The 72,089-nt window shown below is 40.1% G+C and overlaps 3 protein-coding genes across 3 annotated transcripts; all 3 read right to left on the bottom strand.

Annotated features, from left to right (window-relative positions):
• Positions 1–8,335: 8,335 nt before the first annotated feature.
• On the bottom strand, positions 8,336–14,823 carry LOC139324687 (vomeronasal type-2 receptor 26-like). Its single transcript, XM_070954420.1, has 5 exons — positions 14,533–14,823; positions 13,117–13,968; positions 11,681–11,908; positions 10,810–10,936; positions 8,336–9,240 (listed from the first exon to the last, which is right to left on the bottom strand). Exons 1-5 carry the CDS (start codon positions 14,821–14,823, stop codon positions 8,336–8,338), a joined length of 2,403 nt encoding a protein of 800 aa, XP_070810521.1.
• A 13,207-nt stretch (positions 14,824–28,030) lies between these two features.
• Positions 28,031–35,613, bottom strand: LOC139324685 (vomeronasal type-2 receptor 26-like). The gene is made up of 6 exons (XM_070954418.1): positions 35,564–35,613; positions 33,831–34,122; positions 31,663–32,514; positions 30,704–30,931; positions 29,618–29,744; positions 28,031–28,941 (listed from the first exon to the last, which is right to left on the bottom strand). The coding sequence occupies exons 1-6, from the start codon at positions 35,611–35,613 to the stop codon at positions 28,031–28,033; spliced, it is 2,460 nt and encodes an 819-aa protein (XP_070810519.1).
• Positions 35,614–39,955: 4,342 nt separating this feature from the next.
• Positions 39,956–51,226, bottom strand: LOC139324686 (vomeronasal type-2 receptor 26-like). Its single transcript, XM_070954419.1, has 6 exons — positions 51,177–51,226; positions 48,753–49,044; positions 47,512–48,363; positions 45,497–45,724; positions 41,575–41,701; positions 39,956–40,866 (listed from the first exon to the last, which is right to left on the bottom strand). Exons 1-6 carry the CDS (start codon positions 51,224–51,226, stop codon positions 39,956–39,958), a joined length of 2,460 nt encoding a protein of 819 aa, XP_070810520.1.
• Between the last annotated feature and the right edge of the window lie 20,863 nt (positions 51,227–72,089).

Below are 72,089 nucleotides of genomic sequence, written 5' to 3'. Positions count from 1 at the left end.
ACACAGCAGTCTACTACTGCACAGCTTACACAGTGAGAGGAAGTGAATCTGGAAACTGGCAAAAACCTCCCTCTTATCAGTTACTTGTCAGGTTCCAAACAGAAGGAAATAAAAGGAGACAAACCTGGATGGCTGCTACCTTAGTTTAATCACTTCTTGGCACTCACTGACAATCACAGATGAAAATCTTGTTAGGGCTACTGCCCTGTGCTTCCCACCATCATTTATCCATTAGTCATCACCACCCAACCAATCACACACGCTGCTCCCTCCCGTGTGACCGGGAAGTTGGTTTATGTTTAATTCTTGAGTATTTACAACCAGCATCTAAACAGTTAATTCATTTGAGTATTTATAACCAACATCTAAACAGTTAATCCTCTTGTTATTTCCGGCTGGCCATGATGATGTCATCCCCCAGCTATTCCCTCCTGTCAATCCTGTCAGTTCCTGGGAGGCTCCACAAAGCAGATGCTGGACTGAAACGAGGTTTGTACGTTCCTCCCTCCATGAATGGCAGCTCCATGCCGACAGCACACTGGAGCTGACATGCGGCCCCTCTACCATGGAGACGGCTTCTGAAACGGAAATGCACATTAAATGATATGTCGTGCATCCCCGGGTCCACCCGGCTTCCCTGGGTATTTCCTGGGAAACCTATCAATCAATCGGGGAGCTTGTATATCATATTCGGGTATCCAGGAGGCCTCTGACAGAGGATATCCCTTCCATAAGAGAAGGTATTGTAGCTGTGAAATTTTCTGTTTTCAGGGTAGCTATTTCTCCTTCTACTTACTTGTGCTCTACTGGAGAAAGAATGCCGGGTTATTAGAATGGCACTTGTCTTCAAGTTCTCAAACATTTCCTCCATATCTACTTTCTATAACAAATGGAATGGTTTAGGCTCTGCAGCATAGCAATAGCATTTAGACTTATATACCACTTCACAGTGCTTTACAGCCCTCTCTGAGCAGCCTATCACCCCCAACAATCTGGCTTCTCATTTTATCAACCTCGGAAGGATGGAAGGCTGAGTCAACCTTGAGCCAGTGAAAATTGAACTGCAAAATTTCAGGCAGCCGGCAGTTAGCAGAAGTAATCTGCAGTATTGCACTTTAACCACTACACCACTGTGGCTCATACACCAAAGGTGCACAGAACACTGTTACTTTCCCTTGAGCTGGTGAGAATCGAACTGCCAAACTGGTGGCAGCCGGCAGTCAGCAGAAGTAGCCTGCAGTACTGTATTCTAACCACTGTACCACCACGGCTTTTCTAACCATAACGCCACACAGCATGTTCATTTAGTCTTGGCTTTATCATTCTCCAGAACTAATGAGCTTATACAAAGTTGTTTGGTTCCCCTTTGTTCCAAACACAACCCAACAGATAGATCTGTTATGATTTATTTCCCATTACCTTGGAAGGAAGTGTAGGAGTGGAGGGGACTGGGAACAGAGCTGGTATTCAGCCAGTTTGAACTGATTTGCCCAAACCGGTAGCAGAAATCACAGGTGGTCCTGCCCACCTGGCCCGGCTCTATGCCATCCTATTTAGGCACATTTTTGAGGCAGGACACATGCATGGATGGCACATGTGCCAGCAAAGTGCATTTGTGGAAGACCGGGTGCATGCATGGACACGCGCTCACATTTGCGAACCGGTAGGGCAAGTAAGTGAATACCATCCCTGGATCAGAGGCAATTGAAGCAGGAGAGGGATCCACAGTGGGGACACCAACACTGAGCTGGATAACCATCTTGGTGAACATGGAAACTTTAGGGGCTTTATTGACTATCTTGGTAACTTTCACAACTATTGGCTTTAACCCAGGTTTCACCTAGTCTGTACTTATACAGATACAGATTAACAGAATTGGAAGGGACCTTGTAAATCATTTAGTCCAATCCCCCCCTTCTCAAGCAGGAGACCCTACACCATTTCTGACAAATGGCAGTTCAATCTCTTCTTGGAAGCCTCCAGTGATGAAACTCCCACAACTTCCGAAGGCAACTTCTGTTCCATGGGTTGATTGCTCTCCCTGTCAGAAAATTTCTCCTTATTTCCAGGTTGAATCTCGCCTTGATCAGTTTCCATCCATTGTTCCTTGTCTGGCCTTCAGGTTCCTTGGGAAAATAGCTTGACCCCCTCCTCTCTGTGGCAGCCCCTCAAATATTGGAACACTGCTATCCCTGTCCCTCTAGTCCTTCTCTATAGGTTATAACTATAGGCCCATGATGGCGAACCTATGGCACGGTGCCACATGTGGAGCCATATCGGTGGGCACGTGAGCTCAGCTCCGGCACGCATGTGTGCACCGGCCAGCTGATTTTTGGGGCTTCTGGGCCCACCAGAAGTCAGGAAACACACTGTTTCTAGCCTCTGGAGGGCCTCTGGGGGTGGGGAAGGCTGTTTTCACCCTCCCCAGGCTCCTTTAAAGGCTCTGGAGCCTGGAGGGAGCGAAAAACAGGCCTACCGTGTCCACCATGCCATCGCATACCAAAAGTGGGGGGAGCACGGGGGGGCACATAGAATTATGGATGTGGGCACGTGTGCATGTGTCCCCACCATGCTCCCCCCCCCGCTTTTGGCACACGATGGCAAAAAGGTTAGCCATCACTGCTATAGGTTATTAGAGCAAACGGCAAAGGACCTAACTCTAAATCTGATTATTTGCTTTGAAGTTTGAACCAAAGCGACCATTATGATGCTTACTCTCCTCAGTTGTTGAGAACTTACTGCCTGCCACATCATGTTGTCAATCTCTGAGGAGAGACGAAAGAAAGTGTTGCCCCTTTTATTTTGACAAGTATGTAAATGCAGGGACAGCTTCCTGTAGAAATGCAAGGATTGTTCTGTGCCCCTTCATCATGAAGTCCCAACAACGTTCTCTTAGATTAAGACCAATCCCACTGCACTTCCAGCCCCACCACCAAAACCACCCAAATGATGAGGAGAAAATTTGTCCCTTTTCTGCAGTTACTTTTATGTTCAGTCCTTTTCAGAGGTAAGACATGACTTTTCTTCCTCAGGAAAAGAAGACGACTCAGATTCTCTATACCATTACCGCGTATTAAAATGCACCTTGGTTCCTAGGTATTAAATCTCAAGGTCAGCTGGAAGAATCTGGAGGAGGTGTGAAAAGACCTGGGGAGTCTCTCCGCCTCTCCTGCACAGGCTCAGGGTTTGACTTTGGCAACGCTGGCCTGCGTTGGGTGAGACAGGCCCGGGGAAAAGGACTGGAATGGATCTCAGCTATTTGGTTCAATGCAAGTAAGCAAGTCTACGCAGAATCTGTGAAAGGGCGCTTCACTGTCTCCAGGGATAATGCCAACCGCCAGCTGTATCTGCAAATGAACAGCCTGAAACCTGAGGACACAGCAGTCTATTACTGCACAGCTGGCACAGTGAGAGGAAGTGAATCTGAAGCTAAACACAAACCTCCTTTTAATGGGAACTAAGCTCTATTTTTCTATAGCATTATAGATTCAAAGCCTGGAGTGGTGCAGTGGCCTAGAGGTGGAGCTTTTGCTTCACAATCAGGAGGCTGTGAGTTCAATCCTAGGTAGAGGCAGATATTTCTCTCTCTAGGCACACTGAGAATATATCTGCTGAACAAAACTCCACATTGCCAACAGGAAGGGCATCTGGCCAGTAAACATTCTATTAGCTCCATTCAGTTGCCCAAACTCCACTCCACAAGGGATTATGGGCTTGTTAAAAGATGAAGAAGACCTTTCACTTCTCATCCAAGAGGCTTCATCAGTTCTGAATGATGAAGAATTATCAGAACTACATATTTTACCCAAGTGGACTTTTTTTTTACTGAAATTTGTATTACGTTCCCATGGTCTTCAACCATGAGAATTATCTTCCTATTAACTTCCCCCAAATTGCAGCCATAGAAGTAAAATCCACTCATCACATAATTTTATTCAATTTCTATTGTGTACAAATAACAGTGTACACAATATTGTACCCAATATTGTGTACATACAACAATGTTAATAAAGTGATACTGCTTTGAATATCATCATTTAGAATAACAGAGTTGGAAGGGACCTTGGAGGTCTTCTAGTCCAACCCCCTGCTCAGGCAGGAAACCCTACACCACTTCAGACAAATGGTTATCCAATCTCTTCTTAAAAACTTCTATTGCTAGAGCATTCACAACTTCTAGAGGCAAGTTGTTCCACTGATTAATTGTTCTAACTGTCAGGAAATTTCTCCTTAGTTCTAAGTTGCTTCTCTCCTTGATTAGTTTCCATCCGTTGCTTCTTATCCTACCCTCAGGTGCTTTGGAGAATAGTTTGACTCCCTCTTCTTTGTGGCAGCCCCTGAGATATTGGAACACTGCTATCATGTCTCCCCTAGTCCTTCTTTTCATTAAACTAGCCATGCCCAGTTCCTGCAACCGTTCTTCATATGTTTTAGTCTCCAGTTCCCTAATCTTCTTTGTAGCTGTTCTCTGCACTTTTTCTAGAGTATCAACATCTTTTTTACATCATGGCGACCAAAACTGCATGCAATATTCATCATCCTTATCATCATTATCAACATCAAAAAATGAGAACAAAAAAAAAAAAAAGAGAAAGAAATGAAAAGAGAAAGAAATAGAGTCAAAAATTGTCTTCCAGGCAAAAGAAATCTAAAAATAGTAACCATATTGATAGATTGCAAGTTTATTCCAAAACCAATAACAAGTCATATTCAAACAGCAACATTAAAAAAAAAGCATCCTCTATTGTTTCAAGACTCAACTCCATTGTTTCAATAGTTACTGAATGTAGTTACAAGGGAACGTCCATAATAATAATAATAACTTTATTGTCATTGTACGTATATACACAATATACCCATACAATGAAATTCAGTTAACACTCAAAGACCAGGTCCAACAGACATAACAATCCTCAAACACACTCTCACCCACCACAAATTCCCTGCCCCTAAACCATCCAAACATCCACACAACAGACCAAGTAATGCTGTCCAACAGCTCACCGATGCTGGCCCTTTAGTTCATTGTTGAGTGGAATTATAGCTCTGGGATAAAAACTATTCAGAAAATGTGTGGTCTGAGTTTTAATTGTTCTGTATCTTCTGAAAGAAGGCAACAGTCCCAAAAGATTGTAAGCAGGATGGGAAGAGTCTCTGAGAATGTTGTGCAACATTCGAAGATGTCGTCCAGGGCTGGTAGCTGGAGTCTGAAGATATTCTGGGCAGTTTTAATGATTCTCTGTAGAGCTTTTTTGTCCGCTACAGAGCTGCTTCCATACCATGCAAGAATGCCATATGTCAGGACACTTTCAATGGTGCTGTGATAGTAGGACAGAAGTAGATGCTGAGATAGATTTATTTTCCTGAGCTGAGATAGATTTATTTTCCTGAGCATTCTCAGGAAGTACAGCCTCTTCTGTGCCTTCTTCACAAGCATGTTAACATTTATAGTCCATGAGAGGTCCTTCGAGATATAAATGCCCAGAAATATAAAACTATCCACCTCTCCACCTCCTCATCATTTATGTACAATGGTAAATGTACATCTCTCTTCCTCCTGAAGTCAATTATAAGTTCTTTAGTTTTTTTGGTGTTAAGTGTAAGAGTGTTTTCTTTACACCGCAATGTCAGCTCTTGTACTTTCTTTCTGTAAGCAGACTCATTGTTTTTACTAATGAGCCCCACCACTGTTGTGTCAACCGCAAATTTAATAATTGCATTGGTGTTATACAATTGGGTGCAGTCATGTGTGTACAAGGAATAAAGAAAAGGTCTTAGCAGACAATCCTGGGATTGTGCTTAATATCAATATTTTTATTCTACAGATGTAGAATAATGTTTTATTCTACAAAGGTTATTTCTTTGAAGAACCTCTGTGCCTCAGAATCCACAGTTATTTTGTGAAACTTGCTTACTACATTGTATTGTTTTGACACTGCATTATTTACACAATGATGTTTTAAATGATTAAGACACCGGTGTCTGGACAACTTAGGACATTGAGGGTAAAAGAAAGACAAAAAATATTATATCTACCTAAATTATATGTCTAATGTCAGTGTTAATAAATGTAAATTATTTTGATTTTCCACCCAGAAGTGAATATAACTTAAAAAAAAAAAAAAAACTACTGCAGACTACATTGTAGTATTTGTTGCACAATAAAGATTTTTGTCTTTGAAGTCTGTATTGTCACTTAATGTTCTTTGTAAATATTGAAAAAGGAGAAAAGAAGATAAAGCAAATTTAACTACAATTGAAGTATTGGAAAATAAAGAGGTAAAAAAAGGGACAAAGAAGAAGGGAAAGAAAAAAAAGAGAAAATAATAGTTTCTAACATCCCTTTTGTAGTTAATTTATATTATTTATAAATTTAGGCCTCTTTACAAGCCAGGCTGTAAATGTTTATATTTGCCATGCTGTGTGATGCATAGGAACTCTGCGTAAAACTCAAGTTCTTGATCTCTCTCTCTCTCTCTCTCTCTCTCTCTCTCTCTCTCTCTCTCTCTCCCTCCCCCCCACTCTCTCTCTCTCTTAAAATAATGTTTATTGAATTTTCCAACATTTAAAACACAAAACACAAAAATTTACACTTATAACAGCTTTTCCATGTCAGTATCTCTAGCTTTTGTAACAGTCATATTTACATAAATCCTACTTCTATATATCAGTACCCTAAATTATAACCGTATTTAAGTTATAATTACATTGTCTCACAAATTGATATCATATATTTCTTATAAATTTTACAATTATTTTTTATTTTTTTTATTAAGTTTTTCTTATTTGGAATGACCACACCACAATATACCTTAAGTTTTATGTTTACTCTCAAGCCAGGAATACCATCGATTCCAAATTTTTGGTAGTACTCGGTTTCTTCCCTCTCCTTCATTTCCACAGACAGTCTATCCATCTCTGCACATTCATAGATTTTCCTTATTGTAATTTGGTCTGGAGGTGTATCTGCTTGTTTCCAATTCTGTGCTAGGATGATTCTACTTGCAGTTAAAATATGTAATATTAAATATTGTAATTCTTACCCCATTTTCCCATCAAAAATACCCAGGAGAAACAATTCCGGCCTCAACTCTATCCTCTATTCGGTTATCCCTTCCAGCTACTTTTTTATCTTACACCAATATTTTTTAATCTTGGAGCAGGTCCACCACATGTGGTAGAATGTTCCCTGCTTATAGCCACATTTCCAGCACTCTGGTGGTTGGTTTGAAAACATCTTGGCCAATCTGGCTGGTGGTAAATGCCACTGATAAAACATTTTATAGAGGTTCTCCTTATAAGTTCTTGATATCTCATGCATCTTAAACAGTGGTGGGATTCAAAATTTTTTTACTAATGGTTCTGTGGGCATAGCTTGGTGGGCATGGCAGGGGAATTATACTGAAAAATCTCCATTCCCTCCCCACTTCAGGGTAAGGTTACTGCAAAATCCCCATTTCCTCCCAATCAGCTGGGACTCAGAAGCAGAGAATAGATGGGGGCGGGGCCAGTCAGAGGTGGTATTTACCGGTTCTCCGAACTACTCAAAATTTCTGCTACTGGTTCTCCAGAACTGGTCAGAACCTGCTGAATACCACCTCTCATCTTAAACATATTTCACTTCAATCAAAGTTATCATAAAAACACTGTTGATCTCCATCAAAACCAAACAAGGATCATTCATCCATATGAATTAAAATATAGTTCATTGCTTTCCTACAGAGAAGACCATGTTCATCCACAGTTTAGTTCATTGCATGTATTTCATAAAGAATAAGAAATTGAAATTCATGACTGCAGTTGAATGCACACATCAAATCCAGCAATGAAAGGGGACTCTTTAATTCTTCCTCTTAAATGACTTCCCTGTAAGCAAGATTTGAAACATAGAATAGAATATAATAGAACAGAACAGAACAGAACAGAACAGAACAGAACAGAATAGAATTCTTTATTGGCCAAGTGTGATTGGACACACAAGGAATTTGTCTTTGGTGTATATGCTCTCAGTGTGCATAAGAAGAATCAAATACATTCATCACGAATAAAAAGATACAACACTTAGTGATAGTCAAGGTTACTAATAAGCTATCAAATCATACTAGGAAACAAATAAAAACAATATAAATTGTTGGTTATAGTAATAGGTGGGAAGAGATAGATACTAGTAAGGAAGAGACGAATAATAGTAATACAATCTTAGTAAGTTATTTGACAGTGTTGTGGGAATTAGTTGTTAAGCAGAGTGATGGCATTCAGGAAAAAACTGTCCTTGTGTCTAGTTATTCTGGTGTGTAGTGCCCTATAGCATCGTTTTGAGGGTAGAAGAAGAATATCAGATCTTCCTCCTCTTTATCAGCTGTACTTTGGTGTTCAGCTCAGGATGCAGTATGATTATATAGCATTTGGGGAAAAAGATGCAGCCAAGTAATCCAGCCGTGGAGACTAGAATAGAGAAGATCTCCACAGCTACCATGTATTTTCCCTTAGTGCTCAGATAGGTTGGCACAAAGCTCAGCCAAACACTGCAAAACATTAGCATGCTAAATGTAATGAACTTTGCTTCATTGAAAGTGTCTGGCAACTTTCTGGCGAGGAAAGCTACAGTGAAGCTGATGAGGGATAGAAATCCCATATACCCCAGGACAAAATAAAACATGACAATAGAACCTTCGTTACACTTTGCTATGATCTCTTTGGCTAGTGACTGCATATCGAAATCTGGATACGGGGGAGAAGTTGCCATCCACACCACGCAAATGCCTGCTTGGATAAGGGAGCTTACAACAACAGTGAAGCTAGAAATTTTTCTTCCAAGCCACCTTCTCACAGTGGACCCTGGTTTGGTAGCCATGAAAGCTACAACCACCATGATGGTTTTGGCCAACACACAAGAAATAGCAACTGAGAAGATAATGCCAAAAGCAGCTTGCCGGAGAAAGCAGGTTACCTTGTTAGGTTCTCCAAGGAATATCAAAGAAGAAAGGAAGCAGAGGAGGAGGGAAAGGAGGAGAATGTAGGTGAGATCCCGGTTGTTGGCTTTGACAATGGGAGTATTTTGGTGTGCAATAAATATTCCAAGTACCAAAACTGTGGTAAAAGAAAAACAAAAGGCTGCTGAGGAAAGAATGATCCCCAAAGGTTCCTTGTAGGAAAGGAAAGTTATTACTTTAGGAAAACACCTGTCTCTTGTTCTGCTTGCATAGTGATCTTCTGGACAGTGGAAACAACTGTCCATATCTAAAAAAAAAAAAAAGATAAACAGACTTGAATTAATAAATAATTGCATGAGTATATTTTCAGTGGAAACCTCTATCATACTGACTGGGCCTCCTTTCTGACAGTGAGAACAATTAACCAGTGGAACGATCTGCCTTCAGAAGTTTTGGGTGATCCATCACTGGGGGCTTTTAAAAAGAGACTGGACAGCCACTTGTTTGAAATAGTATAGGGCAGTGATGGCGAACCTTTTAGACACCGAGTGCCCAAACTGTGTGCATGCACATGCATACGCGGACATGTGCATGCATAGACATGCATGTGCATGCACAGCAGAGACTCGAAGACCAGCTGGCTGGCAGGAGGCAGGGCATCCCAACACCGGTAGCACGGCAAGACGTAAGAACTTTTTCTTTCATGAGCTTCTGTTTCGTCGTTTGCAGGGAAATAGAAGCTTACAAAATAAATGCCATGGAGTTTGACTTGGGGCAACGGGGCACAGGCCAGCAGAGAGGGGTCAGCATGCCACCTATGGCACACGTTCCATAGGTTCGCCATCACGGGTATAGGGTCTTCTGCTTGAGCAAGAAGCCCTATAGGGTCCATTACAATTCTATTATTCTGTTGCTATCCATTATAAAGTTGGCCTTCTAAAACATTCTTGTACTATTATTTAAGTATGCTTCTTCTGATTTTCCTTGGCCTTAAAATGGCCGGCAAATTACTTTCAACTAAACATGTTGGAAAACATTTTGAGAAAGAGTATATTAGGAGAATGTTGCTATTAAAGTGTTTGTAATATGAACCTCTAGAGCCATGATGGTGAATTTAAGGCACATGTGCCACAGGTGGCACACGTAGTCATATTGGTGGGCATGCGAGCTCAGCTCTGGCGTGCATATGCGTGCTGGCCAGCTGATTTTTGGGCCTTCTGGGCCCACCAGAAGTAGGAAAACAGGTTGTTTCCTGCCTCTGGAGGGCCTTGGGGTGATGGTGGGGAAGGACTGTTTTTTGCTGTCCCTAGCCTCCAGAGCCTTTCTAGGAGTCTGGGGAGGGCAAAAATGGCCTTCCCTACCCCCCCGCAGAGACCCTCCGGAGGCCAGAAATGGTCCACTTGCCAACTTCCGGTGGGACAGCAAAATACCGCCCCCCCCGGTCCCACCGGAAGTTGGCAAACAGGCCATTTCTGGCCTCCGGAGGGCCTCTGGGGGCATGGGGAAGGCCGTTTTTTGCCCTCCCCAGATGCCTAGAGAGGCTCTGGAGGCTGGTGAGAGAGAAAAACAGGCCTACTGGGCCATCGCGTGCCAGGAGTGCGGGGAGCAGGGGGGTCACATACACATGTGTAGGGGGATGGTGCATAAAATTATGGGTGTGGGCATGCATGCACAAGACCCCCCCACCCCCTCTCCTGGCATGCGATGGCAAAAAGGTTAGCCATCACTGCCTTAGAGTAACCAAAATTAATTAAGAGGAAACAAAAGAGATTCATTCAAGGAAAACTAATCCATTTTTATTTCTTACACTTGCCAAATTATGGTGCAACTTGTATTTTTGCCACAAACTCATGATAAAGATCAATTCAAAACCCACCTTTCCATTTTGAAATCATTCCTTCAGGGCATTGATCACAGCCATAGCAGCAGAATTTCTTCCCATCCTTCTTTTTTTTATGATAACCCGGGTTGCAAGAATTTGTGCACACCGAAAGAGGAATCATCTAACCCGAAAAAGATGATTCATGTTTTAACAATTTTGAAGTGACATTTTGGAATCCAAACAGGAGAAATATATGGTCCCATTTTCCTTGCTATAATTGATCCATTAGGGCAGGTTGTCTCAAAGGTGCTTTTCCAAAAGGAAACTGGACTATGTTTTTCCTCGAGGAAGAAGACTTAGGAGTTGTGTGGTGGCCTAGAGGTGGAGCTCTCATCTCATAATCAGGAGGCTGTGAGTTCAATCCTAGGTAGAGGCAGATATTTCTCTTTCTGGGCACAATGAGAATATATCTGCTGAACAAAACTCAACATTGGCAACAGGAAGGGCATCTGGCCAGTAAACATTCTACTAGCTCCATTCAGTTGCCCAGACTCTATCCCACAAGGGATTATGGGGTCATTAAAAAATGGACTTCTCATCCAAGAAGTTCATTAGTTCTGACTGACAAAGAATTATCAGAACTATCAGAATGGAGGGAAGCTTCATCTTCTTCCTCAAGGAAAGGCATAGTTCAGTTGCCTTTTGAAAAAGCACTTTTGGGACAACCATGACCTAGATGACTGAGAATCTCCATAGATATTAGGGCAGGTCCATCCTAAATTTCTTTCTCTGACAATTGAGCCACTGGAGACTCTTGCCTCCCTTGTCTGATTATTTCCTAGGAAGCATCTCTTCCCCCTGTTCCTCAAGATCATCCACAGCTTCCATTACAAATGAGGACTATCTCTAAGAGCAGAATTCATACCTGATTATAAAACTCTGGCCAGAAAATTTTACTTTCATGGATGGTGATTTTTTGTTCTTCAAAACCATGAGGATTCAGTTCTCCAAGTTTTGTTCTAATAAAAGAATTGTTGGGGAATATGACCAAATTGACAATATCAAATCCAGCAACCAGTTCTCTATTTTCATTAAAGGACACTGTTTCTCCAGCCGAGTTGTTAAACCCAATGCATTGAAGAACTGAGTGGAGCTAGATGAAAGGGGGAAAGAGAAGTGGATGGATTCAATGGTACTTGAAGATATAGAGATATTGGGAAAGAATTGACACTCAGTAGATGAATTCAAGGCTATTTAAAATATAGAGGATTTTTGCTAGGAATTCTCACTCAGTAGTCACAGGCATTGTAAAGTGATGCATGCCACAGAACTGGAGAATGGGGCTTTGAAAAAGTTTAATTCAAAATGGTGCTAACTTTCACTGCTATTTTTTGCAAGTAATTGGCCATCTCCAGTCTGACTTTCTTATGAGATTTGGCAAGGACAGCTTCTGTCTTTCTCCCAAATCATTCTTGTCTGTTGCCAAAAACTGATATACAGCTCATTTCATTATTTCACATCCATTTAGTTTACCTGTGGCTTTGTTACTCCAAGATCTTAGGCAATCACCAAAAGCAGAAACCTTTCAACTTTTCCAGTACGTTACTGGAAAATCACAAATAATTCCTTTGCATATATATCAAACCCTCTTTTGAATTCTCCTAGACCAGGGGTCCTCAAACTTTTTAAACAGGGGGCCAATTCATGGTCCCTCAGACTGTTGGGGGGGGGGCAGACCAACTGGGTGAGGCTAGGTGGTCATGTGGCTGGGTGAGCATGGCCGATTTAACAGTCCAAACAATATGCACAAATTAAAATGTAATTTGTTTTGCTCCTGGGAGTGGAAAGCAGGTTAGTGAAGGGATGTGGCTGCCTTGGGGTATATATGAGGGACTTCTGTTTGTGTAGGTATATGTCTTTCTCTTTCCTCCCTCCCTCCCTCTCTCTCTCTCTGGAGGCTGGGGAGGCCAAAAACATCCGTTTTTGGCCTCCAGAGGCTTCTGTGTGTCCCGTTTTTGGGCTCCCCGGCCTCCAGTACTTCTCTGCTGCCCCAAAAAGGGGCCTGTTTTTGGCCTCCAGAGGCCTCCATGTGTCCTGTTTTTGAACTCCCCAGCCTCCAGAAGGTTGGTAGGTAGGGCAATGTGGGCGGGGCAGCCTCGTGGTCCCGCATGGGCAAGATTAATGGCTTTGGTGGGCCATATTCGGTCCACGGACTGTAGTTTGAGGACTCCTGTCCTAGACCTTGGAGTGATGTGATATCTCAATGAGTAAAATCACTATGCTTCACTTTGACAAAATGAATTGCTTCAGTTCTGTGGGAGCAAGCTATAGCTTTACAAAGGATCGTAGCTGAAATGTTACCTGCCAAGGCTGGATTTCTTGAAGACTTTGTCTTCTCATTATTTCTCCAAATGGAGATCTAGATGATAACATAGCATGTAGAGCATGTGCTATGGAATAGACTGCATTGTACACACTGTAACTGTGACCAGTCATGCACATGTCAAAAACAGGGCTAGGGAGATCTCTTAACTTCTCATTGCCGTTGCATATACCATCGACGTCATCAGATTCTTGAAAATTTGGAAGTGAACACCCAAAGGCTTGCTCCCAGAATTTCTTGAGAAAGCCATTTCCTTCTGTCTCAAAAGGCTTTATATTCTGAAGATAGGCTTGGAACCCCAGAAGCTTATTTGAGTGAATAGAGAAGGAAATAGTCCCTTGGAAAATTTTAAAAAAAGTACGAGTAATGAAGGATGTCACTGTAAAATCAATCTGGACAGTTGTAATCCATATCTTTCCAAGGGATATTTTTGCTCCATATTGATGATCTGCTAGAGGCACTAAAGTGCTCAGCCACAGAAGGGTCATACTTTCACCATAAATGATGCATGCTCTAGCTTGCCTATCCATGAAGGTCTGATAGACAATTGATGCCATCTCTCCAAGTTCATCAAGTGGAAGAAAGAGACCTTGCTTAGGGAGCATTCTTCTGAAAGCAGAACAAATTCCATTTTTGTGGAACATCTTCTCCAGGTTGTCCAAGAAATGTTCCCCTGTATCATCATCCACAGCAAGTAGCCCAACCCATGTCCAACTGAAATGTAGAAGCAATTGGACCATGCCTTTATACAGGTGACTTTCATTTGGGACCATGTGATAAAAGGAACGTGGACGTGTTTTGTCTTCTGAGGCAAATGAACCATAACTAAGCTAAAAAGGAATGTAAGATTTTTTAAACAATAGATTGGGTGATTGGGCTATCAGTGTATCTACTTTAGTTAGAAACTACTTTTGGAAAATCAAGCCATGAATTAGAAACCATCAAGACTCTGTTTTCTTCATTCTTTCTTCCTGTTCTCTCTCTCTGTCTCTGTGTCTCTCTCTCTGACTCTCTCTCTCTGTCTCTTTCTGTGTCTCTCTCTGTCTCTGTCTCTGTGTCTCTGTCTCTGTCTTTGTCTCTCTCTGTCTCTCTGTCTCTCTCTCTGTCTCTCTCTGTGTGTGTCTCTCTCTGTCTCTGTCTCTCTGTCTCTTTGTCTGTGTGTCTCTGTCTCTCTGTCTCTTTCTCTCTGCGTGTTTCTCTCTCTCTGTCTCTCTCTGTCTCTGTGTCTCTGTCTCTTTCTCTCTCTGTGTTTCTCTCCCTCCCTCCCTCCCTCCCTCTCTCTCTCTCTCTCTCTCTCCCTCTCTCTCTCTCTCTCTCTCTGAAACAATATAACAGGAGAAGGAATACATTAATGGTACATTAACAAGTTTGATTTCCTCAACATTAGTTTTTACCTGTGGAATCTTGTAGAGATTTAAGAAATCTGCCATGTGGGTTGAGATGTCCAAACTCATTCCCCCAATGACCGCCATAAGATTCCTCTCTGAGTCACAATTGTAATTTGGGAGGAATCTCTGTGATTTGAAAAGCAGGTCCAGGGTGGTCCAGTAGGTCATACGAGCGTCATAATAGCTATCATAAATGTGAAACCCGAGTGTAAGATTTGGCAAGATGTTTGCATTTTCATTGATCTCACTCACAGCAAATGCCAACGTTAGGACATGCTGATAGAATTTTGTCACCATCCTGCAAAGACAAATACATGGCCCAATTATTCGGTGGACACAAAACTGGAAAAAAGTAGAATTCTTAGTCTATTTATTTAGAGAGAGAAAAAATGATTTGAGAGAAGAGGATTGAGATGTATAAAATGGTAAATAGTTGAAGAAAATGGGCAGGGAGATCTTCTTGACTCGTTTTCAAAGCACTAGAACAAGGGCTCATCCAATGAAGGTGGATATAATTGGAATAAAACATATAATTTGAAGGCAATGTAGAACCGATCGAAGAAAACACTCTTTGATACAGCAGGTAATTGAACAGTGAGATTAAAATTATTACATGATCTGGTGATGACCTACCAGAGGTGGGTTTCAGCAGGTTCTGACCAGTTCTGGAGAACCGGTAGTGAAAATTTTGAGTAGTTTGGAGAACCAGTAGTAAAAATTCTGACTTGCCCCATCCTATCTATTCTCTGTCTCCCAAGTCCCAGCTGATTGGGAGAAAATGAGGATTTTTCAGTAACCTTCCCCTGCAGTGGGGTGGGAATGGAGATTTTGCAGTATCCTTCCTCTGCCACACCCACCAAGCCACACCCACAGAACCAGTACTAAAAAATTTTGAAACCCACCACTGATGACTACTAAATGTGGTGGCTTTTCAAATTAAATCCACAGAGGACAGCTCTAAGGGAGACTATTTTCCTTATGAATAATCATGAAGACCTGATAGTATACAAGTACTAGGAGCTGCAGCCTTACAACAACGTCGAAGAAAAATCTGGGCTGGCCAGTCTAAGAAACAAATTGCTGGATAAAAAAATGGACTTGACCAAAGACATCAGGTCTATTTTTGTATTTGAATATGCCATCACTCTGCTAAACAAATAATTCCCTCAACACTATCAAACTATTCACTAAGTCTGCATTACTATTAATCTTCTCATCATTCCTATCAGCCATCTCCTCCCACTTATGACCGTATGACTGTAACCTTGTTGCTGGTATCCTTAAGATTTATATTGACTGTTTCCTAATATGATTTGATTGGTTATTTGTTCCCTATGACTATCATTAAGTGTTGTACCTGATAATTCTTGACGAATGTATCTTTTCTTTTATGTACACCAAGAACGTATGCACCAAGACAAATTCCTTGTGTGTCCAATCACACTTGGCCAATAAAGAATTCTATTCTATCAATTATAGACATCAATTACAATTACTGATCAAATTATTTAATTCCTGCACTAATCCATTCCGACATACTTGATTATAGAAAACATTCCATTTTTTACAACAGCAACTTTATATAACCATTAATGAAGTAAGGAGAGCAAACCTTCAAAGGCTTGCTGATAATTGAATATGCTTTTCTAAAATTGATTTTCTATTAAATACATTTCTTAGTGCTTTATAAACATTGTGTTGTGTGGGTATTTTATTTGCTTAACAATACAAATTACATTCTTAATCTCTATCCCTTTTTTCCAACCATTGGTAAAATAAATTCCATGTTTGATAATATTCTATGTCCTCTTTCTGCTTAATTTTCAATATCAATCTATCCATTTCTGCCCAATCTAGTACCTTCTTAACTATTTCTTCATCTCAATGAAGAATTGAACATGCTTATCCATTTCTGCCCAATCTAGAGCCTTCTTAATTATTTCTTCATCTCAATGAAGAATTGAACATGCTTATCCATTTCTGCACAATCTAGAGCCTTCTTAACTATTTCTTCATCTCAATGAAGAATTAAAATGCTTAAATAGAGTACCAAACACTCTATCTGGCTCTTGGGGAAGGGTGGACTCCATTCATTTATATACTTATTTATTGATGGAATTTATTTGCTGCCCACCTCATGGTTCAGGAGGCTGAAAGCAGTCGTCAGGTATGAAGTGGCAGAATAAATAGAACCAAAATTAAATATAACCTAACTTATATTACAATTTAAATAACATCTAGGTATTTAAATGACATCTAGTTGACCTTCCTAACTCACGATGCTTTTAATTATTTTCTCCATTCTCAAGGATGGTGGTGATAGGGCTTGAATGAAGACCACTTCAGAAGGATCACATTAAAAAAGAAGAATGCAAGAAGAAACAAAGAAGCAACAAAAATGGGAAAACGACAAAGAGGATGTGGTGAAAATGTGAAACCATGGAGAAGAAGGATGAAGAAAATATTGTGTAATGTAAATGGAGAATAGTTCAGATTATCTGTGTGGACCCATCCATGCAGTTCTATATCCATGCATGATATAGAAGCAGATAGACATGACCTTGTAGACAACCCTCACTCTGTCAAGGACATTGGAGTTCTCATCTCTGAAGATCTAAGTGCCAGAGCCCACTGTAACAACATTACTAAAAAAGGCATTGAGAGTTGTTAACCTAATCTTGTGAAGCTTCTTCTCTGGTAACATTGTACTGCAAACTAGGGCATACAAAACCTTTGCTAGACCAATTCTCGAATACAGTTCACCTGCCTGGAACCCGCACTGTATATCAGACATTAATACAATTGAGAGAATCCAGAGATATTTCACAAGAAGAGTCCTCCACTCCTCCGCTCGCAACAGAATATTTTATGCCACCAGACTTAAAATTTTGGGCTTAGCCAATTTAAAACTACGCCACCTTTGGTGTGACCTAAGCGTAGTACTTAAAATTATCTGCTACAATGTCCTACCTGTCAATGACTACTTCAGCTTCAACCACAACAATACATGAGCACACAATAGATACAAACTTAAGGTAAACCGCTCCAAACTCGATTGCAGAAAATACAACTTCAGCGACAGAGTAGTCAATGCCTGGAATGCACTACCTGACTCTGTGGTTTCACCCCCAAGCCCCCATAACTTTAACCTTAGATTGTCTACTGTTGACCTCGCCCCATTCCTAAGAGGTCTGTAAGGGGCGTGCATAAGCATACCAACATGCCTACCATCCCTATTCTAATGTCCCTTTTTCTCCGTATCCATTTCATGTATCCATAATCATGTTTATACATTTCATGTATTCATAATCATGTTTATACTTTTATCTGTAATCTTATGTATGCTTGACAAAAATAAATAAAGAAAAAAATAGAAGCAGACCTGTAGATATTTTCTTTTTACCTTTTACCTTTTGTATTACCTGGCACTCCTCTACCTCCTAACCAAGACTGACCATCTCACCTTTTGTGGTCCTCTATTTTCCCTGGAATGTCTTAAAAAAGGGAAAATCCATGAAGCACATTCTATTCCAGCATTTTACTGGAAGTCCAAGCTGACATGAGTAAGGAAAAGTATATACATACATACAGATATATTTATATATATATATATATAGCCTTACACTGCAACTTCCATATCTAAATCCACATAAGGATGTCGCTCAAAGTTAACTGCAGGGAAAAAGCAAATGATTTGAGAAGCCACGCCACCAACGATGAGATCCCCAGGTTTATGCCATTCATGAGGAACTGGCTGTGCCTCGATCAAGGGGCAGTTCAAGCTGGATTTGGCACATGATATTTGGGGCAACAATAGGAGTAATACTACTAGCATCAGGGCCCACGAGAAGAACTTTTCTCTGGATGTAGCCATTGCTGCCTCATCCCTTGGATCGGTCACTTTCACCCAAGGTGCACAGAAAGCTCGAAGACCTGTTTTGGAAAATGGTCTTAACCTGAACATGAATATCAACATCTTTGAGAACGCATGAGTCCCTGAATGAGTGATTCAGAACAATTTGAAGGGACCATAGTATGTTTTACAGGATTGTGCCTCTCTTTGGTTTCTGGTTATGGCTATGAAAGGTAAAAACCCAGAGGATTTGTTAATCACAGCTTAATCTGAAGGCGAGTTAGTTTGCCTGTTGCTTTCTGCATTATTTTCCAGAACGTTCTTGGCATTGTGCCAAAGAAACTAATGATAGATAATTATAGGGTCATAGTTTGGCCTCTGTGGAATATCCTTGACAGTTAATGATTTTATTTCCCTGCTTTTCTCCTCTCTTTTTTCCCACTTTAGTTTTCAGGCAGACAATTGGGAAATAAGAACTGAAATAATGTGGGCATCTAAAGATGTGTAAGGTAAATCACAGATGTGTAATAAGGTTATCACTCGGTTAGGCCTTTGATATTATAATGCCATAGCAGCCTGCTATAACAATCTTGCCTTTGTGTTGACATTATTATAGTTTGTTATGGATGCTACTGAGGAGCAATTGGTAACATCACTGTAAACAAATCATACAAATGACATAATCCATTCTATCATCTCCCACCTCTCATTGTTAGGATTTCAGATGTCTTTCATCTGCTTGTTTGAAATATTATTCTTGTCAGGATTCTGATGGATGCCCTAATTAAATCACGAGTCTCGATCCAAGCTTCAAAAGAAATCCAGTTATTTATTAGGAGCTTCATGTCGGCACATTCCCAGGTGAAGCCAGCTCTGACCCTACATAATTTACACTCCAATTATGACCCTCTTTCCCCCCTCCCCTCAGGGTGTGTCATCAATTACATTCACCAATGGAGCAATTTTGTGGGTTGTAGAGGTCACTCCCCTCGGCTGCTGTAGGTAACCCTGGGATACAGCCTGAGAGAGATAAGCGTGGAATGTGCATCTGTCTTTGGCTACTGTGCCATTTCGCCAGTTTCCCATCCCCCCGGCCTATGTCTACTCAAGAGCAGGCCAGGGATGCTTTGCGAGTTAACAATTCTACCAATTGAATTTCAGGTTTAGATTCTCTAAATTTAAAATCTTTGAAAAAATAAAGCAACCATGTATCTTTTACTCACAGATCAAAAGGCAGTGCACCATTACTTAGTAACTACTGATTCAGGCATATATTTTTTTTTCCTGATTCTAAAACTAACAACAAAATAACCTTTTGGATCTCATTCAGTGTACACAGTGTGAATTTGATATCAGACAATCAATAAATGTTCATAGAGATATAAATATTATTTTCTCAGAAAAATCATTTTCTTATTCAATTTAACTCAGGATCAAGGATGCCTCTCTAGAGGTGATCAGCAGTATTAAGTATCTGGAAGTGCAGATAATAATAATAATAATAATAATAATAATAATAATAATAATAATAATAATAATAATAATAATATTAGTTCAATTTATATGCCACCTTTCTCCGAAGACTCAGGGCAGCTAACAATCTGAACTGATCTCTCCACACATCATCCTTAGTGAAGCATGCAAACCAACGTCTGCATTTCCTGCGTCGGATAAGGAGAGCACATCTTTCTCCTTCTGTCCTGGCTACTTTTTACAGAGGCACGATTGAGAGCATTTTAACAAACTGCATCACTGTTTGGTTTGGTGGCCACAGTACCTCAGATAGAAAGTCCATACAGAGAGTGGTGAGGACAGCCAAGAAGATTATAGGAAGCTCACTTCCTGTTATTAAGGATACTGCTTAGAAGCACTATGTGCTTACTGCTCAAAGCATTGTTAGAGACCCCACACAACTACTTCACTGTGTGTTTCTATTGCTCCTCTCTGGGAGGAAGTTTCAAAGTATTTCTACCTGGATTACCAGATTCTGTAACAGCTTTGTTCCCTATGTCATCCATCTGGTAAACTTGCAAGATTCGTTTTTCTTGCCATGTACATGTATACATCTGAACTAGACTGTATTGTTTCTCTGTGTTATTTAATATATGTGGGTGTAGGCAGAGTTTTGTATTTATTTATTTTGTCATGTTTATGTAGTGTATATCGGAGGTGGTGATCCTTTGAGAACTCTATCAGGGGTGAAATTCAGCAGGTTCTGGCGAATCGGTAGTGGAAATTTTGAGTAGTTCGGAGAACCAGCAAATACCACCTCTGGCTGGCCCCAGAGTAGGGTGGGAAGGGAGATTTTGCAATATCCTTCCCCCAGAAGTGGGGAGGGAATGGAGATTTTGCAGTATCCTTCCCCTGGAGTGGGATGGGAATGGAGATTTTGCAGTATCCTTCCCCTACCACGCCCACCAAGCCACGCCCACCAAGCCACACCACACACACCAAGCCATGCCCACAGAACCAATACTAAAAAAATTGAATTCCACCACTGAGCTGTATGCAGTATAAAAATATACCATTGACTGAAAGACTCTGCTCATGTGGCTCAGGAGAGGTGGAGACTGTGGGTCACATACATGTTTCTTTTACACAGAGATTAAGAAAAAAGCCATATTCTACCAATAAATGTTAGGTAAGCGGTACGTTCCAACACTGCTTATCTCCAGTGGCTGCTTAAGGATGAACAGTCCATTACTATAGTGCAGGTGGCTAGATTCTGTGCCGTAGCACTGGGCATTCATCGGAAACACGTGTCTTCTCCACCATTGTTGTTGTTAGTTGTGAAGTCATGTCTGACCCATTGCGACTCCATGGACAATGTTCCTTCAGGCCTTCTTGTCCTCTACCACCCTCTGGAGTCCATTTAAGCTCACGCTGACTGCTTCAATGCTTCAGTGAGCATCCAGTCCATCCAACCACCTCATTCTCTGCCGTCCCCTTCTTCTTTTGCCCTCAATCGTTCCCAGCATTAGGGTCTTCTCCAGTGAGTCCTTCCTTCTCATCTTCTCCACCATAGTTATGTTATATAACAAATGCGGCAAACCCTTTGCACTGCTTATTCCTTTCCCTTTTAGTATTAAGCTGACAATGGGCCACTCAGTTTATGGATTGTAATTTTAGTATAGTCAGACCATGTATAATTGACAGACTGGATTTTACCATAGATTGTAGTTGTTATTTATTATATTATACTACAATTTTTAATTGTATATTTACTGTGTGTTTTTATTTGTTCTCGTCTCTGGTCTAAGACTGTAATAAACTGATTGATTTATTGATTGAAAGCTGTATGCAATGAAATTTCATTTTACTGTATGCCAGTTAGTGTACATTCAAAGTGACAATAAAGTTATTCTAAGTCTAAGTCCAACACATTCACACACATGCACATAAATTGTGCATGATTCGGCCGGTTTGACCCCCGGCCGAAATGGTGGACTCTCTCCCCTGGACTTTTCTTTAAACCATCATTAAGAATCCTTGGCCTCTTTCCATCTTCCCCAGACAGACTTTTGGAACCTTAAGATGTATTCATCCGCTGATCTCTTCACACTGCGAGACTCCCCCCTCTTGCAGGCTTGGCCCTCCATGTTATTGAGGGCCTATCTTGATGACGGGTCTTGGAACCCCGAGAGATGGCATGCAGCGAAGAAGGGGTTGAGGGGTTTTCTACGTAAATTTTTAATGAAATTTTTAAGGGGTGGGAATAATGATTTTTTAAGGGGAACCGGGAGGAAGACCAAGGGGTTTGGGGGGACGAACCCACTAGAGCCCAGCACAGGGGGACAGTTTGGAGGGTGCAGGTTGAGGGATTGGGGAGGGGCTGGAGGACTATCCGGAGGAGAAATTTTCCATCAGCACGGTGAATGGGAGGGGCAGAAATGGCGGGAGCAGGGGACCATATCATGTGTCGGGGGCTCGCATTTGCTATTTGAGAGCAATTGCTTGCCCCGGTCCCCAAGGCTCCGCTCGGACACTAGGTGACTTAGATACTCAGGATCTGGGCCTTCAGCTGATGCTGTGCAATGCCAGGTCCGTGGTAAATAAGGCCCCCCTCATTCACGATCTTATTCAAGAGGGAGGAGCAGACCTGGCAGGTATTACGGAGACCTGGTTGGGCCCGGAGGGTGGCGTTCCTCTGGTCGAAATGTGCCCACCAGGCTTCAGAGCATTCCATCAGCCGAGGGCCCAGGGGAGGGGAGAGGGGTGGCAGTTATTATTAACGAGGATCTGGGTCCGAGGGAGACCACTGTGCCTCAGATAGCCGGATGTGAGTCCCTTCTTGTGAGGTGGGGTCATGGGGTTCAGATGGGCTTGTTGCTTACGTACTTGGCTCCCTGCCACGTGGCAACAGCCCTACCTGAGCTACTCAACGTGATAGCCACTGTGGCAGTAGATACACCCAGGCTTTTAGTCATGGGTGATTTCAACTTGCCATCCGTTGGTGAAATGTCTGAGGTGGCTCAGGAGTTCATGGCTTCCATGATGGCCATGGACCTGACCCAGTTAGTTCATGGCCCTACTCACAGGGGAGGTCACACTCTGGACCTGATTTTTGTCTCTGGCCAGTGGTTGAGTGGTCTTGTTATTGGGGATATAGACATGGAACCCTTGTCATGAACAGACCACTCACTCCTTCGCCTAGATCTTTGAACCGCTGCCCCCCACCACAGGGAGGCGGATCCAATTACATGGATCCGCCCCAGGCGCCTGATGGATACTGAGAGGTTCCAGATGGAGCTTGGGCCATTTCCTGAGGTTCTAGCACATGACTCGGCCGAGGACCTGGTAGCTGCCTGGGATCGGGCGGCTGGTGGGGCCTTGGACCGAGTCGTGCCTTTGCGGCCTCTGACCCGGTGCTGATCCCGTGCGGCTCCTTGGTTCACCGAGGAGCTGAGGGAAATGAAGCACCGGAAAAGACGCCTGGAGAGCGGTTGGAGGGCCAGTCTCGCTGAATCTGATCGAACACTGGTAAGGTCGCATATTAAGACCTACCTAGTGGCGATAAAGACGGCAAAGTTTAATTACTTTTCCGCCTCTATTGCGTCATCAGGGAATCATCCGGCTGCCCTGTTTAGGGTGACCCACTCCCTGCTCCATCCGGGAGTGCGGGATGATCCCTTGGAAGGCAGGGCGGAGGATTTTGGACAATACCTGTATGACAAAATCGCTCAGATACGGGGGGATTTGGACTCTGACTGGGTAGATCAGGGCAGAATGACGAGGAATAGTCTTGAGAATGTTATCTGGGAGGAGTTTGATGCTGTGACTCCCGATGATGTGGGCAGGATTTTGGGGAGACTTAGTGCGGCCACATGTTTACTGGACCCGTGTCCCTCCTGGTTGGTACTGGCTTCCCGGGAGGTTACACGAGGCTGGCTCCAGGGTGTTATCAACGCTTTGCTGAGTGAGGGCCACTTCCCCGCTGCCTTGAAAGAGGCGGTGGTGAGGCCTCTCCTCAAGAAGCCGTCCCTGGATCCGGCAATATTGGCCAACTACCATCCTGTCTCCAACCTTGGCTTCATGGCGAAGGTTGTGGAGAGTGTGGTCGCGTGACAGTTCCCACAATTCCTGGAGGAAACATCTTATCTAGATCCGTTCCAGTCAGGTTTCAGGTCTGGGCACAGCACGGAAACGGCATTGGTCGCGTTGGTTGATGATCTCTGGAGGGCTCGGGACAGGGGTTGCTCTCTGTTCTGGTCCTGTTAGATCTCTCAGCAGCTTTTGATACCATCGACCATGGTATCATGCTGCACCGGCTGGAAGAGTTGGGGGTGGGAGGCACCGTGTTGCAGTGGTTCTCCTCCTTTCTCTCCGACCGGTCGCAGTTTGTGTTGGCAGGGGGGCAGAGGTCGACCTCGAGGCCTCTCATCTGTGGAGTGCCTCAAGGATCAGTCCTCTCACCCCTTCTGTTCAACATTTATGTAAAGCTGCTGGGCGAGATCATCCGTGGCTTTGGGGTGAGATACCACCAGTACGCTGATGACACCCAGCTGTACATCTCCACCCCAGGGCACCCCAATGATGACTTTGAAGTGATGTCCCAGTGCCTGGAGGCTGTGCGGATCTGGATGGGGAGGAACAGGCTCAAGCTCAACCCTTCCAAGACTGAGTGGCCGTGGCTCCCGGCATCCTGATATAGTCAGTTGACTCCATCACTGACTATTGGGGGCGAGTCTTTGGCCCCCACAGAAAGGGCTCGCAATCTGGGAGTCCTCCTGGATATGCAGCTGTCCTTGGAGGAACATCTGACAGCTGTAACCAGGGGGACCTTTTGTCAGGTTCGCCTGATTCACCAGTTGCAGCCCTTTCTTGATTGGGATTCCCTGTGCACAGTCACTCATGCCCTCGTCACCTCTCGCCTTGACTACTGCAATGCTCTCTACATGGGGCTCCCCTTGAAGAGCACCCGGAGGCTCCAACTGGTCCAGAATGCAGCAGCGCGGGTAGTGATGGGAGCAGCATGGCACTCCCATGTAACACCGCTCCTGCGCGAGCTGCACTGGCTCCCAGTGGTCTTCCGGGTGCGCTTCAAGGTGTTGGTTATCGCCTTTAAAGCTCTCCATGGCATCGGGCCTAGCTATCTTCAAGACCGCCTGCTGCTACCGACAACCTCCCATCGTCCCATGTGCTCCCAAGAGAGGGCCTCCTCAGGGTGCCATCAGCCAATCAATGTAGGCTGGTGACCCCCAGGGGGAGGGCCTTCTCTGTGGAGGCACCTACCCTCTGGAATCAGTTGCCCCCAGAGATAAGGAGAATCCAAGACCTTAGTGCCTTCCGCCATGCCCTTAAAACCCACTTTTTCCAGCAAGCCGGGCTGGCTTAAGAAGAAATTTTAAATGTTTTAATTGGTTTGTATTTTTAATTTTGGGCCAAATTTATATATATTTTAATTGTTTTTTAATATTTGTATTTTATGTTTTTAATTCTGGCTGTACACCGCCCTGAGTCCTCAGGGAGAAGGGCGGTATATAAATTTAACATAAAATAAAAAATAAAAATAAAAAATACACACACCGAAATGTATACAAGTGCTCCTTTCAATAACATATACCATACTTTTCGAGTATAAGACACACTTTTTCCTCCCCCTAAAAGAAGGTGGAAATGTTGGTGCATTTTATACACCAAATACAACCATTTTGGCCTCCTGAAACCCCACCCCGTGCATCCCATTTTCACCAAAAACAGGCCCATTTTTTGCAAAAACGGGATGCACAGAAGGTTTGGGAGGCATGCAGAGCAGGGGTGAAATGCTCCCGGTTCAGACCGGATCACCCAATCCGGTAGCAAAAATCCCTGCCCCCCCATCATGTCCAGCTGAGCCGCAGGATCATTTTTTTTAAAAAAAAACTTTTAAAAGCATTTTTTTTCTACAACCTCTTCTGATGAAAAAAAAAATGCTTTTAAAAGTAAAAAAAAAAAAAGCCTCTGATGATCGTGCGGCTCAGCTGGGATAATCAGAGGCTTTTCAAAACATTTTTTTCTGCAACCTCTTGGCTGAAAAGGTGGTAAAAAAAATACTCTGAAAAGTCTCTGACAATCCCAGCTGAGTTGCCTGATCGGCAGAGAGATATTTTTTAAAAAGCCTTTCTCATGATCCCAGATGAGTTTCCTGATCAACAGAGAGGTATTTTTAAAAAAACCTTTCTGACGATCCCAGATGAGTTTCCTGATCAGCAGAGGCTTTTCAAAGCATTAGAAAAAATTCTTTGAAAAGTTTTTTTAAAAAAAGTTGGCCACGTCCACCCAGTCACAATACCACCCCTCCCCACCAAGCCATGCCCACAGAACTAGTAGTAACAAATTTTGCATTTCACCCCTGTGCAGAGTGCTCCTGGGGGCTGGGGAGGGTACAAATGTGACTCATGGGGGGTTTGGGAGGCCAAAAACGGGCCCATTTTTTGCAAAAACAGGATGCGCAGAGGGTTTGGGAGGCCTGCAGAGTGTTCCTGGGGGCCGGGGAGGGCAAAAACCAGATGCACGGAAACAAAAACTTTTTTTCTTGTTTTCCTCCCCAAAATCTTGGTGCGTCTTATACTCTGATGTATCCTATAGTCTGAAAAATACGGTACTTGACCATGAGAAAGCTATGTTTGTCTACTGTAACTTTTCTGTATAATCTCTTCTTTAGAAATAAAATATGAGAAATCTATTGACAATATGTAAATCAACTTAGGTTATAATCAAAGATATAAGCAAAGCAATTTAAATTTTGCCAAATAAAAGCAGCACATGAGATCAATAAGATCTCATGTAATATATTGTTCCAGATCTTAAAAAACCAAATTTCAGTTGGTCATCTCACTAGGGCAGAAATATAAATACATGTTCAAAAATATTAAAAATTCATGTGGAAGTTTTGAAAGTTAATCATATTTTTTTTGAACGATGATCGTGAGAAGTTTAAAAGCAATCTTAACAATGAAAAAAATATTTCCTAAAATATTCCATCAGAGAGTACATTGTGACATCCTTGTAAAAGTGAAAAGATCAAATACTTTAATTCTAAGAAGTAGCAACATACCATTAAAATCATCCATCTTTTCAACAAATGAATTTGTTTACACATGAGTATAATTTCTGTCCAAATTTGCTTTTTACCAGTACAAACAAATAAGGTTCAAATAAACATTCCACTGGTTAGTTCAAGTGTAAAGAAAATGCAATTTGGAGTTCCTATCCAACAGTTTAATTCTCTGTGTCATCCCAGTCTATGGGTTCAGTAGGATTTACCAATGAATAATTTTATGAAGAATCTTGCATTAGAAAGTGGCTTTTTTGTTGAAACTTACAATTAAACAAAAGTATTTTATTATGTTTATTTTTTCATATATTTGTTGGATGATGTCAACTAACAAATGATTAGCAGATATACCATATTTTTCTGAGTATAAAACGCTCTGCAGTATAGGATGCACCTTAGTTTTTGGGGAGGAAAATAAGAAAAAAAATTCTGCCTACCATCATCCATTGGTATTCATCTGGCTAGCATCCTGTCAGTGTGTGAGAGAATTGAGGGCTGTTTGGAAATTGAAACAGTATTTGCTGTGTGAACAACAAGGAGATAGCAAGGTGCCTGGACATGGCTTAGCTCAGCTGTTCTGTATTAAAGCTGCCTGATGTACTGAGCTCTGAAACTAAAACTGAAACTCCTCTCCTCTGCTTGTGTTTTGCTTGTATTTACTACCACGTTGGAAAACCTGCTTCTGGTATTGTATATTTACTTCATGTGTTATATTATATATAAAAAGAAGTTATTGAATCCTGATGAATCAGTTACTTGTGTGTGCTTTCTGGATGTGATTGCTGCTACAAACTCTGACATGTCCTTGCAGCAAATAGCAAACAGCCAGGTCAGCTTCAGCACATTATTGCAGCCTGATTCAGCATGAGCAGCTGATTGGTGGGTGGATCGGCCTCCTGGAATACCCCAAAATCAGCTGTTCCTGGCTGCAGGGATTGCCACAGACCATCACTGCCTCTATGCTTCACATTTTTGGCCTCATGGGTGTATAAGATGCACCAAAATTTTCAAACTCTTTTAGGAGGAACAAAAGTGTGTTTTATACTCTGAAAAATATGGTACTTGTTGTGAAATTGAGTTATTTGATGTCAATGACATTATGAAATGGGATGCAATTACATGGGTTTATTCTTTGTCCTTATTAATCCCTCCTTATTGTTCAGCCCAGGTCTCAGCAGGATAATATAAACTTTTGGAGAAAAGATACAGGCCAGCAATGCAGCCCCTGAGGCCAAAATGGAGAAGATCTCCACAGCTACCATGTATTTGCCTTTGGTGCTCAAATAAGTTGGGATAAAAGTCATCCAAACACTGCAAAACATGATCATGCTGAAAGTAATGAACTTGGCTTCATTAAAAGCATCTGGCAGATTTCTGGCCAGGAAAGCCACGATGAAGCTGATGATGGACAGAAGTCCCATGTAGCCCAAGACAAAGTAAAACATGAAGGTAGAGCCTTCATTGCATTCTGCTACTATCTTGCTCGGCAGGGATTTCATGTCCAATTTGGGATATGGAGGAGCAGTGGCAAGCCATACAATACAAATGCCAGCTTGAATGAGAGAACAGAAAAGGACAATGGTGTTGGCCAGCCTTTTTCCCATCCACCTCCTCACATTGGATCCTGGTTTGGTGGCCATGAAAGCAAGAACCACAGTGATGGTTTTGGCCAACACACAAGATACCGCCACAGTAAAGATGAGACCAAAAGCAACATGGCGAATGAGGCAAGTGATTTTGTGGGGGTGGCCAAGGAAGAAGAAAGAACAGAGGAAGCAGAGGAGGAGGGAGGAAAGGAGAGTGTAAGTGAGTTCTCGGTTATTGGCTTTGACTATGGCAGTATCACTGTGCTTAATAAAAGTAATAAACACGAAGACTGTGACCAGTGAAAAACAAAGGACTATTGAGACTAAACTCATGCCTAGTGGTTCTTCATAGGAAAGAAATGTTATGATCTTGGGGAAGCAGCTGTTGTTACTCTGGCTTGGATATTGATCATCTCGGCACTGCATACATTCGTCCATGTCTTAAAAGAAAATTGCAAGAAAAAAATTAAGAAAAATAAGCATATCTATTAGAGCTTGACAGGATTGGAAGCCAAATCAAGACAGCTCACTTGAACAACATAGAGGAGCCATCAAAGTTGCATGTCTTTGTTTTCAAATACAAGCCACTACCTATGATGGAATACCAGACTGGCTCTCGAAGTGATATTAGAATCCCAATAAGTGCTACAAAAAAAAGCAATTGATGGTATTATGAGAACCCGGATTGTGGGGGCCACAAGCTGACTTTGTATATAAAAAAAAGAAACCGCTTAGGAGGGGCCGAAAGCCCTACTAAGCAGGTATATACAAAAGTATGAAGGCTATTGCTTAATGCATTGTAAGCCGCCCAGAGTCTCCGGAGAAGGGCGGCATATAAATCGAACCAATAAATAAATAAATGAATAAATAAATTATACTTAAGTAGTACTGGGTAGAATATCTGATAGACTTTCAAGACCGGGCTATAATACTTTAACGACAACAAGAAGGCTCAAGACTTTATGTTTCTTAATCTTGCCTATCTCTAAACTCTTGGCACAAGCTCAATTTGGGTTGCTTCCTTAATCTGAATTAAGGCAATCCTCAGATATGGATTGGCACCACTTTACATAATCCTAAGGATGAGTGAAGAATTGAGGGTGCTATATCACCTACCTGTTTTGTTGGAGATCTTTCCTTCTGGACATGGAAAACAGTCATAGCAACAAAATTTCTTTCCTTCCTTCTTTTGTTTCTGAAACCCTGGTGGGCATGAGTCACTGCACACAGAAATAGGACATACCTGTTCACAACAATAAAATAAAAAAGTCCAGGTTGTAAGGAAGCTAAGAACATTTAGTTATTTTGGGGGGATCTTGAAAATAGGAAAACAGATAAATGACCAACATGCATAAATATGTGGTCAGAGATGGTATTTACCAGTTCTCCGAATTACTGAAAATTTCTGCTATTGGTTCTCAAGAACTGGTCAGAACCTGCTGAATACCACCTCTGTAGTAACAGTAGTAATACTTAATAAAGCAGCAACAATACTGAATGTATACTAGCACTGCAACCAGAATGGGACAACTCGCTTTGGCCAACTCACCCTGGGTGAACTTGTCCTGGTCATTTTACCATGGGACAATTTGACCTTAGGAAAATTCAACATGGGATAACTGAAGAGAGGGAGAAGTAGAATTGCAGCTCAACCCAGACTTGAGGACTTCTAACTTGAGAAGGTTCAAACCTAAAGCAAAAGAAGACCAGCTGCAATTCACTTGTTCCTCTCTTGAATTATCCCATATTGAATTGTCCTGTGGCAAGATGGCCATAGCAAGTTTTTCCATGCTGAGTTGGCCTGCAATGAGTTGTCTTTGGCTAGTTGACCAGGGTAGACAGCCAGGGCAAGTTGGCTGCAGTGAGTCAGCCATAGTGAGTTATCCTAGACCTTACTGCAAATTCTTTCAACATGGACAATTTTTATATTAGTGGAAATGTGTAACCACAGATGGCTTATCTTACTGAAGGAAATGGAGGAACGAGATGGTACACGGAGAGCATATGCACCAAAGACAAATTCTTTGTGTGTCCAATCACACTTGGCCAATAAAATATTCTATTCTGTTCTGTTCTGTTCTGTTCTGTTCTGTTCTGTTCTATTCTATTCTATTCCATTCTATTCTATTCTATTCTATTCTATTCTATTCTATTCTATTCTATCTGAAGGAAAATCTGTCAAGGAAATCCAAGAATGCATACCTGGTTAAAGGTCCTAGGCCACTCAATAATTTCATCATCTATAAAGAATTGTTCTTCTTCAAAAGCCACTGGTTCTAACCGTCCAATTTTGACTTTACGAAAGGAGTTGTTTGGAAATAAGATCATGTGCATTATATCAAATCCAGCAACAATTTCTCTTCTTTCATTGAAATTCAGGTTCTCTCCAGCTGAATTGTTAAATGACATTGCTTGAAGAAATGCATGTAACTGGGAGGAAGGGAAAACAGTAGAGGGATAATAAAATCAATAGTATAATCTCAACCTGTGACATGTTGGAAGCAATTAACTTTCATATGAATTAACCTAGGGGATTATTTTCTGCATCAGTTAGGAAGATCTCGGGAAGGAAGGAAGGAAGGAAGGAAGGAAGGAAGGAAGGAAGGAAGGAAGGAAGGAAGGAAGGAAGGCCAATAGATGAGCTGTGTAACAGGTTATAGCCCACACTTGGCTTCAATATTTTCTTTAGATCTTGGGAATGAATCCCTTCTGTCCACGTAGACAATCCTCTCTTTTGACTAAATTATGAGTCTCCACCCAATTCCTGATTTCCAGTAGCAGAATGACAAATGGGTTATAAAGGTGAAAGATTTTGAAAATTGTATTCCATTATTTTAGAGAAATGTTAGCAGATGATTGTTTTCTGCTGACATGGGCTGCTATGACCTTAAGAAGGCATGTACTGTTTCTCAGGACAATAAATCTCACAGGGGTTTCATTGAAGTTAGGAAGAATCTATCTATCTATCTATCTATCTATCTATCTATCTATCTATCTATCTATCTATCTACCTACCTACCTACCTACCTACCTACCTACCTACCTACCTATCTACAACCATGTGTATGAAATTCTATAGGGTTCCCTGCCTGAGCAGGGGATGGGACTAGAAGACCTCCAAGGTCCCTTCCATCTTTGTCATTCTGTTAGGGGGACACTACCTGCCAAGATTGCATATCTTCAAACATGAATCTTTGCTCCCCCATTCTTGCTCTGTGTTTGGTCTTCGATGAGTGCATTCCGTGGACAGCATGTGCTACTGCATAGACAGCATTGTAGATACTGTAGCTGTGGCCACTCATCTTCACTTCAAAAACAGACCGAGGAGGTTTCTCCAGGTTCTCCTTCCCAGTACATAGTTCATCTGGCTCCAATGTTTCTCCAGCATTTGGAAATGAACATTCAAAAACCTGTTCCCAGAACAACTGGGCAAAACCATCACCTTCAGGCTGGTATGGGTTTTTCTTCTGAAGATACATCTGAAATTCCCGAGGTTGCTTGGAATGAATGGCGAAGGATATGGCACCTTGGAACATTTGAAAATCCATCCGTCTCGTCACGCCCGTTACTGCAAATTCCATCTGGGCTGTCATGATCCATACCTTCCCTAAATATGTGTTGTCAGAAACTAGAAGAGTATTATAGTTAATTAACCACATAAGATTCATGGTATCTCCATAGATGATAAATGCTGTGGCCCGCTGATCCATATCAGATACGTGAATATTTCCAAATGTACCCATATCGTCACTGGACAAGATACGGCCTTGGCGTGGGAACACCTGAATGAAGGCTGAACAGATTCGATACTTGGAAAACAACGCTTCCATGCTTTGCAAGAAATATTTCCCACTGTCATCATCTCCTGTGAAAAGGCCCACCCATGTCCAGCCAAAGTGTAGAAGCAGATGGATAATTCCCATGTACTGGTTTTCATCGTTTGGGACCATACGATAAAAAGAAGGATCCCTAGATTTTACAATGTCTTCAGGAGCAAATGATCCATATGTGATCTTAAAGACAAAGTGCAGAAAGGCATGGTGTCTTCAATCGATCATTCAATCAATCAATCAATCAATCATTCAATCATTCCATCAATTATTCAATCATTCAATCAATCAATCAATCAATCAATCATTCAATCATGCCTGCAGAAAGGAAATTCCTATCTTTCCTCTTTACTAAAAAGAAACCTTTCCCTTTTACTTATTTAACAGAGATGGAGAAATATGACCAATTTGAATGAAACCAGAACTATTTCTTTTTGGGGATTATAAGAGAAAAAATGAGTAAAGATATTCAATACCTCATCCTCCACATAATCCACCACTGCCAGAATTTCATTTGCCCAAATTTGGAAACAACAGCAGGCTCCATCAAACATGATGATTATAAAAATGGTGCTAGAATGAGCAGAATCAGATAAGTTAACGATGGAAATCAAAGACAGAGAGGAAATGATTTATTATGAAACATGGAATAGTTGGTATAATCGGCTGGAAAAGAAATTTAAAATCAATGTATAGTGATTGTTAAGAGAAGATATTATAGTGAAAATATAATATTTAATGTGTAGCAGGTATGTATATTATGTAGTGATTATATGAATAAGTATGTAACAAACAAAATGGATATGTATATAATTGGCCAAAGGATAAAATAGATATTACAAAGATGCCGGTATTGGAAAGCTGTAAAAGTGTAACTAAGATTTTAAAGATGTAAATGTTGAATAAAAATAATTTTTAAAAAAAAGAAAGAAAGAAGGATTTGGAACCTCACTGATTGTCCCAGGAGTCCTTATTTGTTAAATTCTCTAAGCTTATTTTCTTTAATTTTCTAGCTTCTCTTTTCTATTTCAAAATCACTTGTGTGATGAACATAAGATTAATAAAAGTAGCCCGAAAATTAGATGTAAATTAATAGAGCTTAAGATTTAAAGACTTGATGAAATGGGTCTGGGGATGAAGGAGGATAGATAGAAATTTGATTTATAAATAGAAATAAAAACAGAGTTGTGTTTATTTGGAAATTAAGAGTTGTGGTGATAAAATAATAAGGTAAATACTTAGATTAAGATGTTAGAATATTTGTTAAAAAAATTGTGATTTGATTTTTATGTTAAAAGATGTCATTGAGGAAATTCGGGAAAGAGTTATTAAAGAGTCTTAAGCGATTGTACCTATTCATGACCGGGTCAAGACTTCGTTCTTGAAAGAGTTATTTTTATGTTTATTTTTTTAAAAAATAAAAAAAATGTTTTTCAAAAAAAAAAAAAGATTAATAAAAGTAGCCAAAGCTATTCCTTGCAGCTATGCATAGTGCTCACCTGTGGAATCTTGTAGCGTCCTAAAATATCTGCCATGTGAAAAGAAGTATCAGAGCCAAGTCCTCCAATTACAGCAATCATGTTTTTAGGGGGTCCACATTCATAATTAGGAAGGAAAGTGTGCAATTTAAAGAGCAAATTGAGAAGATTGTAATAGGTCATCCTCTGATCATAGTAGGTGTCGTAGATGTGGAAGCCCAGTGTGATATTTGGTAAAATTGTTGGAGATTTGTTGATTGTATTTACAGCAAATGCCAAAGCCAACACATTCTGGTAGAATTTGGTCAGCATCCTGCAAATAGAGTTGCAAGGCTTTTTACCTATGAATCTGAACATCTTGACCAGCACAACTCTTGGGATAGTGCAATGTGACCAGAATTATGAAGATGAAACAAGGTTCAGAAAACAGAATAAAAGAGTTGGAAGGGACCTTGGAGGTCTTCTAGCTCAACTCCCTGCTCAGAGAGGAAATCCTGTACCATTTCAGACAAATGGTTGCCTAATCTCTTCTTGAAAACCTCCAGTGTTGGAGCATTTACCACTTCTGGAGGCAAGCTAATTGTTCAGTTGACAACTGATTAATTGTTCTCACTGTGATCAAATTTCTCCTTAGTTCTAGGTTGCTTCTCTCCTTGATTAGCTTCCATAATAATGGATGGAAAAGAGAGAAGTAGATAAATTTATTTTATTTTATTTTATTTATTTATTTTGTCGCATTTCTATGCCGCCCAACTCCCAAGGGACTCTGGGCAGCTTACAACAGAGAATAAAACAATGCAACAATATCCCATACAAAAGTTAAAAGAAGACATTAAAACATAAATTGAGAGCAAGCTTTCAATATGTGCATTATGAAATGCAGCTGAGTAGAAATCAGTGAAATGTTTCCAACCACAGCACATGTGATATTCAAAGTCTTTCCTGAACACACAAAGCAATTGAATTTCCAGTCCTCCAATAAATGACTCTCCAAAAACTGAATCATGCACCATTTTTAATTAGGCTACTAGGAAACAGTTCTAAAAAAAACAATCTTCTTCCCAATTTTTAATGTTCTCCCTCTCTCCCTCTCTCTCTTTATCCATAACTAAATTGTTGTTAATTTCTTCCTAGAAAAAATGATGCAATAGTCTGCTTGCTAATCAATCTTAACTAATTAACTGCCTGCTAATCAATCTAATCCTCAACATTTGTATATTGTTTGTACTCTGAGAGCTAGTGTGTCCAATCCCCTTTGGCTAATGAAGAATTCTATTCTATTCTATTCTGTGTCAATCTTAACATCTTCTTCATCCATATTCCCAAGTTTCATACACTCTTTGTAGCCATGGAACATTGCTTTCTCCAAGTTAACAAAACTCATCACTTTCTTTGCAATTCAACACAAATGCTGCATATGCAGCAAGATGAAGACAACACTGAGTTAATGTTTATTAAGAAGGAAAAGGAGTCATAATAAGAAACTACAGCTTATATCAAAGAAGTAAAGTGACTGTAAGCAGTCTGGAAAATGACATTTGACAGAAATAAGATCACCTGAATATATCCTGTAACAAGGTAGGGGGGGATAACTTGGTTTTACATTTTTATTTATTACACATGACTACTTATAGGAGTTGAGTAGTACTTGTTTTGGGAAGGGAGTGGGGTTGAGTTTCTTACACTGGAAGATCAAAGCCAATATCTTGTGAAGGGATAATTTTGAAGGAAACTTCATTAAAGACATAAATGACCTGAGATGCCATCCCACCAATGAGAAGGGTTCCTGGCTGATACCAGTCATGAGGAACAGTGAAGAATTGGGTTCGAGGGCACTTTGTGGTCACTCTTTTGCACTCTTCAAGTGATAGCAAAAGGATCAGTGCCAGGAGTCTCACCATCCTTGCAGAAGCGTGTTCCTGCAGAAAAGAGTCTCCTGCATCTGATTCCAGGTTCGGTCACCTGTTTTAGCCAGGTATCTCAATATGGCATAGCACAACAAACGCAACAAAGAAATAGTTTTAAAACAGCCTCCAAGCAGTTTAAAGATCTGAAGCCACTTCTGTCCAAAACTGTGGAGAACTGGATAGGTTCACACATGGACAGAGCCTCCTTTCCATAAAACCAGTTGAAGAATATTCATACACTATAAACTCTTTCTCAACTGCATATCACATATTGATTTCTCATTTGGTATCTTGTGGATAATCGTTGGAGGTCTGATGATGAAATTAATTATAATTATGGAATAATTATAGGAGAAACAACCTCTGCTGTGTATTACCAACAACACATTTGGAAGTAGAGGCTCTTTTTGTCTCTGTGTGTGTGTCCTTGATGGTCTCTCTGACAGCCAGTGGGACAGCCAGTGGGAGATGGGTTCCAAGGTGATCACATTGATTAAATAGGAACAGACTAGCATAGCCCATGGGTGTAGTTGGACCAAGGCAAGCAACTCTGAACCTGAAGGGAAAATGATAAATCAATATTCTGCTGATCCTTATGTCCCACAATGGGTTCAATCATGTTCATCTAGTCACTAGATTCTAGTGGTATATCTAATAAGAGAACTGAGTTTAAACTTTGATATTCTTCAAACTGGAATAATACTAAGATATGTTTCTGAACATCTTCTTCAAAATAGATTAATATATATATATATATATATATATATATATATATATATATATATATATATATATATATATATGTAGGTCTTTGGTTATTCGGGTCTTCTCCCACGTAAAATTGGAAGTGTCTCGGCGACGTTTCGACGAAGTCTCATTCGTCATCTTCAGGCTGGTGTTCTCGGCTTCGTGCTTCGAGCTCCTGGAAGCACGAAGCCGAGAACACCAGCCTGAAGATGACGAATGAGACTTCGTCGAAACGTCGCCGAGACACTTCCAATTTTACGTGGGAGAAGACCCGAATAACCAAAGACCTACATACAAACACCCGCGAAAACCTGAGAAAACATATATATATATATATATATATATATATATATATATTCTCTAAGAAATACAAAGTTAGGTTGATCTAATTCAGAATAAGAGAGTTGTATTTGCAGAACAATGGAATGGCAAGTCATTCCACTGATTAATTCTAATTAATCTAATTACCAGGACATTTTTCTTTAGTTCTAGCTTGGTTCTCTCCTTGATTAGTTTCCACCCATTGCTTCTTGTCCTGTCTTCAGGTGTTTTGGAGAACAGGTTGACTCCCTCTCCTCTGTGGAGGCTCCTCAAATATTGGAACACTGCTGTCATGTCTCCCATAGACCTTCTTTTCATTAGACTAGATCCATGATGGTATACCTATCGCATATGTGCCACAGGTGGCACACGGAGCCATATCTGTGGGCATGTGAGCCATTGCCCTAACTCAGCTCCAGCATGCCAGCTAGCTGATTTTTGGATGGCCCCGCCCACGCTGCCCCTCCCCTCCCAGGAGTCTCCATGCAGCCCATTTTGGATACCAGGTAAGTACAGGGCTCACACGGAGGCTCCGGGAGGGTGTTTTCAGCCTCTGGAGGGCCTCTGGAAGGGTCTTCTAGTTTAGGATCCCCAACCTGTAGGCTGTGGCCCACTAGTGGGCTGTAAGGGGATTGCAACTGGGACATGGACATGACTGGAGAGCACAAGCATGTGCATCCTCACTTGTGTGTGCAGTGGGCGAGTGTGTGTGCATGTGTTCCATTCATGGAAATGGAGCTGTGCATTGTGTTTCCGCTTACCAGTTGTTTGCACAAACCATCCCCTCCTCCATGCTGGTCCACAAAGCTCTATTCTAGACCAACTCCCTGCTCAAGCAGGAGACCCTATACCACTTCAGACAAATAGCTGTCCCGTTTCTTCTTAAAATCCTCCAGTGTTAGAACCCCCACAACTTCTAGAGTCAAGCCGTTGTTTCTGTTCTGACCTAGAAGGCTTCCTTAGAAAGTATAAAGCACAATCTTAGTCCTACAAAACCTCTTTTACTTATATGACTGTAAATTATTTTCATTTACAGTCTGGAAGACTTTATAAACAGCCTTTCATAGGAAGGTTATCAACACCCACCTATCTCACGTGGAATGATGCCAGAGAACTAATCGCCAAATGCAGGGCAAGGCCAAACTTGGCACAGAGTCAAACAGAACATTTCAAAGCTTGAATTGACCATATGAACTAATTGCTTCCTGCAAAAGCTCACATCCCATTCGCTCTTCTTTTATGTCTTATGGGAGGAGCCAATCATCTCCAAGCCTTACTCCGAAGTCGACCCTGTTTTCTTAATTGTTTTTGTCATGTGGCAGGTCTGTGCATGTGCATACTGGGAACAGGCTCCCGCTGTTCTTCTGCCTCGCTGCTGTCAGAATCCGGAGGCTGTACATAACTATCAGATGGCCTTGGCCCCCTCTCTGCCTCTGATGCAGAGCCCTCATCTGAGCTTTCCCCAGCCGCTAGGACTGCCCCAAGTTCCTCCCCGATCTCCTCACTGTCTCCTCCACTGCTAGCTCTGCTGGTGGCTTGCAGGCCACAACAGTTTCAAACATAAAGGTTATATATATATATTTTACATTCAGATATTTTTCTGGAGTTATGGTACATCATCCTATAAACATTCTGCTTTGAGCTGCAATATAATGAACTTTTTATCCCCATAAAATGTAAAATCCCCATAAAATGATATATTTTCCCATTTTTTCCTCCGTATGTTTTGTCCAAAGATTTGAGTCCATTTTATCATGGAGTTTTTCACTTGTTCTTCTTCTGTTTCAAATTTTAATAGAAACTGATACATTTAGCCAAGACCAGTTTGTCATTTTTACATAGTTCAAATTCTAGTTTCCACTACGCCGTTCCAAAACATTCATGTTAAATATTGAAAGTTAATTTTGATATTTATGAGTTGTGAGATATTTAACAGCAATGTTAACAATGAAAAAAATATTTCCTAAAATATTCCATCAGAGACTACATTATGACATCCTTGTAAAGGTCAAAAGATCAAATACTTTAATTCTAATAAGTAGAAATACATCATTAAAATCATCCATCTTTTCAACAAATGAATTTGTTTACATGTGAGTATAATTTCTGTCCAAATTTGCTTTTCACCAGTACAAACAAATAAGGGTTCAAATAAACATCCCACTGGTTAGTTCAAGTGTAAAGAAAATGCAATTTGGAGTTCCTATCCAACAGTTTAATTCTCTATGTCATCCCAGTCTATGGGTTCAGTAGGATTTACCAATGAATAATTTTACGAAGAATCTTGCATTAGAAAGTGGTTTTTTGTTGAAACTTACAATTAAACAAAAGTACTTTATTATGTTTATTTTTTCATATATTTGTTGGGTGATGTCAACTAACAAATGATTAGCACATATACCATATTTTTCTGAGTATAAGACACTCTGGAGTATAAGATGCATCTTAGTTTTTGGGGAGGAAAATAAGAAAAAAAAAATCTGCCTCTGCCTACCATCATCCATTGGTATTCATCTGGCTAGTGTCCTGTCAGTGTGTGAGAGAATTGAGGGCTGTTTGGAAATTGAAATAGTATTTGCTGTGAGAACAACAAGGAGATAGCAAGGAGCCTGGGCTTGGCTTAGTTCAGCTGTTCTGTATTAAAGCTGCCTGATGTGCTGAGCTCTGAAACTAAAACTGAAACTCCTCTCCTCTGCTTGTGTTTTGCTTGTATTTACTACCACGTTGGAAAACCTGCTTCTGGTATTGTATATTTACTTCATGTGTTATATTATATATAAAGAGAAGTTATTGAATCCTGATGAATCAGTTACTTGTGTGTGCTTTCTGGATGTGATTGCTGCTGCAAACTCTGACATGTCCTTGCAGGAAATAGCAAACAGCCAGGTTAGCTTCAGCACATTATTGCAGCCTGATTCAGCATGAGCAGCTGATTGGTGGGTGGATCAGCCTCCTGGAATACCCCAAAATCAGCAGTTCCTGGCTGTATGGATTGCCATAGACCATCACCACCTCTGTGCCTCACATTTTTGGCTTCATGGATGTATAAGATGCACCCAAATTTTCAAACTCTTTTAGGGGGGGGGAAGTGTGTCTTATACTCTGAAAAATACGGTACTTGTTGTGAAACTGAGTTATTTGATGTCAATCACATTATGTAATGGGATACAATTACATGGGTTTATTCTTTGTCCTCATCAATCCCTCCTTATTGTTCAACTCAGGTCTCAGCAGGATAATATAAACTTTTGGAGAAAAGATACAGGCCAGCAATGCAGCCCCTGAGGCCAAAATGGAGAAGATCTCCACAGCTACCATGTATTTACCTTTGGTGCTCAAATAAGTTGGGATAAAAGTCAACCAAACACTGCAAAACATGATCATGCTGAAAGTGATGAACTTGGCTTCATTGAAAGCATCTGGCAGATTTCTAGCCAGGAAAGCCACGATGAAGCTGATGATGGACAGAAGTCCCATGTAGCCCAAGACAAAGCAAAACATGAAGGTAGAGCCTTCATTGCATTCTGCTACTATCTCGCTCGGCAGGGATTTCATGTCCAACTTGGGATATGGAGGAGCAGTGGCAAGCCATACAGTACAAATGCCAGCTTGAATGAGAGAACAGAAAAGGACAATGGTGTTGGCCAGCCTTTTTCCCATCCACCTCCTCACATTGGATCCTGGTTTGGTGGCCATGAAAGCAAGAACCACAGTGATGGTTTTGGCCAACACACAAGATACCGCCACAGTAAAGATGAGACCAAAAGCAACATGGCGAACGAGGCAAGTGACTTTATGGGGGTGGCCAAGGAAGAAGAAAGAACAGAGGAAGCAGAGGAGGAGGGAGGAAAGGAGAGTGTAAGTGAGTTCTCGGTTATTGGCTTTGACTATGGCAGTATCACTGTGCTTAATAAAAGTAATAAACACGAAGACTGTGACCAGTGAAAAACAAAGGACTATTGAGACTAAACTCATGCCTAGTGGTTCTTCATAGGAAAGAAATGTTATGATCTTGGGGAAGCAGCTGTTGTTACTCTGGCTTGGATATTGATCATCTCGGCACTGCATACATTCGTCCATGTCTTAAAAGAATATTGCAAGAAAAAAATTAAGAAAAATAAGCATATCTATTAGAGCTTGACAGGATTGGAAGCCAAATCAAGACAGCTCACTTGAACAACATAGAGGAGCCATCAAAGTTGCATGTCTTTGTTTTCAAATACAAGCCACTACCTATGATGAAATACCAGACTGGCTCTTGAAATGATATTAGAATCCCAATAAGTGTTACAAAAAAGGCAATTGATGGTATTATGAGGACCCGGATTGTGGGGGCAATAAGCTGACTTTGTATAAAAAAGAATATCGCTTAGGAGGGGCTGAAAGCCCTACTAAGCAGGTATATACAAAAGTATAAAGGCTATTGCTTAACGCATTGTAAGCCACTCAGAGTCTCCGGAGAAGGGCGGCATATAAATCGAACCAATAAATAAATAAATAAATAAATAAATAAATAAATAAATAAATAAATAAATAAATAAATAAATAAATAAATAAATCTTAAGTAATACTGGGTAGAATATCTGGTAGAACTGGGCTATAATACTTTAACGACAACAGGAAGGCTCAGGAGTTTATGTTTCTTAATCTTGCCTATCTCTAAACTCTTGACACCAGTTCAATTTGGGTTGCTTCCTTAATCTGAATTAAGGCAATCCTCAGATATGGATTGGCACCACTTTACATAATCCTAAGGATAAGTGAAGAATTGAGGGTGCTATATCACCTACCTGTTTTGTTGGAGATCTTTCCTTTTGGACATGGAAAACAGTCATAGCAACAAAATTTCTTTCCTTCCTTCTTTTGTTTCTGAAACCCTGGTGGGCATGAGTCACTGCACACAGAAACAGGACATACCTGTTCACAACAATAAAATAAAAAAGTCCAGGTTGTAAGGAAGCTAAGAACATTTAGTTATTTTGGGGGGATCCTGAAAATTGGAAAACAGATAAATGACCAACACGCATGAATATGCGGTCAGAGATGGTATTTACCAGTTCTCCGAATTACTGAAAATTTCTGCTATCGGTTCTCCAGAACTAGTCAGAACCTGCTGAATATCACCTCTGTAGTAACAATAGTGATACTTAATAAAGCAGCAACAATACTGAATGTATACTAGCACTGCAACCAGAATGGGACAACTCACTTTGACCAACTCACCCTAGGTAATTTTTTTTTTTTTGCAAAAAGTTTCTTATTTTTTTCCAAACATACAAATAATATCCTTTCGGAACAGAGCTTTGATCCAGCCATCACTTTGTTCAATTTTTAACCAAATCTATATTTTGCCATAGCACTTATTTCTAAATCTTATATCACATATTCAACTAATACCATCTTTAAAAAATCAACACATATTTACTTAATCAAAACAATTACCCTTCTATTAACCTACCTAATAACTCATAATACAACAATTCTTACACTAAATCCTCACTATTAACAATGCAATTCAAATATATTTATATTTCATTATGCTCATTAAATCTTTATTCCTTTATTACTTTATCAAATTTAAATCTTATCTTTTTAATTTTAGAAATATAGCAATTTAACATTTAAACATAGTTCTTAATTCAAATAATGCTCTTTAACACAATTTCCCAATTATCCTAAATTCTATCTATCAAACCGTACCATTTATATAACACCAATTAATCATATATTGTTTCAGTTTCCTTTTCTTTTCCACTTAAGTAATAAATGTTTAAATTATCACAATTGTTATACATATTTAAACAATATCCCAATTATTATAGCTATCAATTTTCTAATTTAACCATTTCTTTTATCCTTCCACTATTAATGCCAATTACACAATACATCTTTATTCCACTGTTAATCCCAGTGTAATCATCTTTATTTTTCTCACTGTTAATCTCAGTGTAATAATCTTTATTCCACTGTTAATCCCAGTGTAATCATCTTTATTATCTCACTATTAATCCCAGTGTAATCATTTTATTCACTGTTAATCCCAGTGTAATCATTTTTATTCACTGTTAATCCCAGTGTAATCATCTTTATTTTTCTCACTGTTAATCCCAGTGTAATCATCTTTATTCCACTGTTAATCCCAGTGTAATCATCTTTATTATCTCACTATTAATCCCAGTGTAATCATCTTTATTCACTGTTAATCCCAGTGTAATCATCTTTATTCACTGTTAATCCCAGTGTAATCATCTTTATTTTTCTCACTGTTAATCCCAGTGTAATCATCTTTATTCTACTGTTAATCCCAGTGTAATCATCTTTATTTTTCTCACTGTTAATCTCAGTGTAATCATTTTATTTACTGTTAATCCCAGTATAATTATCTTTATTTTTCTCACTGTTACTCCCAACATAATCATCTTTTACTTTTGTAAGTATATTATTAAAAATATTCAAATTATAACAATTGTTATGGGTATTTAAACACTATCCCAGTTATTATAACCATCAATTTCCTCAAGTAGTATCTTTTAACATCTTAATAAAAAATGGTTCATTTATCCATTGCTATATTTCTTTTAATGTAATCTATTTTCCATATATTTTAGCTTCAATCCCTAATTCTTTTCTAAATATCTGTAACATAATTCTTCTCATATTTGTTTATCTCAATACAGTCATTTTATAAATCCAGGTCCTGGACTTCTTTAAATTTCTTAATATTTTCCAACCTTTTGTTCTTTTATCATTCAGTATTAATCTCCATATAATCATCATTATATCATTATTAATCTCAGTATAATCATCATTGTGCTATTGTTAATCTCAATAGAATCTCTAGAGACCTCCTTTTTATTACTAGTATTCACATGTTCAATTATTTGTTCATATTTAATCACAATATCTTTATCTTCTTTATTTTCCAATTCTGTCTTATTTCTCCATCTTCATTTCCTTGTCCACACATGTATACTCCATTTCAATTTTTATATCCTCAAATTTTGTCCCCTGTGCAAAATTATAGTTATTTCTTTTATTTCCATTCTCCAAATCAAATAGTTGCTCCAATTATAAAAGTTCCATTGTATTCCCTTCTATTTCTTTTTTTATTCCTCCAAAAGTCAAGCCTCTTGTAGACAAGAAAATCCTCCTCCACAAGTTCCCACGGTTATTATCTGGTGAAGTTCACAATTTTCCAAAACAAAAAACCAAGTTGCAATGTTCCTTTTTACTCTAGATGGTATCTCTCTGCAATCCACAATTTCCAATCTCTTAATAAGTATCCATTCTGGATACTTCCATTCCATTTCCATTACATCACGATCTTACTTGACTTCTCTTTCTTCTTTTTCAATTTAAAAATATCAAATCATATTTAAAGTCCACTCCAAATTTAAATAGCTCTTCTCACTTCTTTTTTCCTTTTTCCCCTTTTATTTATACATCCCTTTTTTTCTTCTTAAAGCTTATTATCCATTCTTTTTAGTTTTCTTGCCATTTAAAAAGAAAGGGGGAAAAAAGGATCTCTTTATTTCTTTCCAATCCTTTGACCATATCTAATTATTTAAAGTTTCCAATTAGTTTGTTCAAAAATCTATTTTCAATTGGGTTTTTGTCTCTTCCAAATTACATTTCAAAATCCTCTGTGCCCCCATGCTCCTTAGCAGCTATTACATATTAGGGGTCTTATAGTTGTAAGATGTTTCTCTTGTTGTTATTCAAGCCTGAGTTGGCTGTCACTCACCCAGCTTCAAAAAAACTCCATTCCATTTCCTTCTTCTCTCCATTTCTATACTTAGCCCAGTTGTCCCAGCTTCGTGGCAGCCGCCATGGCTGCCGCCCCCTGCTGCTGACTCACAGAGAGTTCCCTCTGACCTCCGAGGAACTTGCCTGTTCCTCTTGGTTGTCTGAGGCACCTCTCTTTCTTCCCCATCCCCGCAGGATAGTTCCGGTCTGAAGACCCATCGGCAGCGGTTCGGCAGCTGGGGTTTTCGTGGTGCTCATCAGAGCCCGCTATTTCCCTGGCTGTCTTGCCGCAACGCCAAACCAGAAGTCCCCTCACCCTGTGTGAATTTGTCCTGGTCACCTTACCAAGGGACAATTTGCCATAGGATAATTCAACTAGGGATAACTGAAGAGAGGGAGAAGTAGAATTGCAGCTCAACCCAGACTTGAGGACTTCTAACTTGAGAAGGTTCAAACCTAAAGCAAGAGAAGATCAGCTGCAATTCACTTGTCCCTCTCTTGAATTATCCCATATTGAATTGTCCTGTGGCAAGATGGCCATAGCAAGTTTTTCCATGGTGAATTGGCCTGCAATGAGTTGTCTTTGGCTAGTTGACCAGGGTAGACAGCCAGGGCAAGTTGACTGCAGCGAGTCAGCCATAGTGAGTTGTCCTAGACCTCACTGCAACATCTTTTGGCATGGACAATTGTTACATTAGTGGAAATGTGTAACCACAGATGGTTTATCTTACTGAAGGAAATGGAGGAAGGAGATGATACACGGAGAGCATATGCACCAAAGACAAATTCTTTGTGTGTCCAATCACACTTGGCCAATAAAGAACTATTCTATTCTATTCTATTCTATTCTATTCTATTCTATTCTATTCTATTCTATTCTATTCTATTCTATTCTATTCTATTCTATTCTATTCTATTCTATTCTATTTGAAGGAAAATCTGTCAAGGAAATTCAAGAATGCATACCTGGTTAAAGATCCTAGGCCACTCAATAATTTCATCATCTATAAAGAATTGTTCTTCTTCAAAAGCCACTGGTTCTAACCGTCCAATTTTGGCTTTACGAAAGGAGTTGTTTGGGAATAAGACCATGTGCATTATATCAAATCCAGCAACAATTTCTCTTCTTTCATTGAAATTCAGGTTCTCTCCAGCTGAATTGTTAAATGACATCGCTTGAAGAAATGCATGTAACTGGGAGGAAGGGAAAAGAGTAGAGGGATAATAAAATCAATAGTATAATCTCAACCTGTGACATGTTGGAAGCAATTAACTTCCATATAAATTAACCTAGGAGATTATTTTCTGCATCAGTTAGGAAGATCTCGGGAAGGAAGGAAGGAAAGGAAGGAAGGAAGGAAGGAAGGAAGGAAGGAAGGAAGGAAGGAAGGAAGGAAGGAAGGACAATAGATGAGCTGTGAGTCTAGCAGGTTATAGCCCACACTTGGCTTCAGAAATTTAAATGGATTCAATATTTTCTTTAGATCTTGAGAATGAATCCCTTCTGTCCACGTAGACAATCCTCTCTTGTGACTAAATTATGAGTCTCCACCCAATTCCTGATTTCCAGTAGCAGAATGACAAATGGGTTATAAAAGTGAAAGGTGTCCAGTTGATAAGATTTTGAAAATTGTATTCCATTATTTTAGAGAAATATTGTTAGTAGATTATTGTTTTCTGCTGACATGGGCTGCTATGACCCATAGCTATGAAGGGATGTACTCTTTCTCAGGACTTTCATCTCAAGACTTTCAGGGATTTTATTGAAGTTAGGAGGAATCTCATCTATCTATCTATCTATCTATCTATCTATCTATCTATCTATCTATCATTTATCATCTATCTATCCATTATCTATTCCTCATCTATTCATCATCCATCTATCTTGTTGTCCAATCTATTTTCGGTTTCGTATAATAAAGTTGAAGGACATAGCCATTTTTTAAAACATTATTTGTGCATTTAAGGCTTTGAGGAGAAAATGTTGGCAGCCAGGAAAGGACGGAGGAATGAGGGAGGAAAATGACAGAATTTCCATCCAATTTTGGTGTATTTATTTATTTTTTTGACTGATTTAAAAACAGAACAAAAAAAAATACTATGATATTGCATGAACAAAATCAGAGAAAATGAAATTTATCAGCAATTATTTTGTTTTTGCTTACTTGGCAGATGAATGGACAAATTGGACATTTCCATTCTCTCTAGACCAAAATCCAGGAGTATTTATTTATTTGTTTGCCACCCATCTCACCACAAAGTGACTCTGAGCAGCTTATTCCTCTCTTATATTATTAATTCATTTACTCAGTCTGTTTTCTTGTGCTGCTTTTCCGTTCCTAATTCTATAAGATTTTAAAATATTATTTCAGTATTTTCTATTCTCTTACATTCCGTTTTAACCATTCATTAACATATTGCTGCCAGACAATAAATATTTATTTATGACAGTTGACAGTGATTACAGATTATAGTCTTCATTTAGCGACTGCCTCATTTACCAAATATTTAATTACAATAATGCTAAAAGTTGCTATTAGTCCTCATACTTACAACCTTCACAAGTCTGTATAGCAAAGTAAAGTTGAAGTAAGATCATACTGATTGCTTTGCTTAACACCCAAGCTGACAGTCCCAAATGTAGTTGTTAATAAAAAAAAAATAACCTATAAATTAATGATCAAAACATTTTTCTCTAACTAGGCAAACATTTGACTTCCCATGAAAGCAATAATGGACATAAGTACCCAAGAATGGAACTATTAATTCTAATTGTCAATATATATTATGTTGATGATTGGATACATTGATATGCTATTTATTTTCTGGTAGCAGGATCATGGAAAACATAAGAGATTGGACAACAATTTGTCTGAAATTCTATAGGGTTTCTTGCCTGAGCAGGGGATGGGACTAGAAGACTTCCAAGGTCCCTTCCATCTCTATTATTCTGTTATATCATCCTGTTATGGGAACATTACCTGCCAAGGTTGCATGTCTTCAAACTTGAGTCTTTGCTCCCCCATTCTTGCTCTGTGTTTGCTCTTTGATGAGTGCAATGCGTGGAGAGCATGGGCTACTGCATAGACAGCATTGTAGACACTGTAGCTGTGGCCACTCATCTTCACTTCAAAAACAGACCGAGGAGGCTTCTCCAGGTTCTCCTTCCCAGTACATAGTTCATCTGGCTCCAATGTTTCTCCAGCATTTGGAAATGAACATTCAAAAACCTGTTCCCAGAACAACTGGGCAAAACCATCACCTTCAGGCTGGTATGGGTTTTTCTTCTGAAGATACTTCTCAAATTCCTGAGGTTGCTTGGAATGAATGGCGAAGGATATGGCACCTTGGAACATTTGAAAATCCATCCGTCTTGTCACGCCCGTTACTGCAAATTCCATCTGGGCTGTCATGATCCACACCTTCCCTAAATATGCGTTGTCAGAAACTAGAAGAGTGCTATAGGTAATTAACCACATAAGATTCATGGTATCTCCATAGAGGATGAATACTCTGGCCCGCTGATCTATAACAGATACGTGAATATTTCCAAATGTACCCATATCGTCACTGGACAAGACACGGCCTTGGCGTGGGAACACCTGAATGAAGGCTGAACAGATTCGATACTTGGAAAACAACGCTTCCATGCTTTGCAAGAAATATTTCCCACTGTCATCATCTCCCGTGAAAAGGCCCACCCATGTCCAGCCAAAGTATAGAAGCAGATGGATAATTCCCATGTACTGGTTCTCATCATTTGGGACCATGCGATAAAAAGTAGGATTCCTGGATTTTACAATGTCTTCAGGAGCAAACGATCCATATGTGAGCTTAAAGACAAAGTGTAGAAAGGCATGGTATCTTCAATCAATCATTCAATCAATCAATCAATCATTCCATCAATTATTCAATCATTCAATCATTCAATCATACCGGCAGAAAGGAAATTCCTATCTTTCAATTTTCTATTTGCTAAAACTAAACCTTTCCCTTTTGCTTATTTAACAGAGGTGGAGAAATATGACCAACTTGAATTAGAAAGAAGGATTTGGGACATCATTGATCCTCCCAGGAGTCCTTGTTTCTCAAATTCTCTCAGCTTGAATTGCTTTGACTTTCTAGCTTCTCTTTTCTATTTCAAAATCACTTGTCTGATGAACATAAGATTAATACAAGTAGCCAAAGCTATTCCTTGCAGCTATGCAGCTATGGTCCTCACCTGTGGAATCTTGTAGCGTCCTAAAATATCTGCCATGTGGAAAGAGGTGTCTGATCCAAGTCCTCCAACCAAAGCAATTAGGTTTTTAGGGGGTCCACATTCATAATTAGGAAGGAAAGTGTGCAATTTAAAGAGCAAATTGAGAAGATTGTAATAGGTCATCCTCTGATCATAGTAGGTGTCGTAGATGTGGAAGCCCAGTGTGATATTTGGTAAAATTGTTGGAGATTTGTTGATTGTATTTACAGCAAATGCCAAAGCCAACACATTCTGGTAGAATTTGGTCAGCATCCTGCAAATAGAGTTGCAAGGCTTTTTACCTATGAATCTGAACATCTTGACCAGCACAACTCTTGGGATAGTGCAATGTGACCAGAATTATGAAGATGAATCAAGGTTCGGAAAATGGAATAAAAGAGTTGGAAGGGACCTTGGAGGTCTTCTAGCTCAACTCCCTGCTCAGGGAGGAAATCCTGTACCATTTCAGACAAATGGTTGCCCAATCTCTTCTTGCAAACCTCCAGTGTTGGAGCATTTACCACTTCTGGAGGCAAGCTAATTGTTCAGTTGACAACTGATTAATTGTTCTCACTGTGATCAAACTTCTCCTTAGTTCTAGGTTGCTTCCCTCCTTGATTAGCTTCCATCCTAATGGATGGAAAAGAGAGGAGTAGCTAACGTGAGAGAGCAAGCTTTCAATATGTGCATTATGAAATGCAGCTGAGTAGAAATCAGTGAAATGTCTCCAACCACAGCACATATGATATTAAAAGTCTTCCCTGAGCACACAAAGCAATTGAGCAATTCTCAGGGAAAATATTTTCCAGTCCTGCAATAAATGATTTTCCAAAAACTGAATCATGCACCATTTTTTTATTAGGTTAATAAGAAATAAGTTCTAAAAAAAAATATGTCTTCTTCCCAATTTTTAATGTTCTCCCCCTCTCCCTTTCTCTCTTTATCTATAACTAACTTGATGTTAATTCCTTCATAGAGAAAAGTGTGCAATAATTAGCCTGCTTGCAAATCAATCTTAACTAACTAACTGTTTGCTAATCAATCTTAGCTTAACGCTTGTAGCTTGTTTGTACTGTAAGAGCTTATGCACTGGAAATAAATTCCTTGTGTGTCCAATCACACTTGGCCAATAAAGAATTCTGTCTGTCTGTCTGTCTGTCTGTCTGTCTGTCTGTCTGTCTGTCTGTCTGTCTGTCTATCTATCTATCTATCTATCTATCTATCTATCTATCTATCTATCTATCTATCTATCTATCTATCTATTACACCAACTCAGGAAGCTCAAACTGCCCAAGGAGCTGCTGATATAGTTCTACAGAGGAATTATTGAGTCTGTCATCTGCACCTCTATAACTGTCTGGTTTGGTTGGGCAACCCAACAAGACAGACACAGACTTCAGAGGATAATTAGAACTGCAGAAAAATCAATTGCTACCAATCTGCCTTCCATTGAGGATCTGTATACTGCACAAGTCAAAAAGAGGGCTGTGAAAATATTTACAGACCCCTCACATCCTGGACATAAATTGTTTCAACTCCTACCCTCAAAACAAAGGTATAGAGCACTGCACACCAGAACAACTAGACCCAAGAACAGTTTTTTCCCGAATGCCATCACTCTTCTAAATAAATAATTCCCTCACTACTGTCAAACTATTCACTAAGTCTGCATTACTATTACTATTATTCTTCTCATCATTCCTATCATCCATCTCCTCCCACTTATGATTGTATGACTGTCACTTGTTGCTGTATCCTTACGATTTATATTGTTTCCTAGTATGATTTGATTGCTTATTTGTACCCTATGACTATCATTAAATGTTGTACCTTATGGTTCTTGATGAATATATCTTCTCTCTTTATGTGCACTGAGAGCATATGCACCAAAGACAAATTCCTTGTGTGTCCAATCACATTTAGCCAATAAAGAATTCTATTCTATGTCAATTTTAACATCTTTTTCATCCATATGCCCAAGTTTCATACACTCTTTGTAGCCATAGAACATTGTTTTCTCCAATTTAACAAAACTCATCACTTTCTTTGCAATTCAACACAAATGCTGCATATGCAGCAAGATGAAGATAACACTGAGTTAATGTTTATTAAGAAGGAAAAGGAGTCATAATAAGAAACTACAGCTTATATCAAATAAGTAAAGTGACTGTAAGCAGTCTGGAAAATGACATTGACAGAAATAAGATCACCTGAATGTATCCTGTAACAAGGTAGAGGGAATAACTTGGTTTTACATTTTTATTTATTACACATGACTATTTATAGGAGTTGAGTAGTACTTGTTTTGGGAAGGGAGTGAGGTTGAGTTTCTTACACTGGAAGATCAAAGCCAATATCTTGTGAAGGGATATTTTTGAAGGAAACTTCATTAAAGACATAAATAACCTGAGATGCCATCCCACCAATGAGAAGTGTCCCCGGCTGGTACCAGTCATGAGGAACAGTGAAGAATTGGGTTCGAGGGCACTTTGTGGTCACTCTTTTGCACTCTTCAAGTGATAGCAAAAGGATCAGTGCCAGGAGTCTCACCATCCTTGCAGATGTGTGTTCCTGCAGAAAAGAGTCTGCTGCATCTGATTCCAGTTTCGGTCACCTGTTTTAGAGACAAAGCAGCAAGGGTATCTCAATATTACGATGCACAACAAACTCAACAATTTTTTTTAAAAAAGCCACCAAGCAGTTTAAAGATCTGAAGCCATTTCTGTTCAAAACGGTGGAGAACTGGATAGATTCACACATGGACAGAGTCTCCTTTCCCATAAAACCAGTCGAAGAATACTTAGATGTTATGAAGTCTTTCTCAGCTGCATATTGCATATTGATTTCTCATTTGGTATCTTGTGGATAATCGTTGGAGGTCATATGATGAAATTAATTATAATTATGGAGTAATTATAGGAGAAACAACTCTGCTGTGTATTACCAACAACACATTTGGAAGTAAAGGTTCTTTTTGTCTCTGTGTGTGTGTCCTTGATGGTCTCCCTGATGGGACAGCCAGTGGGAGATGGGTTCCAAGGTGATCACATTGATTAAATAGGAACAGACTAGCATAGCCCATGGGTGAGTTGGGATCAAGACAAGCAACTTTGAACCTGAAGGGAAAATGATCAATCAATATTCTACTGATCCTTATGTCCCACATTGAGTTGAAATATGTTCATCTAGTGGTATATCTAGTAAAAGAATTGAATTTAAACTTTGATTTTCTTCAAACAGGAATAATACTAAAATGTGTTTCTGGACATGGGGGTACATCTATTGAAAGAACTGTGTTTCAAACTTTCCCCCATGGTTTTCTTCAAACAGAAACAATACTAATATGTATTCCTGGTCATGTCTTCAAAATATAATACAATGGTTCAGGACCAGTGGTGAAATGTAAAATTTGTTACTACCGGTACTACCGGTGGGCGTGGCTTGGTGGTGGTGGGTAATAGGACTGAGTGGGTGTGGCCAACTTTTTTTTTTAACTTTTAAAACCATTTTTTTCTACAACCTCTTCGGCCAAAGAGGTTGTAAAAAAATGCTTTTAAAAGCCTCTGACGATCCCAGCTGACTTGCCTGATCAGCAGAGGCATTTCTTTTTCTTTTTAAAGCCTCTGATGATCCCAGCTGACTTGCCTGATCTGCAGAGGCTTTTCTCTTTTTTTAAAAAAAGCCTCTGACAATCGCAGCTCACCTGCCTGATCGGCAGAGGATTTTCTCTTTTTTAAAAAAGCCTCTGACGATCCCAGCTGACTTGCCTGATCGGCAGAGGCTTTTCTTTTTAAAAAAGAAAAAACGCCTCTGACGATCCCAGCTGACTTGCCTGATCAGCAGAGGCTTTTCTTTTTAATTTTAAAAGCATTTTTTCGGCTGAAGAGGTTGTAGAAAAAATGCTTTTAAAAATAAAATAAAAAGCCTCTGATTATTGTGCGGCTCAGCTGGGCATGGGGTGGGGAGGGATTTTTGCTACTGGTTCTCCAAACCACCCACCGTCATCGCTACCGGATCAGGCGATCCAGTCCGAACCGGGAACATTTCACCCCTGTTCAGGACAGTATTGATGTATCCCACAACCACTTTGCAAATTGATATCCAAAGTTATTGGGTTGCAATCCCCACCCTCTTTAATCAGTTCAACAATATTCAACAAAAATAAAAATATTGGTCTAACTAATATGAACTTAGGCTTTATCTAATGTCTTAACAGAATAACAGAGTTGGAAGTTCTAACTGTCAGGTAATTTCTCCTTAGTTCTAGGTTGCTTCTCTCCTTGATCAGTTTCCACCCATTGCTTCTTGTCCTGCCCTCAGGTGCTTTGAAGAATAGTTTGACTCCCTCTTCTTTGTGGCAGCCCCTGAGATATTGGAACACTGCTATCATGTCTCCCCTAGTCCTTTTTTTCATTCAACTAGACATACCCAATTCTAGCAACTGTTCTTTATATGTATATATTGTCCCCAACAATCTGAGTCCTCATTTTACCCACCTCGGAAGGATGGAAGGCTGAGTCAACCTTGAGCCGGTGAGATTTGATCCGCTGATCTGCTGAACTAGCAGTCAGCTGAAGTAGCTGCAATACTGCACTCTAACCACTGCGCCACCTCGGCTCTTTTTTGAGAGTAACTTCCACCTCTGCGTCTCTGTGACATTTCGATGTCACATGGCACATTTCTATTATCTTGGTACAGATTCTCCTGCCTGAGCAGGGATATTTATTTATTTATTTATTTATTTATTTATTTATTTATTTATTTTATTGAATTTATTGAATTTATATTGCCACCTATTCTCACACAGAAACTCAAGGCAGCTCACAGAATATAAAACCCCACACAAAAACAATAAAACAAATAAAAAAAAAATACTGTCTGTTGCAGTAGAATAAGGCATTAACATCAAATCACAGCTGTCTGGTGGTTTTTGTTTTTTGTTTTGTTTTGGTTTTTTTTCATAATAATCTGAACAAGCCATTTCTATAAAGATCTTGTCAGACCTGGAAGCCATCTTTTCTTTGGAACTTCCGGGCTGCAACGTTTAGAGCCTGGGGAAACGGGAGGGGAGATTTGCAAAGAGTTGGTGACGATATATAGCCATAACAATATTCTTTTTCTCTGAGAGTCAAGTATGTTCAGCAACCTCTTCGGCAGAAGAGGTTGTAGAAAAAAATGCTTTTAAAAGCCTCTGACGATCCCAGCTGAGTTGCCTGATTGGCAGAGCCTTTTAAAAGCATTTTTTTCTGCAACCTCTTAAGGTTGTAGAAAAAATGCTTTTAAAAGTATATATATATATAAATGTTGGCCACGCCCACCCAGTGACATTACCCACCACCACCACCAAGCCATGCCCACAGAACCGGTAGTAACAAATTTTACATTTTACCACTGGTAGAGGGCTAATCCTACCTTTGTTTTTATCTTGGGTGAGGGCATTTGCCTATGAATAGACCGTATAGTCAAGGCTATGGTTTTCCCAGTTGCAATGTATGGCTGTGAAAGTTGGAACATAAAGGAAGGCTGCCACAAAGAAGAGAGAGTCAAATTATTCTCCAAAGCACCTGAGGGCAGGACAAGAAGCAATGGGTGGAAACTAATCAAGGAGAGAAGCAACCTATAACTAAGGAGAAATTTCCTGACAGTTAGAACAATTGATCAGTGGAACAACTCCAGAAGTTGTAAATGCTCCAACACTGGAAGTTTTTAAGAAGATGTTGGATAACCATTTGTCTGAAGTGGTGTAGGGTTTCTTGCCTAAGCAGGGGGTTGGACTAAAAGATCTCCAAGGTCCCTTCCAACTCTGTTATTCTATGTTAGGAATCAAAGTGTCCTTCCATTTTTGTGCATACAGAGTCTTTCTGCTGTCAACATATATAGTAAGAAAGTTCCATTTTATTTTTCTCCAGGTCTTTTTCCATTAGACCCAAAAAGAAAAAATCATTCCTTTTTTTTTTTTTTTTTTGAATACCATGGTTCACTTATTTTACATGCAAAAGGAGAAGGCAAAAAGAGGCCTTAAAATTATTTTCATTCTATTTTTTTTAAAAAAAATTCACAAGGGGGCAGCAAAGTTCTAGAAAAGGAAATATCTTATCCCTGGGGAATAACTGAATCAGAAAGATGAAGGATGTGGTTTATAGCTGTATTTATATTGAGTGTTACTTTCTGGAACGTTTTCTTGAAAATTAACATTCTTCTCGTCCATTGAAAACTTCTCTCCCCAGAAGAAATTATTTTATTCCTTAGGTTTTTTTTTTAAAAAAACCTGACTTTATTATGTTTTATAATTAATTCAAGCTGGCAAAATGCAGGTAGGCCGTAACTTACAAGAGTTCATTTGGTGACAACAGCATTGAAAAAAAGTGACATGACCATTGCAGCATCCTCGTGGTCACATCATCAAAAGTGAGAAACTATTCTATTCTATTCTATTCTATTCTATTCTATTCTATTCTATTCTATTCTATTCTATTCTATTCTATTCTATTCTATTCTATTCTATTCTATTCTATTCTACCTTACCCTACCCTACCCTACCCTACCCTACCCTACCCTACCCTACCCTACCCTACCCTACTCTACCCTACCTACCCTATTATCTACTCTGTCCTTTGGGAGAAGGACGGTATATATATACATAAATAAATAAATAAATAAATAAATAAATAAATAAATAAATAAATAAATAAATAAATAAATAAATACTTCTATTCTATTCTATTCTATTCTATTCTATTCTATTCTATTCTATTCTATTCTATTCTATTCTACTCTACCCTATCCTACCCTACCCTACCCTACCCTACCCTACTCTACCCTACCTACCCTATTATCTACTCTGTCCTTTGGGAGAAGGACGGTATATATATACATACATAAATAAATAAATAAATAAATAAATAAATAAATAAATAAATAAATAAATACTTCTATTCTATTCTATTCTATTCTATTCTATTCTATTCTATTCTATTCTATTCTATTCTACCCAACCCTACCCTACCCTACCCTACCCTACCCTACCCTACCCTACCCTACCCTACCCTAATGCCTAGTTTGGGCACTAATCCTTGGTATAATCCCACCATTGTAGGAAGATTCATCCAAACTAGAGATAATGCCAAAGCTTCAACCACTCTGCAGCTGAACGACTTAAAGCTTCAAGACTCTGCTGTCTATTATTGTACAAGAGACACAGTGAGAGCATCTGCATTCTTACTGGTACAAAAACCCTCAGAGGATTCTTCAGCGCACAAACCGGAGGCCACCAGCCCATCTGCAACAGACAAGATCTCAAGGTTTTAGAGAGCTAAGCATGGAGACAGGCCAAGAATGACGATGAAGGGAGAAACCCAGCAACTTAAAAATCAACGGATGCTTATATATCCTATAAATTATTTGCCGGTGACATTATTTTCTTTCAACTCCCTTTTTTTTTTTTAAAAAAAAAAAATGTTTTTATTAAACCATTTTCTTCATTTTGCATCACAATTTCCATCTTTGCAACCTTCCTGTACTGATATTCTGTACATTCACCTCATATATGCTATTATGTATACAATCTGTAGTTATTATTTTGAATGTTTTTTTTTTTACTTTTTACGTTGTATAACATCTTACTATAATGTCATATGGGGACATGGTGTCTCAGTGGCTAAGACTCTGAGCTTGTCGATCAAAAGGTCGGCAGTTCAGCGGTTTGAATCCCTAGTGCTGCCCGTGGCCCTTGCGAGCTCCATTTTCAGCTGCAATGGCCTCCTGCAACCCTCTGCCAGTGAAAATGGAGCTCAGGAGGGCCACACACAACCCTCCCAAGCACCATTTTCACTGGCAGAGGCACCGTGGGTTGGTCCTTCTCTGTTTCCAGGGTGGCCTCGTGGGCCAGATCTAAGCACCCAGTGGACCTCATCCAGTCCCCAGCCTTGAGTTTGACACCTCTGACATAGGATATAGAATAATAAAATTGGAATGGACCTTGGAGGTCTTCTAGTCCAACCCTCTGCTCAGGCAGGAGACTCTATACCATTTCAGACAAATGGTTGTCCAGTTTTCTTTTTGAAAGCCTCCAGTGATGGAGTACCCACAACTTCTGAATGTCCCATCACTGGAGGCTTCCGTAACATAGCACCAGAGATGGAAAGATCAAGTTCTGATTTTATATCTCATCAGCCACGGGAGGAGGAGCTCATGCAAATTCCTACAGAAGTCACTAGAAATGTTCTACCTGAAAAAGAAGGTCATGCAGAAGGATAGCTTGAATTCATCTTGAGTTGGAAGGCCTCACTGAAACATCCTGACACCATGCCACTATGGTTACTTGTATTATCTTTCACGGTACTTCCAAAATGTAAGCAAACAGTAAGAAGTGAAAGCCCTTTTGTTTGGTTTAATAATGTGGTCTGTTGACTGAAAATTGTTCTTTTTCTTTGTTTTGTTACATAATTATAAGATATACCTTTATATTACATTAATTATATTGTATTATATTATGCTATATTATTATATTATCTGCTATGCTATGCTATGCTATTCTATGCTATGCTATGCATCATATCATGGTGTCAGGAAGAGCATCCAGCAGGTAAATTCTCAACTCTGTCCAGCCACCCCCTACTTTACCCTGAATTAAGGGATTACAGGATCATAAAAAAGATTTTTTTGCAGTATTATTGTGGTATGACAGGGACGCGGTGGCTCAGTGGCTAAGATGATGAGTTTGTCAATCGAAAGGTCGGCAGTTCAGTGGTTTGAATCCCTAGTGCTGCATAACGGGGTGAGCTCCCGTTCCTTGTCCCAGCTTCTGCCAACCTAGCAGTTTGAAAGCACGTAAAAAATGCAAGTAGAAAAATAGGGACCACCTTTGGTGGGAAGGTAACAGCACTCTGTGTGCCTTTGGCATTTAGTCATGATGGCCACATGACCACGGAGACGTCTTTGGACAGCGCTGGCTCTTCGGCTTTGAAATGGAGATGAGCACTGCCCCCTAGAGTCAGGAATGACTAGCACATATGTGCGAGGGAACCTTTATCTTTGCCTTTTTAAGTATTAACACTCTAATGTTTAGATAACTTAGACTCTTAAAAGATAGGGGGGAGGGAAATCTCTCTCTCTCTCTCTCTCTCTCTCTCTCTCTCTGTGTGTGTGTGTGTGTGTGTGTGTGTGTGTGGACTATGTTTGAAATGTCAATGTTAATCAACATAGGAATGTTTAGATTTTATAACCAAAGCTGAATATATGTTTAATAAGCAACTGCAAACTACAAAACAAAAGATTTCTTGTAAAAGTTTCTGTCTTAAGCCGAATATTGAATACCAAAGTTTTCACTCTATCCTGATTTACCATGTTTCCCCGAAATTAAGACCCTATCTTTTTTTTTTTGAACCCCAAAATAAGCGCTTGGCCTTATTTTCAGGGCGGTCTTATTATTTTGGGGCACATGGAGCAAGATGGGGCTCCTCTTGCCGTCTTACCTGATTTCCAGCTCTGTGTTTAAATATTTTTGGAGAGGGCTTATTTTGGGGGGGAGGTTTATTTTAGCGCATGCGCTCAAAAGCCTGATTGGGCTTATTATCAGGGGATGTCTTATTTTTGGGGAAAGAGGGTATTATTGTGTGGGCATGTTGAGAAAAAGAGAAAATTAGCAAAGTGAAGTAGGTGACAACAACTAAAAAAGAAAAATGAAAAGAAAGACTATTTGGTTTCTAACATCTCTTCTTTTTGTGCTTCTACTAATTTGTAATGTTTATAAACAACTGTTGTCATTTTTTTTTCCCAAGGGGTCTTGTCCAATTTTCAGCTCGCTGAATCTGGACCAGCGGTGGTGAGACCTGGAGAAGTTCTCAACTTAGTTTGCAAAGTGACAGGTGTCTCCATCTCTGTGTCTACTGAATGGCACTGGATGAGAATGTCTCCTGGGAAGGAGGGCCTTGAATGGGTCTCAGCCATAAATGTCAACAGTGGAAGCAAATGGTATGCCGCCTATTTAAAAAACCGAGCCACCATTTCCGCCGATGAAACCAGAAATGAATTCTACCTCCAGATTGATTCTGTGACAGCTGCTGACTCATCTCTGTATTTTTGTACCCGGCTCTGCACGTTGACACAAAAACTATTGAGGCTGTGTAAAAAAAGATGAAATGGATTCAGCAATGCAATTTTTTATCCCACAACGAAGGAGCGGACCATGAAGATGGATCGACTTACGGAAACACCTATATGGATTTCTTGGAATAGGGAAAGAACAAGAACTGTTTTAATAAAGGATTGGAAAGCCTTGACTTTTTTTAATTTTTCCTGAAAATGGATAAAAATGGATTTACCAATTAAAAAGGATTGTATCAGAGGGGGAGGGTATTATAAAAAAATAGAATAGAATAGAATAACAGAGTTGGAAGGGACTTTGGAGGTCTTCTAGTCCAACCCCCTGCTTAGGCAGGAAACCCTACACCACTTCAGACAAATGGTTATCCAACATCTTAAAAACTTCCAGTGTTGGAGCATTCACAACTTCTGGAGGCAAGTTGTTCCACTGATTAATTGTTCTAACTGTCAGGAAATTCCTCCTTAGTTCTAAGTTGCTTTCTCCTTAATTAGTTTCCACCCATTGCTTCTTTTCTTGCCCTCAGGCGCTTTGGAGAATAATCTGACTCCTTCTTTGTGGCAGCCCCTGAGATATTGGAACACTGCTAGGATTGCATTGGATTTTTTGATTGCCGCCGCACACTGTTGGCTCCTATTTAACTGGTTATCCACTAAGACTCCAAGATCCCTCTCACAATTACTCCTATTAAGCCTGGTTTCACCCAGTCTATATGTGTACTTTGGGTTTTTCTTACCTAAGTGATCTTCCCTGTCAGTAAGGACAACTTAATGTTTAAGTGCTGGTGTATCTTTTCCATTATGTTTTCACTTCCTTTCTTTCCACAATTTAAGGCAAAACATAGCACTGAGACATGTTGATAGGACTGAAGGATCTGCAAAAAAAAAAAAAAAAAAAAAAAATCATCAGGAACTTCATACAGACGTGACATTTCAAAATCTCTCCATCTCAGTTTATCAAAGAACAGAAACTGGTCCATGAGCCAATCTTATAACAAACTCAGGTTTTAAGGTTGAATTTATTATTCACCATGCAATAGAGGAGGAGCTCATGCAAAACTTTATGAGATGCAATGCTAATGCTTTGCTTCAAAATAAGCCCATTCACTAGGAGTTCCTCACTTTCTTTGATGTTCAGGGACCATCCTAGATGGCTATCATAGCATTGTGGTTCTTTGCCTTTTGCTTCTTAGCGCTTCCACGATGTAAGAATACTTAATGGAAAATTATTAGACCATTATTTCGTCAGTGATGTTGTTTGTTGATTGAAATCTTTTCTTTTTTCCCAAGGAGTCTTCTCAGACATTCACCTTGTAAAATCTGGGCCAGAAATGGTGAGACCTGGAAGTCAACTCAACCTAGTTTGTAAAGTCACAGGTTCCTCCATGGATACTTCATCAGCTGCTTGGCATTGGGTCAGGCAACCACCTGGAAAAGGTCTTGAATGGGTCTCAGCAATACATCCCAGCAGTGGGGGCAAATGGTATGACAATTCTGTAAATGGCCATGCCACCATCTCTGCAGATGAGTCCAGGAATGAATTATCCCTCTGGCTGAATTCTGTCACAGCTGCAGACTCATCTGTGTATTTCTGTGCCTGAGACTTCACAATGAGACAGGATCTATATGGACTGTGTAAAATAAGAGGAATTTGTATTCACAAAGTAGATGGAGGAAGGGAAGGAGAGGGAGGGAGGGAGAGGAAGGGAGGGAGGGAGAGGGAGAGAGAAGGAGATGGTTGACCAAACAAGGTAAACTAATTTCATTTTGAGAAATGTTAATTAGTTTTATTAGATCACTATTGACAGAGTTTTACTGTATCTATGTCAAAATTCCCCTTCATGGATTACTGCCTTGTCATGGCGAAGGGGCTTGCGTAGCTCAATGAAGCTATGAGCTATGCCATGGAGGGCCACCCAAGACAGACAGGTCATAGCAGAGAGCTCTGACAAAATGTGATCCACTGGAGAAGGAAATGGCAACCCACTCCAGTATCTTTGCCATGAAAACCCCATGGACAGTACCAAAAGGCAAAAAGATATGACGCTGGAAGATGAGCCCCTCAGGTCAGAAAGTGTCCAATATGCTACTGGGGAAGAGCAGAGGGCTAGTACTGGTAGCGCCAGAAAGAGTGAAGCAACTGGGCCAAAGCCGAAAGGACACTCAGCTTGGATGTATCTGGAGGTGAAAGGAAAGTCCGATGCTGCAAAGATATTTTCTCCATAGGAACCTGGAATGTAAGATCCATGAATCAAGGCAAGCTGGACGTGGTCAAACAAGAGATGACAAGATTGAACATCGACATTTTAGGAACCAGTGAACTAAAATGGACAGGAATGGGTGAATTTAATTCAGATGACCATCAGGTATACTACTGCAGGCAAGAATCCCTCAGAAGTAATGGAGTAGCCTTCATAGTCAGTAAAAGAATAGGAAAAGCAATACTAAGATACAATCCCCAAAATGACAGAATTATCTCAGTTCGAATCCAAGGCAAACCATTCAATATCACAGTAGTCCAAGTCTATGCCCCAACCACTAGTGCTGAAGAGAATGAAATTGACTGGTTCTATGAAGCCCTACAGCACCTTATAGAATTAACACCAAAAAATGATGTCCTTATCATCATGGGGGATTGGAATGCTAAAGTAGGAAGCCAAAGGATAACTGGAATAACAGGCAAGTTTGGCCTTGGAGTACAAAATGAAGCAGGGCACAGGCTGATAGAATTCTGTCAAGAGAATACAATGGTCATAGCAAACACTCTTTTCCAACAACCCAAGAGATGACTCTACACATGGACATCACCAGGTAGGATTTCGAAGAGGCAGAGGAACTAGAGATAAAATTGCCAACATATGCTGGATCATGGAGAAAGCTAGGGAGTTCCAGAAAAACATCTACTTCTGCTTCATTGACTATGCTAAAGCCTTTGATTGTGCGGATCACAACAAATTGTGGCAAGTTCTTAAAGAGTTGGGAGTACCAGACCATTTTATTTGTCTCTTGAGAAACCTATATGCAGGTCAAGAAGCAACAGTGAGAACTGGACATGGAACCACTGATTGGTTTCAAAATTGGGAAAGAGTCCGACAAGGCTGTATCCTGTTGCCCTGCCTATTTAACTTATATGCAGAGCACATCATAGAAAGGCGGGGCTGGATTAATCAAAAGTTGGAATTAAGATTGCCAGGAGAAATATCAACAACCTCAGATATGCAGATGGTACCACTCTAATGGCAGAAACTGAAGAGGAACTAAAGAGCATCTTAATGAGGGTGAAGAAGGAGAGTGCAAAAATTGGCTTGAAACTCAACATTAACAAAACTAAGATCATGGCATCTGGCTCTCTAAATTCCTGGCAAATAGATGGGGAAGAAATAGAGGTAGTGACAGATTTTTTATTCCTGGGCTCCAAGATCATCACAGATGGGGACTGCAGGGGACTGCAGCCAAGAAATTAAAAGACACTTTCTCCTGGGGAGGAAAGCTATGGCAAATCTAGATAGCTTACTAAAAAGCAGAGACATCACCCTGCCAACAAAAGTGCGTATGGTCAAGGCTATGGTTTTCCCAGTTGCAATGTATGGCTGGTGAAAGTTAGACCACAAAAAAGGCTGAGCGCCAAAGAATTGAGGCCTTTGAACTATGGTGCTGGAGAAGACTCCTGCAAATCCCTTGGACTGCAAGGCGAACAAACCAGTCAGTCCTAGAGGAGATCAACCCTGACTGCTCTTTAAAAGGCCAGATCCTGAAGATGAAACTCAAATCCTTTGGCCGCCTAATGAGAAGGAGGACTCATTGGAGAAGAGCCTAATGCTGGGAATGATTGAGGGCAAAAGAAGAACGGGACGACAAAGAATGAGGTGGCTGGATGGAGTCATTGAAGCAGTAGATTTGAGCTTAAATGGACTCTAGGGGATGGTAGAGGACAGGAAGGCCTGGAGGAACATTGTCTATGGGGTTGCGATGGGCTGGACATGACTTCGCAACTAACAACAAATATCAAAATTGAATAGCAGAGGGGACAGGATACAACATCACCTATCTCCAGTCTACAACACAGTCCTTTCAACAGTTCCAAGAAGGCTCCACACCCATTTGCACCACTTGGGTGATTCTGAAGACACAGATAAACCTCCAGGTGACCTTAGTGACTTGCTAAAAGAATGCAAATGACCAGCTGCCTGCAAGGAGTATAAATCCTTCCATTCCCGACCATCCAGTCAGAGCTGAAGAAGCTTCTTGGATGAGAAGTGAAATATCTTCAAAGAAAAACCAGGAAGTCTGGTTGCCTCTTGAAAAAAGCACCTTTGGGACAACCATGACCTGGATGACTGAGAATCTCCATAGACACCTAAACCACAAGATGAGGAGGTCACACCATTCTGTCTTTACTTCATCAGCTCTTTGCTGATACTACACATGACCATGTCCAAAAAGTGTTGTGAGATTTCATTTTAACTACAAATGCTTTCTTATTCATAAAATTGGCATAGAAATACCCAAGGAATGGGCATTCATAAGAAATGGACGAATACGTGTGTTCTATCATGTCAAAGCCTCTACTTAAAATAGCAATTATCAACCAAAGATCTGGTCCCAGTTGTGGCTATAAGCCTAGAACTGTCTCATCCAGATACACTTCATCTTGTTTATACAAAAAACAAACAAACATGTCTACTAGATTTGAATGCACTTCTGGATTCCATCTCATATTTATACAGGTCCTGGCAGGATGTATGCAAAGCCCATAAGACTTTCACTTCCTATTCAAACTCTCATTCACCTTCTTCAGGCTCCTCTCAAAACTCATCCTTCTAAACTTCTTCACGATGGCACCCCACTTTTTGATTCTCGCCATGCTGGCTGCCTTCTTGAAAGGTTTGTAGCTTGGACCATGTTAAGCATTTTTCACATTCAAAGGAAATTTCATCCCTTAATCATGGCTCCTACTTCCTAACTATTATCCAATTGTCTCTGGTCTTTTTTCATAAGATGGCCTTTCCCAGGTAACTCTGACCCAGTCAGACCCAGTGCTGAAGAAACCAGGAGAATCCCATAAACTGACTTGCGCTGCCACTGGATTCAACGTTAACTGCTACTATATCTAGTGGATCAGACAGAGACCTGGCCAAGGACTGGAATGGCTTCTTTACTATTACTCATCTATTGACAACTCTTATTCACCAACAATCCAAGGATGGTTTACTGCCTCCAAAGACAGTTCCAATTTCTATCTGCAAATGAACAACCTAAAAGCTGAAGACAAAGCTGTCTATTACTGTGCAGCAGGCACAGTGAGATAGAACTTAAGGGATCTCATGCAAAAACCTTTCTTTTAACTGCTGAAATGTCTCAACAGGGGACACCCGAGAACCACCAAATGAGTTGTCTAGCCATCTGGAACAAAATCACTCAGGCAGAGAAGGGATGGAACTGAAAAGACAAAACAAATATATCTCAAAATACATTATTACTAGTGTGGTTGACTTTCATTCACTTATAGTTTTCCAGCTAATTTGTTGTGGTTTCCTTCAGATTCTTCTTCTTCAAGGGCCAGATGACATGTCAAAATATCTTCCTTTCCCTTCTTTAGGGATTCATTTCCAAAATGAGAAACCATAGGTAAAGTAAAGGTACAGCACATATGTGCTAGTAGTTCCCGACTCTAGGGGACGGTGCTCATCTCCGTTTCAAAGCTGAAAAGCTAGCACTGTCCAAAGATGTCTCCATGGTCATGTGGCCACCATGACTCAATGCCAAAGGCGCACAGAACGCTGTTACCTTCCCATCAAAAGTGGTCCCTATTTTTCTATTTGCATTTTTTAGGTGCTTTCGAACTGCTAGGTTGGCAGAAGCTGGGACAAGTAACGGGAGCTCATCCTGTTACGCGGCATGAGGGATTCGAACTGCTGAACTGCCGACCTTTCAATTGACAAGCTCAGCATCTTAGCCACTGAGCCACCGTGTCCCTATGAGAAACCATAGTCTTCATTACATTTTTTGAGTTATATGGAATTGCCTTTCTTCTGGATGGATAAGGGGCAACTGATTTTTAAAAAAAACACATGTGAAGGAGAAAACAGACTTAATACAATTAATTGATTGATTAATTAATCTGGGTTTTTTTGTGGGGTGTAAATAGATTGGCTTTGGAGATTGGCTTTATTATAGTTAATCAATTAGCAATTGATAAGGGATAGTATAAAGAAACATGGATATTTGATATTTGATATTTGCTTCAGGACTAATTATGATTACCATTTGGGATGATTTGGGATTGAAGCTGTGGTAATTTTTTCTACAAGTTGATTACAGTAACAGTTTGTTAATAGAAGGTTTTGGAATTTCAGTGTTGCCTTTCTCTTATTGTTTCATTAATTTTCATTATTTTTATATTTTATATTATATGTTTATTGTTATTGTTTTTTCCTGTTAATTATTTTGTTATGAATATAGTTTATAGGTGACAGACTAACAATTTGTAAATAGACTTAGTAGTTTAATAGTTTAAAATTCCTTTGGCCTGTTTCACAAGGGATGGGAAACTAACATTGCTGTATTATATTAATGAGCATTCAACTAGGGAAGAAGTTATCTGTATATGTGTTAAATTTTCTTTTACTTTTTAAAGATCCTTTTTCTTTTTAATGTCTTTTTGCTGAGTCTTTTTTTTTTATTCTTTTGTCCTTTTTTAAATATTTTGGCACTTTGTATTTGAACCTTCTTTGAATAAATCAAGATCACGTGAAGTGTTAATACCACTTTATAATGCCTCGGTAAGGCCACACTTGGCATACTGGATCCAGTTTTGGTCGCCACAATGTAAAAAAGATGTGGAGACTCTAGAAAGAGTGCAGAGAAGAGGAACAAAGATGATTAGGGGACTGGAGGCTAAAACATATGAAGAACGGTTGCAGGATCTGAGTATGTCTAGCTTAATGAAAAGAAGGACTAGGGGAGACATGATAGCAGGCTTCCAATACCTCAGGGGCTGCCACGAAGAAGAGGGAGTCAAGGAGGGGTGGGTTCTACTTACATTTACTACCGGTTTGCAATGGGGCCATGCGCTTCTGCACATGGGCAGATCGTCATTTATGAAATCTGGGTGGGTGGGGGGAGCCTCCTGCCAATTTTACTACCAGTTCTATAGAACCGGACCGAACCAGGAGCAACCCACCATTGGAGTCAAGCTATCAAACCATGTAATAAAGAATATGGCTTCTTTTTTTTTTCTCCAGTAAATTTTTAGTTTAGAATTTAATAACAGAGTTGGAAGGGACCTTGGAGGTCTTCTAGTCCAACCCTCTGCTTAGGCAGGAAACCCTACACCACTTCAGACAAATGGTCATCCAACATCTTCTTAAAAACTTCCAGTGTTGGAGCATTCACAACTTTTGCAGGCAAGTTGTTCCACTTATTAATTGTTCTAACTGTCAGGAAATTTCTCCTTAGTTCTAGGTTGCTTCTCTCCTTGATTAGTTTCCACCCATTGCTTCTTGTCCTAACCTCAGGTGCTTTGGAGAATAGCTTGACTCCCTCATTTTTGTGGCAGCCCCTGAGATACTGGAAGCCTGCTATCATGTCTCCCCTAGTCCTTCTTTTCATTAAACCAGTTCCTGCAACCATTCTTTATATGTTTTAGCCTCCAGTCCCCTAATCATCTTTGTTGCTCTTCTCTGCACTTTTTTTAGAATCTCAACATCTTTTTTACATCGTGGCAACCAAAACTGGATGCAGTATTCCAAGTGTGGCCTTACCAAGTCCTTATAAAGTGGTATTAACACTTCACGTGATCTTGATTCTAGCCCTCTGTTTATGCAGCCTAGAACTGTGTTGGATTTTTTTGGCAGCTGCTGCACACAGCTGGCTCATATTTAAATGGTTGTCCACTAGGACTCCAAGATATATCAATAGAGTCACAATGCACTTGCCCTGCCCTCCTTTTATCTTTGAGGGAATGAAGAAGGGTTTTGTCTGAGATGTTTTCTCAGGTGACAATTCTGACCCGCACTCAGGTTTCTTTTCTCTGACTCTTCCCCTGGTAGTAGCTCTTCCTCCTGTCCTCCAAGATAGTTTTCTTGACACTCTGCAATTGGATTACTGTAAAGTACTCTGCCTAGGACAGCTCTTGAAGTCTATTTCTAATCTGCATCGCTCCAGAACTTAAAGGGATGGACACTTTGGGCATTATAAAGCTTCCACTCTCTGAGTTGCACTTACTCCCACTTCGACATGCTGGTTAACTGAACAAATGTTCCCCGAGTTGTTTCTGGTGAAGTCAGTGCTTCTACATGTGACAACAATGACTTACTGCCAAAATTATGGACCAAAATGTGGTCATAAGTTGAAGATTGTCTGCATTCAGGTACACTCCATCTTCTCTGTAAAAAAAATATACTCTACTAGATTTCTATACACTCCCGGACTTCATGTCCTATTTATACAGTTCTCAGCAGGATTTATGCAAAGCCAACAAGACTTTCACTTCCTATTTAAACTCTCATTCTCCTTCTTCAAGTTCATCTCAAAACTCATTCTTCCAAACTTCTTCACGATGGCACCCCACTTTTTGATTCTCATCATGCTGGCTGCCTTCTTGAAAGGTTTGTAGCTTGGAGCATTTTAAGCATTTTCCACACTCAAGGGAAATTTCACCTTTTAACTATGGCTCCTATTTTCTAACTATTATCCAATTGTCTCTGGTCTTTTTTTGTAAGGTGGCCTTTCCCAGGTAACTCTGACCCAATCAGACCCAGTGCTGAAGAAACCAGGAGAATCCCATAAACTGACTTGCACTGCTACTGGATTCAATGTTAACAGCTACAACATGTTTTGGATCAGACAGAAACCTGGCCAAGGACTGGAATGGATTGTTTACTACTACTCGTCTAGTGACAATTCTTATTCACCATCAATTCAAGGACGTTTTACTGCCTCCAAGGACAGTTCCAACTTGTATCTCCAAATGAACAACCTAAAAGCTGAGGACACAGCTGTCTATTACTGCGCAAGAGACACAGTGAGATAGATCTTAAGGGATCTCATGCAAAAACCTTTCCTGAAAAGTATTTTGGGAGGGGAAATCCGAGAACCACAAAATGAACTGTCTAGCCATCTGGAACAGAATCACTCTGGCAGAGAAGAGATGGAAATGAAAAGACAAAACAAATATACCCCAAAATAAATTATTACTTTATACTTGGTTTCGAACCATAAGAAAGAATGAGTGCCAAAGAATTGGGGCCTTTGAAATATGGTGCTGGAGAAGACTCCTGCAAGTCCCTTGGACTGCAAAGCGATCCAACCAGTCGGTCCTAGAGGAGATCAACCCTGACTGCTCTTTAGAATGCCAGATCCTGAAGATGAAACTCAAATGCTTTGGCCACCTAATGAGAAGGAAGGACTCACTGGAGAAGCGCCTAATGCTGGGAAAGATTGAGGGCAAAAGAAGAAGGGGACGGCAGAGAACGAGGTGGCTGGATGGAGTCACTGAAGCAGTTGGCGTGAGCTTAAATGGACTCCAGAGGATGGTAGGGAACAGGAAGGCATGGAGGAACGTTGTCCATGGGGTTGTGATGGGTTGAACATGACTTCGCAACTAACAACAACAACAACAACAACAAATACTTGATTTGGTTGAACATCATTCATTTATTGGTTTCCAGCTAGTTTGGTTGTGGTTTCCTGCAGGTTTTTCTTCTTCCAGGGCCAGATGACATCTCAAAATGTCCTCCCTTTTCTCTTCAGGGATTCATTTCAGAAAGATTGCTGGGAGTTTTCCCAAGACAAGACATATTTTCCATTAAATGTTTTGAACTGTACGGAATTTCCTCTCCTGCTGTTTTTTTTCCCCCTCACAAATCAAGCTCCATTTTGAGAAGATCTTTCTAGACAGAGCAAAGTTTAAACTAACAACAGGCAGAATGAATTATAGCTCTATTTTAGAAATCTAAAAACAAAAAATCAGCCAAAATAGGAAAACCTTGGAAGTCGGATTTTGCTGTGCTTCCTATCCTTCTTATACCCCAATGTATCAGGGGGGTATTTGTCTCAATTGTTTCCTAATATGTGAGGAGCAATTCTCGTCCTTAGAATATTTTTAGCTCCCTTTCCCATTGTGACAGCTTTTGTGGAGTTCTGTGAAAGTCACATTTGAATTGACATCTTCATTGCTGCTTCTTTGCAAACTGTACTCATTTCTGGATCAAATGACCCCATCAGCATCTAGTTATTGTCAGAGATGGAAGGGACCTTGTAGGTCATCTAGTCCAACCCCCCTCCCACCCAAACAGAAGACCCTACACCATTTCTGACAAATGGCACTCCAATCTCTTCTTGAAAGCCTGCAATGTTGAAGCTCCCACAACTTCTGAAGGCAACTTCTGTTCCATGGGTTGATTGTTCTCATTGTCACAACATTTCTCTTTATTTCTAGGTTAAATCTCTCCTTGATCAGTTTCCATCCACTGTTCCTTGTTTGGCCTTCAGTTTCCTCCTTGGAAAATAGTTTGACCCCTTCCTCTCTGTGGCAACCCCTCAAATATTGGAAGACTGCTATCATGTCTCCCCTGGCCTGGTCCTTCTCTTCACTAAACTAGCCATGCCCAGTTCCTGTAACTGTTCTTCATATGTTTTAGTCTCCAGTCCCCTAATCATCCTGGTTGCTCTTCTCTGCAGTTTTTTCCCTAGAGCCTCAATATCTTTTTTATAGTGTGGTGACCAAAATTTCAGTCTAGGCCAGATTAGGAAGTCAAAGCCATGTAGTTTATTTTCAAGTGTAAGGGCCTAAGATATGCTTCAGTTATTAAAGAGTTACTGATGTCCATTATCATCACCACTTGCATTGTTTTGCAGGCAAGCAAATAGGTAGTTGTTCAGACTGGAAAACTCCCACCTCTCCTATCCTTTCTTCTGAAAAAGATGTGTCACCAGGAATTGAGTTCACCTTCTGACATGTAAACACGGAAATCCGAAGGAGCTGATCTGAAAGGCTTCCAGGTCTTCTTACAAGAGTAAAAGGGACTTGGCCACTATTTTAAAAGATTGTAGGTAGTTTCGGAAATATATAACTAAATAGATACAACCCAGCCCTGAACATTCTTGTATGACAAATGCTGTTAGAGTTGTTTCCAGTGAAATGTTGCTACTAGGCAGCAGTGACTTACTACCAAGAGTACAGTGCCAGTTGTGGTCATAATTCAAGGACTGCTTGCATCCAGATGCACTTCATCCTCTTTGTGAAAAAATATTCTCTATTAAATGTTAGCATACTCCTGGACGTCATCATATATTTATACAGGTCCCAGCAGGATTTATGCAAAGTCAACATGACTTTCACTTCCTATTTAAACTCTCAGGCACCTTCTTCAGCCTCGTCTCAAAACTCATCCCTCCAAACTTCTTCACAATGACAACCCACTTCTTAATTCTCATCGTGCTGGCTGCCTTCTCCAAAGGTCTGTAATTTGCTCCATACTAAGCTTTTTCTAACACTCATATCTTAACTATGGCTCTTACTCTCTAACCATTATCCAATTGGGCTTGGTGTTTTTTTTCATTAGGTGGTTTCTCCCAGGTTGCCCTGACCCAGTCAGACCCAGTGGTGAAGAAACCAGGAGAATCCCATAAACTGACTTGCGCTGCCACTGGATTCGACGTTAATAGCTACAACATGTTTTGGATCAGACAGAAACCTGGCCAAGGACTGGAATGGATTGTTTACTACTACTCGTCTAGTAGCAACTCTTATTCACCAACAATCCAAGGACGGTTTACTGCCTCCAAAGACAGTTCCAACCTCTATCTCCAAATGAACAACCTAAAAGCTGAAGACACAGCTGTCTATTACTGTGCAAGAGACACAGTGAGATAGATCTTAAGGGATCTCATGCAAAAACCTTTCCTGAAAAGTGTTTTGAGAGGGGACATCCGAGAACCACAAAATGAATTGTCTAGCCATCTGGAACAGAATCACTCTGGCAGAGAAGAGATGGAAATGAAAAGACAAAACAAATATATCCCAAAATAAATTATTATTTTATACTTGGTTTCGGACCATAAGAAAGAATGAGTGCCAAAGAATTGGGGCTTTTGAAATATGGTGCTGGAGAAGACTCCTGCAAGTCCCTTGGACTGCAAGGCGATCCAACCAGTCAGTCCTAGAGGAGATCGACCCTGACTCCTCTTTAGAAAGCCAGGTCCTGAAGATGAAACTCAAATGCTTTGGCCACCTAATGAGAAGGAAGGACTCACTGGAGAAGAGCCTAATGCTGGGAAAGACTGAAGGCAAAAGAAGAAGGGGATGGCAGAGAACGAGGTGGCTGGATGGAGTCACTGAAGCAGTCGGCGTGAGCTTAAATGGACTCCAGAGGATGGTAGAGAACAGGAAGGCATGGAGGAACGTTGTCCATGGGGTTGCGATGGGTTGGACATGACTTCGCAACTAACAACAACAACAACAACAACAAATACTTGGTTTGGTTGAACATCATTCATTTATTGGTTTCCAGCTAGTTTGGTTGTGGTTTCCTGCAGGTTTTTCTTCTTCCAAGGCCAGATGACATCTCAAAATGTCCTCCCTTTTCTCTTCAGGGACTCATTTCAGAAAGATTGCTGGGAGTTTTCCCAAGACAAGACATATTTTCCATTAAATGTTTTGAACTGTACGGAATTTCCTCTCCTGCTGTTTTTTTTCCCCCTCACAAATCAAGCTCCATTTTGAGAAGATCTTTCTAGACAGAGCAAAGTTTAAACTAACAACAGGCAGAATGAATTATAGCTCTATTTTAGAAATCTAAAAACAAAAAATCAGCCAAAATAGGAAAACCTTGGAAGTCGGATTTTGCTGTGCTTCCTATCCTTCTTATACCCCAATGTATCAGGGGGGTATTTGTCTCAATTGTTTCCTAATATGTGAGGAGCAATTCTCGTCCTTAGAATATTTTTAGCTCCCTTTCCCATTGTGACAGCTTTTGTGGAGTTCTGTGAAAGTCACATTTGAATTGACATCTTCATTGCTGCTTCTTTGCAAACTGTACTCATTTCTGGATCAAATGACCCCATCAGCATCTAGTTATTGTCAGAGATGGAAGGGACCTTGTAGGTCATCTAGTCCAACCCCCCTCCCACCCAAACAGAAGACCCTACACCATTTCTGACAAATGGCACTCCAATCTCTTCTTGAAAGCCTGCAATGTTGAAGCTCCCACAACT

Source organism: Pituophis catenifer, unplaced genomic scaffold, assembly GCF_029215685.1.
Source record: "Pituophis catenifer annectens isolate HBS135680 unplaced genomic scaffold, rPitCat1.0.hap2 SCAF_15, whole genome shotgun sequence".
NCBI lineage: Eukaryota > Metazoa > Chordata > Lepidosauria > Squamata > Colubridae > Pituophis > Pituophis catenifer.
Note: the sequence above shows the minus strand (reverse complement) of the source record. Positions and strands in the feature narration are given on the sequence as shown.

Coding starts and splice junctions, on each gene's coding strand:
- LOC139324687 (XM_070954420.1), bottom strand. CDS start 14,823: ATGGTGACAAAATTCTATCAGCATGTCCTAACGTTGGCATTTGCTGTG. Junction 10,937..11,680: donor GGCCAGAGTTTTATAATCAG/GTATGAATTCTG, acceptor TTTTCGGGTTAG/ATGATTCCTCTTTCGGTGTG. Junction 9,241..10,809: donor AATGATTTCAAAATGGAAAG/GTGGGTTTTGAA, acceptor TTTTTTTTTTAG/ATATGGACAGTTGTTTCCAC.
- LOC139324685 (XM_070954418.1), bottom strand. CDS start 35,613: ATGACTGGTATCAGCCAGGAACCCTTCTCATTGGTGGGATGGCATCTC. Junction 30,932..31,662: donor AAGATATGCAATCTTGGCAG/GTAGTGTCCCCC, acceptor CCTTCCTCCCAG/TTACATGCATTTCTTCAAGC. Junction 29,745..30,703: donor GGCCTAGGACCTTTAACCAG/GTATGCATTCTT, acceptor TGTTGTGAACAG/GTATGTCCTATTTCTGTGTG.
- LOC139324686 (XM_070954419.1), bottom strand. CDS start 51,226: ATGACTGGTACCAGCCGGGGACACTTCTCATTGGTGGGATGGCATCTC. Junction 48,364..48,752: donor GACGCTACAAGATTCCACAG/GTGAGGACCATA, acceptor TTTGTCTTTAAG/CTCACATATGGATCGTTTGC. Junction 45,725..47,511: donor AAGACATGCAACCTTGGCAG/GTAATGTTCCCA, acceptor CCTTCCTCCCAG/TTACATGCATTTCTTCAAGC.